Source organism: Triplophysa rosa, linkage group LG13 (genome assembly GCF_024868665.1).
Source record: "Triplophysa rosa linkage group LG13, Trosa_1v2, whole genome shotgun sequence".
NCBI classification, from domain to species: domain Eukaryota; kingdom Metazoa; phylum Chordata; class Actinopteri; order Cypriniformes; family Nemacheilidae; genus Triplophysa; species Triplophysa rosa.
The window spans coordinates 5,702,932-5,775,020 of NC_079902.1; the positions used below are offsets into that span (position 1 = coordinate 5,702,932).

The 72,089-nt window shown below is 39.2% G+C and overlaps 3 protein-coding genes across 5 annotated transcripts; all 3 read left to right on the forward strand.

Annotated features, from left to right (window-relative positions):
- Positions 1-361: 361 nt before the first annotated feature.
- Positions 362-14,860, forward strand: spon2a (spondin 2a, extracellular matrix protein). The gene is made up of 6 exons (XM_057349656.1): positions 362-481; positions 2,749-2,977; positions 8,350-8,570; positions 12,282-12,473; positions 12,645-12,819; positions 13,882-14,860. Exons 1-6 carry the CDS (start codon positions 365-367, stop codon positions 14,067-14,069), a joined length of 1,122 nt encoding a protein of 373 aa, XP_057205639.1. The 5' UTR covers positions 362-364; the 3' UTR covers positions 14,070-14,860.
- A 5,898-nt stretch (positions 14,861-20,758) lies between these two features.
- kdm3b (lysine (K)-specific demethylase 3B) lies at positions 20,759-36,628 on the forward strand. 3 transcript variants are annotated; one of them, XM_057349423.1, is made up of 26 exons: positions 20,759-21,186; positions 22,993-23,169; positions 23,354-23,467; positions 23,580-23,685; positions 23,784-23,908; positions 24,031-24,099; positions 24,239-24,406; positions 24,545-24,940; positions 25,031-26,210; positions 26,375-26,582; positions 26,664-26,878; positions 27,432-27,584; positions 27,710-27,814; positions 27,923-28,050; positions 28,162-28,426; positions 28,543-28,787; positions 28,878-29,150; positions 29,230-29,401; positions 29,485-29,575; positions 29,666-29,796; positions 29,889-30,008; positions 32,167-32,190; positions 34,936-35,075; positions 35,170-35,346; positions 35,436-35,570; positions 35,770-36,628. In XM_057349423.1, the coding sequence occupies exons 1-26, from the start codon at positions 21,028-21,030 to the stop codon at positions 35,848-35,850; spliced, it is 5,157 nt and encodes a 1,718-aa protein (XP_057205406.1). In that variant the 5' UTR covers positions 20,759-21,027; the 3' UTR covers positions 35,851-36,628. The 3 variants fall into 3 exon arrangements, with proteins under 3 accessions (XP_057205406.1, XP_057205403.1, XP_057205404.1); XM_057349420.1 differs by having other exon boundaries at positions 24,239-24,940; XM_057349421.1 differs by lacking the exon at positions 32,167-32,190 and having other exon boundaries at positions 24,239-24,940.
- Positions 36,629-39,785: 3,157 nt separating this feature from the next.
- reep2 (receptor accessory protein 2) lies at positions 39,786-51,668 on the forward strand. Its single transcript, XM_057350023.1, has 8 exons — positions 39,786-39,993; positions 41,374-41,446; positions 44,979-45,055; positions 45,933-46,053; positions 46,138-46,251; positions 46,481-46,628; positions 49,963-50,129; positions 50,300-51,668. Exons 1-8 carry the CDS (start codon positions 39,962-39,964, stop codon positions 50,375-50,377), a joined length of 810 nt encoding a protein of 269 aa, XP_057206006.1. The 5' UTR covers positions 39,786-39,961; the 3' UTR covers positions 50,378-51,668.
- Positions 51,669-72,089: the final 20,421 nt, after the last annotated feature.

The following is a 72,089-nucleotide window of genomic DNA, read 5'->3' on the forward strand; positions in this document are numbered from 1 at the left end:
GAAGTTATTTAACATAAAAACATCCCACACCTCACTGTTTTGTATGCAGACTATGATGTACTGTAAGTGAAAATGCCCAGCTCAATGCAAACTGAATCAATGGGAATCCACAGCTCAGACAGCTCTAAGCGATGAGATTATTTAACTTATAAAGCTCAGTTTTATATATGAACACATCAACCTCACTTGCAACACAGCGACCTTTGTGTGATCTCAGAGGAGAAGAAAAAGACAAAGCGGGTTAAAGAGAGAAACACTGTTACAAGAGAGGGAATGTGTGTGTGTGTGTGTGTGTGTGTGTGTGTGTGTGTGTGTGTGTGTGTGTGTGTGTGTGTACCCATACATGGAAGGGTGGGGGTGAAGAATGACAGGGGAGGAGAGAAAGAAAGAGAGGAGGGGAAAGAGTAAAAGAGAGCAGAGAGGTGTCCAAATCTGCAGTGCACATCTCCACAAAGCCTGTCCTGCAATCTACCCGTCACAGGTAAGAGATATCAGATCTTTCAGAGACTGCAATTCACTTCTGCAAGTGCATGTGTGTGTGTGTTTTCTGTACTGCTGACAAGGGTAGCTTTTATGCTCCTTTACTTTCCTTTCCTTCTGTGTCTATATTCTAACCTTCCCATAGTCCTTTTCTGCAGGTCTGATGTCTGTTTGAGGAAGAATGCCCCTCGCCTTAAGTGATTTAGCACATGCGCCGCTCCAAACCCTTAATGTTTTCCTTTTTCATTCATTTCTATCGCTATAAAGGCAGGGTTTTGTATTCGCAACTGAAGCGCCAAATTGTTGACCTCTTTCCCCAACACGGGCGCGCCGTGCGGCTACGTAATTGCTCTCCCTGTAAGTTTAAGCTGTTTTTCCCCTAAGTGGCAAAAAACCGCACGCTCTTTTCTTTGGCACGTATCTGTCTCCCCTGGTTTTATTGTGTCTGGTTCCTGCTGGGAGCTGAGCTTCTCTGTGTCTGTAAGATGTTTGAGAAGACGTGTGCTTATTGACACTGATAGGGCAAACAGAGGTAGGTTTGCTTGAGGTCAGCGTCGGTCAGCATCTGCACGCACCGGCAAGTGCAGCTCTGCGTATATTCGGCCCGAGCACAAAGAGCCACAGACGTTTTGTTCATCGGGAAGACTTTGTTTTGTTGTGCAAGTCCCAACGAGGGAGAGAGATAATAAGGAAAACGTGTGCCCGCGAATGTTTGGGCCTCATGCAAGATGTCCCCCTTGACTGGTAATCAAAATATTTGGAAAGTTTTAATTGTCAGCGGATGACGTGTGGAAACGCTGAGTGCGCCGGAGACACAGATGTAGCATTGTCTCGGCGATGCTTTGGTCAGTCTCACACGAAAAACAGATTTGTTAAGAGGACAAACAGTATCAAGGAATCGTTCGACGTGTGTCTGGACCTGGCGTTCCAGCGACACTTCAGATTTTCCGAAAGATGCTGAAACCGAATCGATGGCCTGTCACCGAGAATTGAAGACATGAGATGGCAACCACACAGGAGTACGCTCTGCTTGCTTGCTCATAAGATTTTATTTATGTCCCGTTGAACCTGCGGTTTAGCCAGCTCTAAAACCAAGAACGTTTAGCTCTCAAGTCCATTAGACATGAGGTCATTCTGGATGACTCAAGTCCTCTTTCCTCATGGATCTATATATAACTTTTCATTTTAAGCACTGTATAACCCCATCCCCTGCTTTCCAATAACATCACAGTCAATCCCTGTTTATACTATATAGCTATATACAGTATACTACTTATATAAAACTATATATGCTGAACCACCAGTCCAGCTTAAACCTACATTAAATGACTTTAAACGTTAACAGGCAAGCATAAAAATACCAGAAGCGGGCAGGCGGTGAGTCTTTGTCTTTGATCTGCGTGGTCTGTCATTTGATCGTAGCTTGTTATAAACTATGGGGATCCAGCGGACGGGGCCGGAGCAATAGTCTGAGCCTGCGGTGATGAACTTGTGAACTTGTCGCGTTGTCTCTTTATTAAGAGATGGTGGTAGACGGCTCAGGTCCCAGAATCTCATGCGCTCATGCTGTAAACCCTCTGCTTGGGTCTGAGCCGCTCGTACCGAGATCGCACACGGGATTAATGTAACCCAGTCAAGGATTGCCGGTGTTGTGTTATTTTAATTTAGTAAGGGATGAATCGAAAGCTTGAATCTGTGAGATTCAATCCCATGCGTTCAACAACTGTTAAATCTAGTTTGTTTGTGAATTATGAAGCGCCATTCAAAACTTTGCTGACGTTTGCCTTCAAAGGCCTTTAAGGATTCCATGATTTTTTTCTTTTGAATTATAGACATTGAAAATTCAATTATTAAATAAAGACTCATTTTCGTTTTCATCGCTTTTGAGTGCACATTTTTACATAACAAAAAAAAAAACTGTCAGGGGTGAATTTAGAAACGTGCAGTGTAATGTTTCTCTGAGCTATTTTCACGTGGCTTTCGCTGGACCTGAAACGTTTTCACGCCAGTTTATTACAGTCGGAGATTTAAGCTCTGATTCTGAGTAACCTTCAGATCTCCGCTGAGTTTCTCTGCTGACAAGAGGATTAAGGTGTCTTGGTTTACGATCCAAACTTATGTAATATCCTTTTTCAAGACATATTTACGGCGTGAGCCTTTGCACATGGCCTCTCTCGCTGTACTAGAGCGGAGGGTATCAAACTGTGTGGATTCCCCAAAGAGCAATTCATTCACTGATGACTTTTCCCGCTCTTCTTCCTCACCTAGATGATGTCATCAGAGGTCCTCACACGTGGTTGGCTGCAGCAGCTGCTCTTTGTGCTGCTCAGGTTCACTCTCTCATCTGCTGCCCCGGTCAACTTGACTAATGGGACGGAGTGCACCGCTCGAGGCCCCGCCTCATACATCCTGGTGTTCACTGGCCACTGGAGTCCACAGACGTTCCCTAAACAGTATCCCTTATTCCGACCACCTGCTCAGTGGTCCAAACTCATGGGTAAGATTTGTGTGAGAATGTCATGGCGTAGTGTCTATTACACATTGCACCTTTCATTCTAACCAAAAACAGACCGACCACATGACTGACATGTAGGCCTAACTCAGTTTGTTTATACAAAGTCGTGCTGTTAGAGTTTATCTGAAATTAAGTCAACTGGTAGCGCACAAAGGTTGTGGGTTTGATGTAGTACAATGTTCCCACAGCATTATTCATTTTATAGACATATATATATATATATACAGTATATACTGTATATATTGTATATATTAGGGCTGTCATTAATCACATCTGTAATATATGTTTGTGTAGGCCTACACATTATATTATACTATTATGTCTGTATACTGTGGCATATTAATTTTGTATTTATAAAAACATTGCATATATACTGTATATAAGAAAAATATTAAAATCATTAAACATTTAGATATCATTTAAATTATTGGTAAATATAAATAAATACATGTAAATATTTCCTAAATATGTTTTGAATAAACAGAAAAATCTGTGGTCAAAAAACATGTTTATCTGTAAAAAATATCCGAGGATGATAAAAATCTATTTTATTTTATTATTATTTATTTTATTGCACTTTCTATTCTATTCTATTTTATTTTATTATTTTATTTTGGTTTAAATGTAAATGTGAAATAGATCATACCACAATAATAGTCATTTAGAATATTTGAATGGGAAAAATAGCAGAAAATATGTGTACAGAATTTTTCTTTATCCACATCTAATATTTTCTTTATACTTTTATTGTTGTTTTATTCATATTTTGAATTATCTTTTACATTTTATTTATCATTTTAATTTACATTTACATTTAGCAGACGCTTTTATCCAAAGTGACTTACAAATGAGGTAAACAATAGAAGCAATTGGAACAACATAAGGACAACAAAAAGCATAAGTGCAGTCAAAACTGGTCTCATACAGCCCACCACAGTATACAAAGGAAAGGATTTTTTTTAAGGATAGAAAGAGTAGAAAAGAAATAGAAGTCAGAACTAATCGGCCAGGTGTTGATGGAAGAGATGTGTTTTCAGTAGATTCTTAAAGATGGCTACAGAATCTGCTGATCTTGTAGCAGCGAGCAGATCATTCCACAAATGTGGAACAGATCCAGAGAAGGTACGTGAGAGTGATTTTTTCACTTTTTGGGATAGCACTACAAGACGTTGTTTGTTTGCAGAGCGTAGGGATATGGTGGGTACATAAGTCTGTATTAGTGAGTGAAGATGGGGGGTGCCGAACCAGTGGTGGTCACGTAGGCCAAGAGCAGAGTCTTGAATTTGATGCGAGCGACTATAGGGAGCCAATGTAACTTATTGTAGAGAGGAGTGATGTGTGCTGTCTTCGGTTCATTGAAGACCACTCTTGCCGCTGCATTCTGGATCATATGTAGAGGTTTGGTTGTGCAAGCTGGAAGTCCAGCCAGTAGCCCATTGCAATAGCCCAGTCCTGCTCGGATAGGAAAGGTCTAATTTTCCTATGTTGTAGAGGATGAAACTACACGACCGGTGGTGCTGGCAACCTGATCCGTGAAGTTTAGCTGATCATCGATTACCACTCCCAGGTTTCTGGCCGTTCTGGAAAGTGTGATGGTTGATGAGCCTAGTTGAATGGAGAGGTTGTGATGAGTCTTTGGGTCGTTCGGGATTACAAGCAGTTCTGTTTTTGCAGGGTTCAGCTGCAGGTGATGGTCCTTCATCCAGAGCGAAATGTCACACAGGCATGCTGAAAAGTGTGCAGAAACAGTCGGATCGTCAGGCTGAAATGACAGGTGGAGTTGTGTATCATCCGCTTAGTAGTGATAGGAAAAGCCATGTTTCCGAATGACAGAGCCAAGGGATGTCATGTATACAGAAAAGAGCAACGGTCCAAGCACTGAGCCTGAGGCACCCCTATATCGAGATGTTGGGACTCAGAGACCTCTCCTCTCCATGATACTCTAAAAGACCTACCTGAGAGGTAAGACTTGAACCATTGTAGCAATTCCAGAGACATCCTTGAGGGTCGACAGGAGGATGTGGTGGTTAACGGTGTCAAAGGCAGCAGATAGATCCAGTAGGACAAGTTCAGATGAGTTAGAGGCGGCTCTTGCCAGTCTCAGGGCTTCAATGACTGAGAACAGTGCAGTCTCAGTGGAATGACCGCTCTTGAAACCAGACTGGTTGCTGTCCAGGAGGTTGTTCTGCTTTTGTCATTTTATTATGTATTATTTTATTATTGTTATTGCTATTTAGGTTTAATTCAGTTTTGATTGAATTTAGTTTTATTTATTTTGCAGTTCATCCTTGTAGTGCCTAAACTTAGGTTTTTGCTAAGACAACACATACATTTTTTTTGTTTAGTTATAGTTTTTCAAATAATATGCTTGTATTTTATTTAAAACTGATTATCAAAAATCTTTCAATAGCTTAGAGTTAGAAATAATGACATACCAATTAAACTATAATTTAGAAAAGGTTGGAAAATATATTTTTGTAGACCATTGTGTCAACTCAATTAGAATAAAATCAAGTCCGATAGAATCGAACTTGTCAGATCGAGTAAGCGCTCCAGTCTGGTATGTAATATGCATCAAACAGGGAGTGTTTGTGGCCATGCCATCCTGTCCCATTCTCTAAGGTTCTTCACGTTTGCTGTGCTTCTGTCATGGATGAGGACATTCAGACTTGTGTTATTCCTCACCTTACCATATGTCAAGACATTAAGTACTCACAGCTGGCCTGTTTACCCTGCAAATTTGCCCCAATGACCGAAAACACCCGCCAAACATAGTCGCATTAGCTGCGACACCCAGCGCTGTGCCATATGGGAGCAGCGCAGCCTAATGAGTAAAGCAGAGAGAGAGAGAGAGATGACGTAGAAAAGACTAACTGTTGCCAGATGACATGGGCTGCCCTGCAGGTTCACCCTTTGCTTTAATGCTTCTTCCATAAATACACGACATACGCAGTCAAGCCCAGCAGTCTGCGATGACCACTGACTTTAATGTGACCGCCGTGTGCTCGCATTTTCAGAGAACGTGCTCTCTGGGTGTCACCGGCCATCGCACGCCACCGCACGCCAGCCAAGAAGAGCAGCAGACGTGGACGGCTCCAGCCAAAACATTTACAACCCAGAGATCCTGCAAGTTCAAGCTGTGGGTTTGGAGCACTGAGATGATGACTGCGTGGTTTCTTGTGCCTCCTGGATGGCTTTTCCCATCCTCTTTATCCATTTATCACTATTGTATCACGATTTTGTTGAAAACCGCACATTTTTGAATCAAATCTTACGATTTTGAAAGCATGCATACGAATGCACCGGATGAAGGATGAGAAAATTAAGCGAAAGTTTGAGATTGAGAGAAAAGGAGGATGGTGGTTGAGGTTTGTGGTTCTGCTGATTGAGGTCGGGTCTCCTAGAGGTTTCTGTCTACGTTTGTGCCAAAACGGTCAGACATGTAGCGCAGAGAGACGAGACGTGTCAGCGTGCCAAACGTGCTGCCTGCCTTCCTGTCATTCGCACTCGCATCTTTTTCATTCTCCAGCTCAAGGTTCTGCCAGACCAAAATGGTTCGTAAGTATGAGGAAAGCAGTGGGACATTAAAAAGAAGCTGAAAGCTTTTCAAAGACGTCATTGCAGCTCTTTCCTCTGTCGTGATATCAAGTTGTAATGGGCGAATTATCAAGCTCTTCAATTCTAGGCATGTTTTGGTTACATTTGTGGTGTTTGTGGTGTTGCTCATACTCAGGGTTAGTCATTCCTAACCGTATCCATTAAACCTGTTTGTGCCTTGGAAGTTACTTCAAATCATGTGGCTTGTTGTTTTGCGGTTTTCTATTCATCTTCTTTGTTTTTAAACAGTCTGACTTAAAATTGTACGTGGTGGATGATGAATAGTCCTAAAAATCCCAGATTTACATTAAAGCGGCCCTAACACACGCGGTTTCTGCCAATCTCATATTAATCTTGAGTACCTATAGATTAGTATTGCATACTTCATATCTTCGAAGAGTATTTAGTTTGATCACATTTATAGAAGATAGATACAGCTGTACGATTATTTCCGAAAGCATAGGGGTAGACTGAACTAAAGCATGTGTAAAGCACCCATTGCCAACAAAACACAGACATCAGTTTCACTCACCGCATGCGGTTCATGTCCGGCATCTTTTAGCACTGTGACGGCTCAATATATAAGTTTCAAACGATCTCCAAATCCAGCGTTATATCCACCATTTACAGTATATAACATTCATCACCCAAATGCAGTGAACAAACAAACACCTGAACTTCGCGAACGTATGCTCTCTCTCTCTCTCGCTCTCTCGCTCTCTCTCTCTCTCTCTCTCTCTCTCTCCTGCACACAAGTGAAAGTGGCATCTGCTCCTTCTCCTGCTCTCCTTGCTGCCGCGTGGGCGTTCCGCGTGCTTTTCCGGGAGAATTGTCCAATAAGTGACTAAGAAAAATTGTTACGAAACAGTTTTATATGTTCGAAAAAAACTTTCCGAAACCTGTACGATCGCTGGGGGAGTGTATCGAGCACAGAAATACTACGTAATACGCCCAACTCCTTTTTTGACAAGTTGACCATGTTAACTATGAGAAGACAGCATGTTTAACATTGTAAAGTAGTCAGAATGCATGAAACACCATTGCACCACCCCTTTAAAGAAACGTCTATGTGCAACAAATCACGGAAACTTGACCACACCCTGTTACCAGAATGCAGTTGTTGGACTTAAAGGTCCAGTGTCATTTTTGGAGGATCTATTGACAGTAATGCAATATAATATACATAACTATGTGTTCAGAGGTGTATAAAGACCTTACATAATGAAGCGTTATGTTTTTATTATCTTAGAATGAGCTATTTCTATCTACAGACGTCGCAGGTTCCCTTACATTGAATTCGTCCTGTTGTTTCTACAGTAGCCTTAAACGGACAAAAATATTTGTAAATACGTCATCTCCTTCGGTAAAGATGCAAAAATGTAACAACATAGTCTAACTAACACAATTTTATTATTTGTTTTCCCCTTTATTATATTGCATAAGGGTCTCAGTCACTCTTGACCTAAAGGTGCAGACATTTCATAAAAGCTTTGATTTTAGGTGCTGTTGTATTCTCTGGGCACCTCTTATTTAGTTTTAACATCTCGGGATGTGTTGAGTCCTCACAGAAAGTAGCCAAGCTGTATTTGTGTGTGGCAGGTTTTCTTAAGAAATGAAACCTCATCAGGGTGGTAATGTTCAACAGGCCGCTAGAGAATCTGCCCAGTGGAATCACTGAACAATTCAAATACTATTCCACTGAGTTTACCCTTCATGCACTCATCACTTTTTTAAATTTCCTTCTTCTTTCTGCACAGCTGTGACCCATAATGAGCATTATCGGCTCTGGCAGGAGGGAACGCCGGCGAGCGATGGCATGAAGAGCTTCGCTGAGCTGGGTCTAACGGTGGAGCTGGTGAAGGGTGCGAAGGAGGCGAGGAAGAGGCGGGCAGTTGGGTCCATGTACCGCACAGCTGGGATCCCCTCTGGCATCGGCCACAGCTCCACAGAGCTGCTTCTAATGCCCAGAACTCCACTGGTAAGACACTGCCAGGCATTCAGTTACTTTTGAAGTTAAAGCTGCAATCTGTAACATTTGCCTCTCTATCGTCATCTCTGTTTGAAACGTGAAATTGCAGGTCACTTTGGGTACTAGGTTTCCTGTTCAGCTCAAATTATATTTTAAACCGTGACTTGCTTAAAAACTGATTTTTGTTTATTTATAACCAAAAATTACGGATTGCAGCTTTAAGAAAATAGAAAAATAGTTGTGTGTGCAACTGATATACCATTGTATATTTAATTTTAATTGTTTATCAGAAAGTACAAATATAACAGACACTGCACACCATGTGAAATAAATCAGATGAATAGTTCGGAAAAATATGACAACCACTGTCAACTTCATTTTACGGTAGAGTTGCAAATATATACTTGGAATTATCCACATGGGCAAAATGAAAGACAAAAGAAATCGTTTTGGTCCGTATGACTTTCTATGGGTAAATTTATAACATGACATTGCAAGTCAAAAAAACTAAATGCAGTAAGTAAAACACTTTAAAGACTTTAAAGAATTAAAGACAACGGCAGAACTAATCAAAAGAATAGTATATATAAGCAAATGTCATATTTCACATTTGCACAAATATCAATTTAGTTTTAGGATTCTTTCCATTGCATTGCACACAAGCCACCTGAATAAATCTTGCATATATCCATGTAAAAGACTAGCAACCATCTTCCCCTATTTGAAGATTTCTTTTATGCTGTATGTTGAGAGGTACCGGGGCATGTTGTCACATTGTGAAATCATCACAAGCACTGTATAATATAAGATCTGAGTGAAAAGTACTTTTGATAAACAAATACACCCAAAAAACGGTGTTAAGTGTGACTATTAGCCCCGGTCTCCTTTATGTATATTGCACAAAAACAGACAGAACCAGATCAGGTCTCCCAAACCACATCCAGAGTTCCAGAACCTCCAGACCACAACCCTCATTCCCTCCCTTCCGGCTCCTGCTGCACCCACCAGATCTCTGCAGATACGAGAGCTTTTCCTTCTCTGGCTCTGGAATATTTATCTTGGAATAATTATTAACACCCATGAGTCGGGTGGTTATAGGGTCTAAAGGCAGAGCTGGTGCTGCCGGTGACCTACATACTGTATCTTTACACAAAGCCTGGAATATAAAGCAGACTTATTAAAAAAAAGCAACCACCCTGGCATCCATGTCTGGCATCTATGCCAGCTGCCACTTAACCACAACATGGTGGGATGTCTGCACTCAGTCTGCTGTTTATAGATCTGCGGTAAGCAGGGTTATGAGTGAGAATATGAATGTGGCCTTGGCATGACACTGTAAACTACGATTTAGGTGTATCCCTAATGCAAAGAAAATATATTTGACTATAAATTAAATGTCAGTTGATTAAATCATTTATTCTGCATAGATTTGAAAATATATACATTCTAATTCATTGCTCATACTGTATATGCCAATATTACAATATAATGAATAATACATAAGGAATTGTCGCTTTTCATATATTAAAGAAATATAAGCACTTGGTTCCACATGAAAATGTATTATTTAATATATTGCATATTTTCAGTGTATTCCCACATATTTAGTGAAGTTGTGCTAAGACATTAAGGGATTAGGCATATTATTTCAACCTATGGGATGATAAAACTGACAAAAACACCCCCTACATTCCATTACGGCATGTTAACCACCATTCAGGAAATGTTTAAATCTAGTTCAGTCTACTTTACTCTCATTTATTTACCGTATAACAACTTTTTTGCTTCGTAAGAGCACATGCAAATTCTGTTTCATTCATAAGATACATGTTTGTATTAACATTGATTCAGACTGTAATGTTAAGATACAGGACAGATTAAAGTGATTTAAAAAAAAAAGAGAGAAAACAATTAAATCAAAAGCATATGGAGTCACTTTTCAGATTCCCACCCACACGCACAATAACCAAATCAGCAGGAAAATAAGTAAATGAAAAACAGCGCAATGCCCTTCAAAATTACTTGCGAGCTTCTTATGCATTTAATAGGAACCAGACAGCAGGAGCTCTGCGGCTTTCTACAAGCTATGAGCCATGCAAGAAACTGCAGCGTGTTCCAGCAGCACACGCAGACAGGTCGGAGGAATAGATGAGCCAGAATTATTTCTCCTGACACACTCGTTTAGCAAATGAGGGGACTGGTTTGGCTTGGAACGGTGAGAATTAAGTGTTAGTGTGACTTTATGCCCGTAAGAGGGCATCGGCTGTGTTAGAGCGGGGTTCAACAGACAGCAGAGGGATGAGGCAGCGCTCGCCTGTGCCAGTGAAATTGATCTAGCAGGAGGTATTCCTGGAAAAACCACAGAACTAGAGCGTAAGAGAGACGTGAGGGACAGATGAGTAAATCCAGCCTGTAGAGAAGTCCTGATGTAGATTGAATGATGTAGATTTTCTTTCACACAAGGGACCTGAAAGTGTGGCCCAAATTAGGATGCATGACTGCAGACTACAGATTTGTTTTGTATTCAGTTTCAAAACATTTAGTTATTGTGAGTAACTATATGAAGGTTTAACAATATAAATGGTTACACTCGATAAGTTTACAACAATTATTTTTACATTACATTCATTTTACATCAACAAAACATTTTACTTGATTTCAGTAAATGGTTTGCTAAACTTGCACTTAATTCTTCTAATGGATCTAATAAAGTTCACTGTAAAAACATCACATAAAAACTGAAATTTTCTAGCAGCTGAGGCGCCAGAAATTATATGCAACATGACAGTTTTTCCTGTAAAATTACATATTGTAAATTTGCAGTCTTTTCCTGTAATTTTACGGATTTTGACCATATTTAAAAAAATAAACTGTAAAAAATCCTGGGATACCAGAAATAAATCGTAAAATAAAAAATTTCCCCGAAAAATTACGTTTGAATAAATTAGCTGTATTTTTCTGTAATTTTATGTTTTTTGCCCATATTTTAAAAAATGCATAAGAAATATGTAAAAAATTCAGTGTATGCTTCATTAATTTCTTTCACTTTACCTTGAATTTACCCTCAGTCGCATTGCTTTCTAGGTGAAACAACTGAAATATTGCAAACATGTCTATTACTCCCTCTAACACTTACCACAAAACTCATCCCAGACCAAATAAACATCAAATTTACATTACATTTTGCAGCTTGTTGAGGAGATATTGAAGAGACAATATTTTATCAGTCAGAGTACAATACGAATGCATAGCAACACCTTTAAAATGAATGTAAAAAACATTATGTGTCTTTCTCCGATTTACCAAATACCCTTGAATCAACCGCACAGGAGTGGTTTGACTAAACGCCTCCAGATGAAGTTTGCTGAAATACATGCTGAAATACATGCTGAAATAGCCGGTGTCACTCTATGCCTTATTTCTCGCCGTATGACTGTGTGTGGCTATTCCCTCATTCTGCTCTGACCAAAGGGCTCTTCCTGAATGAGGTCATAGTCAGAAAGGAAACATTCATCACCATTTAAAGCAAACGACAAAAATCCAGATGGTTTAACCAAACATACACAGGAAGAGATGGAAAATACTTGAAATGGTTACAGAGAACGGTTTCATTTGTGACTTATGAAGCCAATTATGTTAGCAAAGCGGTTGTTGCCAAAGGTAAATGAGTCTGTGTGTTATAAAGGTGAACGACTAATCGTGTTGTGTTTTCTCTCACAGCTGTCTGTGATAGTGAAACTGATCCCCAGTCCTGATTGGTTTGTGGGGGTGGACGGTCTGAACCTGTGCGAGGGCGGCCAGTGGAAACAGGAAGTGACCTTTGACCTCCACCCATTTGACGCCGGCACGGATAGCGGCTTCACGTTCTCCTCGCCCAACTTTCCAACGATGCCTCTAGAGAATATCACCATGGTGATTGTGTTTCCAATGATTCGGCTGCTTCTGAAAACTCATTACAGTGTTCGCATATTCACGCTGCTGGACTGTGGTTGAATGCAGGCAATGGAGGATTCAGCTTACGTTATTATTATTAAGTCCATTCTTTATAAGAAATGTCACTAATATTGTTGTATTTACATACAGATCACCTCTCAGAATCCAAACCACCCTGCAAATTCCTTCTATTACCCTCGGCTTACAGAGCTCCCACCCCTGGGCACCATCTGGCTGAAGCGCCAGGTCCGCTCACCTGTCCGTCAACAGAACCGGGTGTCCAATCACATTCTGCCCGATGTTCCCAAGCCTCATAAATTCTCAGGTAGATTTGCATTTCTCTTAATCGTTCCTGTCTAACATGTCCCATGTAAAGGGAAGACTGGGGTTAGTTGTCACACTTTTTACTCAGATGCACAATTACGATGAGGGTAGTTGCTAAGCCAGTGTGTCATTTTTTGGAGGACCTCTATGGGCTGTATAAACACCTTACATAATGAAGCGTTATGTTTTTATTACCTTTAAATGAGCTATTTCAATCCACATACACGGGTCCCCTTACATGGAATTCACCATGTTGTTTCTACAGTATTCCTAAACGGACAAACTGCTCTACAAGACGCGTTTTGTAAATACATTATCTCCTTCGACAAAGAAGCGAAAACACGACATCTTAGTCCTATGAGAGCTGCCGTAGTGCTTCAAAAGGGAGGGGTGAGAGGTGGAGTGAGCCGTTGGTTGCTATTCGCAACCTCACCGCTAGATGCCGCTAAAATCTCCACATTGCTCCTTTAATGCTTCTTTCCAACAGATATTTCTTTAACTCGTAAATTTCATTTGGAACAGAATTGGTGTTTATTTGTCTCGAAAATGACAAAAACTAGTGTGACGATGCATTTTCTTCTCCTCCGGCTGTTTTGGTTTACCGCAGCCATGTGCGCGATTTAACGTCTTGCACTGTGTTATTTTTAATCGTTTGAAATAAAAACAACCGTTCAGATTGATGAGAACCCTAATATGCACCACATGTGGTAAACACTTTTATTTGCTTCAACAACAACACAAAAGAGTGTGTGTTCTTCCATTAACCAATGCATTGGATGAACGCTAACTCACTTTCTCACGTATTTACGAGCTTTAGCATTCAAATTTCCATTGCTGGAATCACGTTTTAGGACACGGATTCTCACAACCTACAGTAAAATACACGTCTTTCGTTATTTACTAAATGTGACCCTGTCCGTCTCCGAGGGCTGAACGTGCCAGTGGTCTGTTTGTTTTATTTAACCATGCACGGACATCCACATCAACAAACATGTTCCCCTGAATGTTGCCTCCAGACAACACTTTTGGCTCGCAATCCTCACCACTCCCTTGTGTCTTGCAGAAACGCCGCTGGACTGCGAGGTGTCGATGTGGTCCTCCTGGGGCCTGTGTTCAGGGCCCTGCTCACGCGGCGGGCTGCGTCATCGCACCCGGTACATCCTGCTGAAACCCGCCAACAGCGGCACGCCGTGCCCTGAGCTGGAGGAGCAGGAAGAGTGCACGCAGCATAACTGCCTGGCGTATAAGTGATGCCCGTCACGCCGCTGGCACAGACACTTCGACGCTGTCCGAGCGGAGAGCCGGGTTGAGCCAATACTGAGTCAGATTGCGGGAGAGTCGCCCGAGTGGACGTCCAGCATCGGCTTCTCTCCTCACTGGAAAAGAATGACTCATAGTCTGTTAATAGAGACTTTAATGGTGCTGTATTTACAGTAATCGCAATGTATTTTCACATAATCGCACAGTATTTTGTCAATATAGATTTGTGGATAGACTTCCAATTGCCCAACCACTGTTCAATCTAATAGTAATCTAGTTGGTTTTGAGTGATGGCATTAGTAGGCTGTAATAGTTCATTTAGTAGTGAGATATGGATGACCACACTATCTCAGCTTTTGTGTCATATTTCTAATTTTATAGAGGACAGAATTCTTGTATTTAAAGAGTTTACGTTATGACTTGGTGAGGAAGTGCACAAAAACAGATTCACTCGCATATTTCATTCATCACATAAGGGACCGTTAAGAGGTTGTATATATGTTGTATTTTATGTTTCTCTTATTAAATATGGACTTGTCTCTCAAGTTATCTTCACACTTTTACAGTTTTTTGGCAATACTTTATCATGAATGATATGACCAAATAATACGATATTATTTACTGTAACAGACAAGTTGGTACCAAACGTTACAAATGGGAGATGTATTTACTTTACTAGTAGTGAACTCTCAGATTTTAAGATGTTTACCCAAATGGTTGTTTAAATCATGACGAAATTATTTCTTGTCACATTTCACACTGTTTCTAATTATCCGTCTATATTTACCAGTGCAGGTGATGTGCTAAATAAAAAGGGTGCTACAATAGTATCACATGGCTAGTTTAAAAATAATGTACTCTGAGAATGCTCACTGATGATGAGGACACAATTACATTGATATTTAGCACAATGTCATTTTAGTATGTTAATAATTTAATCATACTCTTCATTTCATTATTTAACCCTACACATTTTTGATAATATTGCTTACTTTTGAAGTGGCTAGTTGACAGATGTACACGTGTTCTATGGTGTGACAATGCAACAAGTTAGAAAACAAACTGTTAATAATACATAATTTTAAATTGTTGTAATATTTAAAGGGGTCATAAGCAGTGTTGGGCAATAACGCGTTACTGTAGTTTGATTACTTTTTTGGTAACGGAGTAATTTAACGCGTTATAATTCCTAAAATAGTAATTAGATTATAGTTCCAAGCCCAGGTAACTATACGTTACAGCTGCGTTACATCGTTGCCGTTGTATCATTTTATCATTTAAATTGTAAAAAGCGAAATAGCTTTTTCAAAGTCTGGATGCCTGCCTGTTGCACCCAAACTGAAACGCGCCTGCGCGGAAAGTACTACCAAAGCCACTCCATGGAAAGCCTGCCACCTTAAGCTAAAAACTCTTAACGGCCAATGCTATCGCTGCGCGGAACGCAGGCAAGGAGACTAGACACCGGATATGATTGGCTCGATGTTAGCCTTTATGCTCCAATTGTAAGTATTACAGACCCGTACATCTCCCTATCACAAGTCAATCTTTGGTACTACCAGCGAAAACAAACTCAGCATGGAGAGAGAAACGTATGCTTTCTTGTAGCTGGAAATACAATCATTATTTTTAGTTTATTTCTGTCAAAGGCAAGAACATTGTTGTGCGTTGTCGGTCATGTGGAGGTAAGCAAAACCCTCTCTCCCACGAAAAACAGCCTGAAAGGGCAGTACAGCACGGTTAAACTTGTGGAGAAAGTAACGTCACCAGGCACGGAGAGCAATGAATCAACTTCTACTGTCGAGTGCCAGGCTGCTATTAGCAACATGTTATGTTTTGTCAGATTAGTTTTTGCTGCTCTAACGCTGTTATATTTGTTAAATGACGAAGAAATCATCATAGAAATATGCAGAAGCACTAGTTAAGATATACAAGTTATAAGAAACTAAGGAGAGACTTTTTACATTATGGAGTATGCAGGTTTAGAAATAGTAGTTAACATATGAAAAAATGTTACATCGTTAAAATGTCACAGAGTTTAATTATTATTATTATTTATGACAGGCTTTAGTATGAAATAAGCAGAAAGAATGTATTAAAATAATTAAAGACGAGATAGAGTAGAGTATGCACTTCCCAATAAAGTTTAATCTTGAGAAGGCTAAAGAGGTTATTTTGTGTTTTTGAGGGGTGGGGGGTAGTAATGTAACGAGTAGTGTAACTCATTACTTTTGAAATAAAGTAATCAGACCAGTAACTTGATTACTTTTAAAAGGAGTCATCAGTAATCAGTAATTTAATTACATTTCCAGAGTAACTTGCCCATCATTGAACTCTGGTCATAAGACACAGCTAAAACGAATCGTTTGTTTTAGATGTAATGCAATGTTTATACACGATTTAAGGTCCAAAATGCTGTATTTACCGTGCATGTTTGTATCTCCTCTTTGCCCCGCCTCTCTGAAACGCACAGATTTTTTACAAAGCTCATCGCTCTGAAAAGCGAGGTGGGCTATGATTGGCCAGTTAACCAGTGCATAGTGATTGGTCAAGTACTGCAAGCGTGTGACGGATATGTAACGCCTCTTACCATATTTGGAACAAATATCCAAAGTAATTGTACTGACAGGTACGTCCACCTTACTTGCGTATACATTTGGGCGGTCTTAGTCAAATTATACCACGAACTGACGTAGATTTGTGGGGGTGTGGTTACACGAGGCGTTTCAGGCAGGTCTGGGTGAGCATTCGCTTTTATATAGAATGCATCTTTTGTTACGGCACTTTCATTTTAGCAATTTTACGTGTCTAATACATGCATGGGCAACTTATAACACACCAAAGACACAGAAAAACACGTGTTCGCGCCATGTGACCCTATTAATAGCACAAGAGAGATTCATCTAGTTTTATTTTCATTGTTTTTGCTGTCACACCATAGCACACATTTATGGTTTATTTGTCAACTACAATTTAGAAAAGTCGTCAAATTTAAGTCATGAAAAAGTATGACAACATTTTCTGTTATTAAAGCCAGACATTTTTAAGCTTCAAGGACATGAACTTAAAAAGATTAGACATTAGCGAATTGAAAATAAAGTATTTTGAAATGTCGCCATCTAGTGGAGAAAACCAATTTTACAGTGCCCATTGTAAATCTGCTAACAAGCGGACGTCAACAATGTTTGTGTTAATATTTTGTAATAAAATGTAAGAAGAATATATTTACTAGTGAAACGATTTTGAGTTACAGGAGACAGATGCAGGAGAAAAATAAAATCAAACTGCATTATGCTTGACTAAATCAAAAAAGCTTGTGGTAGAATAACAAACACGTCACCATCAACATATTCTATCTACATCTATTGTTTCAAATTTATCTTTTCCATTCCCTTATAATGAATTTGGTCAGAAGGTTTGTGTGAAAATGGTCTTCACAAATCATTATTATTAGGGCACATATTTTTCAGTTAATAATCTCTTTTAGGTTGGTTTCTGACCCACATTACCATTTGTCATTACCTGTCTACCCCAATCATTTCACTAAAAGTCTACAGGTGCATTTAAAACCAAGTCTAACCTCCTCTGTGCCCATTTCTCTAAAGCGCAGGCACGGTTTTAACAATCTTTTTAAACTTAAGGGGTTGGTTGTAAAACAGGATGTGGAGATAACAAACTCCCACTTGACAGCAGCAAACAGACCAAAAACTCCAGACTCACAGACTCTTTCTCCTTTATCCCTCTGTGATTCATATAACCTACGGCTTAGAAAGCGTCTGCCAGACAGGAGTGTGCTGTTCTAATGGCTGGCTTATGTCATGATTACTGAAGCACAATGACTAGTCTCATATGACCTCTCTGATTTCCAGTGTATTAATCTAAAACATGCTGCCTTCACTTGAACACTTCGAAATTATGAATGAAAAGAGATTATAAAGCATTATAATGTTTTGTTTTAAACAGTACAAACAAACACTGATGCATTCATTTGTTTAAAAGCGTGATGAAAATCACAGATGGGTTTAGGCTGTGTCTGAATTTCCGAAGAGATGTGTGGATAAATGACAAAAAGAACTGAGGCTTTACTCTAATCAACATCTAAATACATATAAAAGACGGATGAAGCATGCACTTCATGTTAAATGCATACATGGTCTTAGATAAAGATACTGAATAGCATTTTTTCTGTTTGAATGACAGCAATATATCACTAGAATCATGTAAATCAATGATTCTCAACTAATGGTTGAAACCATCGTATTGTGGTTAAGATTTTTATTTAGGCACACTATTTGAACCAACACAATAAAAGAAATGTGTTATCCTACAGATCAAACAACACAGTTATTTTGAAAAGCCTCATGAACAGCAAATCTGGAATACTGCCGTTGCTGCCACCTGGTGTCCAAATGAAAAATGACATGCTGCTCCCAACACACGGGTAGATTAGAGTAGCCTACCAGAGCCCTGAGAAGTGCCAATTTTAATTGAAAAAGTAGTTCAATGTGTGTACATGCATTGCATAACCGTGTGTTATAATGACACCAAAATAACACAAGCTGTGACACACTTTATATGTGTGGTTGCTAAATTCCTTAAAATAACATACCAGTGTTAATTTCGTTAACGAAAACTATGACGAAAAGTATTCGTTAACGACATGTTTTCACTGACGAAAACGAGACGATAACTAAATAAAAATGAATGCATTATAACGAAAACTGTAATAAAAATATACTGACATTTTCGTCAACTAATAAAAACGAGACGAAAATATTCTTGTCCCACCTGGCGGACATCAGTTTGCGCGCATGTGCTGCTTATCTCATATAAACGGCAGAGAGAAGTCTCTGGGAGAAGGGGAAGCACACACATGTATTCTGTGTCTCCACGCGGGTTACAAAGCGTCTTATTTTCTTCACGATCGCCGGTAAAACGCCGCAAACTTGAAGCGCGACTGCAGGCGAGTCACCCCGAAACACATTACGAAGGCAAGCTCAAAGGTTTTATATGCCAATGTTAACTTAACACGAGCTGCTGCATAACGTGAAATGCAACATAGAGTCAGCCAAAAGAAACCAGCGCTGTCCTCTACTGATTATAGAAGTGATGAAGTGAGTCAAACTGTACATTCCAACCAAATATGTAACATGTTTGCATGACTAAAGAAATGTAATACAATTTATATAATATGTCTTTTTGAAAGCTATTCTCATTCATTGCTGTCTCAAGCAAAGACAGTGCGCTCTTTCTTCAAATAGGCATGCCATGAGCCAATAGCCTTTGAGTGTGAGCCCTGTCAGAGCGTTTCATTGGTTGAATGAACTGAATGAATACGCCCTACTTAACGAGTCAATTGAGTCAAATGGAATTGAACGAACTGGAACATGTCGTTCATGGTCTAATACTCTGCGTTCCAACAATGCATATCTAGTTACTGGAATTTTCTGAAAAATAAAGGTAATGACCTGGTTTAATTTCATTCTAAGGTGAAGTAAATTATGTCAAAACAGTTGAATCTTTGTATGGAACATTTAATTACACCAAGTAAATGATTTAAACCATTTAGATTTTAGTAGACTAAATATAATGTATATTTAGTCGACTAAAATGTTTTTCATATTTCGTCGACTAAAACTAGACTAAAACTAAAATGATGGGGTTGACTAAAATGTGACTAAAACTAAATTGCATTTTCGTCAAAAGACTAAGACTAAAACTAAATCAAAATTTGCTGTCAAAATTAACACTGTAACATACCAGTCATTCTAACTTAAAAAGAGAAAAATGAAGAAGTACAGGAAATTATGCTTCTGACTGGATTGAGGGAAAAACTGAAACTATAGATTATAAAGACAAGACACATTGTTCAAAACGATTTAGTAAAATACAAATTCAAGTTCAGACTTAAGTCTGGAAACACAAAACACAAGACCATACTGGTTTAGGACAAGAAAAACAACGATTTTTCTGCTGCCTTCTTTGACCAGCACTTCCAAAAATGGATCCAGAATCGTCAGAATATCTACGGTGTTACACTAAACCAGAATAAAGTTATTTCATAACTAAACGTATTTAACCATCATCATGATCATTACTGTTTATTACAGACTCGAAGTCCAATTTAAAAATATCAAACAAACAAATGACATAAAGCACATAAATACATAAAATACTGTACAGAAACCACAAAAGAAGTCAATGTATTACAAAAATGCAGTGATACCAATGCCTCCACAGCCTGGACTGATACCGTGTAGAACTTGTATTAGTTAAGCCCTCAACAATTTACTCATTAAGCCGACAGATAAATTTATACATTAGATTTCATAAAACAGCCTGAAAGTATTTACTTGTAGTCCCACAAACATTTCACTTGCACTGTGCCACCTAGGTCTCCGCAGCAAAATTCTCACTACATCATTAGGCTATAGGAGCCTTTGCAAGCTTGCAGCACTATACTTTGACCCTAACCATCATTATAAGAAAAATAATAATATATTTTATGTTATGTAGCCAAATGTTTTACCGTGTTATGTTATAATTTTAAGAACAGCCCAAGACAATAGCCTACCTAAAATCTTGCAGTCTTTCTACATCAGCACACAGACCTCCAGGCACGCGCGTTCACTGTGCGAGGATCATACAGTGAACAGCAGGGGGCGCTGCTCTGTTTCTCGGGCACTAGTGAAGCGCAGTCCCGCAGTTGTACGAGGGGTGCGTTTGATTATTGCACAGCTAAATGGCGGATGAGGACAAGGAGCTGTAAATCGAACAATAACACCTCACAATTCCTATAAAGCTTCTGAATCGCTTTGCTTCGCCGATGCAAAACCCACAGTCGCAGGGTGTAGTCAGTCATATGTGACCATAGCAACCCGTTAATTCAGTGCAGGCACGACCGATCGCGGATTTTCGCTGAGGAAGACGCTCTCTTCATGGTGGTTGTGATATGGGGGACTCGTTAGGTCTGATCGGGAAGCGCCTGCTGCTGCTGCTCAATGACGACGGCTCCGCGGCGACGACGGGCTGTGAGGTGGAGCGGGCGGCCTGGCTCCGCGGCATCGTGCGGGCGGTCAGTTTGATCGGGTTGGCGAGCCCCGGGGTGGAGGTGAGAGCGAAACAACAACAGACCGTCAAACAAAACCATATGTAACTATTAGCGCATTTGTGTAAACATGCGCGAAGCTGTTTAATAAAGTAAAACGATAAAATTTGAGTTTATGTTATGTCTGAACAATATAGAGTTTTAATAGATAGCAAATGTGTGGATGAATGCTAGTTAGCTAAAATGCTAGCTGCAGAAATGGGCTCGAGCTGCCAACCCAGTCAGTGTTTTGAAGTGTTGTATCTGGGTGTAGTAAAACCTGGGGATTATTGGGATATTTGTGAAACGTAAAATGCTATTTAGTTAGACAGTTTTTTATGTTTGGAGAAAGCTATTGATTTATTTAACTGCATAAAATTTAATGAAAGCGTATGTTAAATCGTTTAACGTCAATGAGTTCAATGATCGTCAGTTACAAATGATATAATTATTGAATAAACGCAGCAGATGTAGAAAATGGAAACATTACCCGTTGTATATGGTTATGGTAATGTGAAACATTACGGAATCAGTGTATATAAATGGTTTATTACTTTTTTCTAAACATCTAACATAAAAGATCAATAAACCGCAGTTTTACTGTAGTAAATGTGTAATTTTGTGGTGGATTGATTTTATTTTCGGTCACCAAGTATCACGAAAAATTACGGTTTCTGTCGTGATGTAATGCTAAATCTGTGAATAGTTTAATTTTACAGCTAATACTACAGTTAAACTATGATAACTATAGTAAAACCATGGACAGTTTTGTAAGATTAGTGAATCACAGACACAGTGTTTATGAGGAAAGACCATAGTAAAAGTGTATAAGGTTTTAATACGGTTGTCTCTGGGTTGTTAGCTTTATTAATACCATTCACTGCATGGAAGATCATAGATTTTAAATGACCCTCATGTGTCAATAGGGAAATAACTTCATCGTGCCTATTTTAATCATTCACGACAGGATTTAATTGCATTGAATTCTCTTGACACCTTACTTTTTTAGTCCATGTAATAGCATCACATTGTGCAACAGACCGTATTTTATGCCAATTGTCATCAATAAAGGTCCTCCTTAATTTACATCTAAACTATTTGACATCTTGTCTAGTAAGGGCTTTTCACAATTGAAATCATTAACCCCGGGTTACTCTTAGTCCCAGGTAAACAGAATCCTGGGTTATCTGTTTCACGTTGCACACTGCTTATAATTTACCAGGGGTTAAGAGATAACCCTGGGTATTAATAACCTGATGTTTCACACTGTACATCACTAAACCCTGGGATAACATTCTTATTTGCATATTTGCGGTGTCAACAGTCATGATTGGATAAAAACTGCAGCGTCAAACTGACTGAGTAAAAATAGTGAGTGGTCCCTTTAAATAAACGAATACCTCGTTGTTACGCAGCCGGGAAAAGATGATGCCTCGCAAATCCTTTTTGGCTGTTTTAAGCCTCCAAAGACGTTACTTACTCAAATAAATAAAAAACTCAAAGGATTTTTTACATGGCGCACGGAGTTTCTGTGACTGTGCATAGCTTTGTGAAATGAGGTAAGCGCTGTTCAGATTTTGATTGGGTGTCCGTTGCTAAGCGTCTGGTCGTATCATTCTACCCCCACTTCGTTTTACACTGCACACGTTTGACACCGCAATGCTGTGTTAACCCTGCAAAAGCGGTGCTAACCCTGCTTCGGAGCAGGGTTTCATAACCGTGGGTAAAATGCGGTGATAACCCCACTTTAGAATGAACGTCTTCAGGGGGTTAAGCACAGTGTGAAAAGGCCTGTGGAGTGTCATTGCCACCCTTCCCTCTCTATTGCAGGTGTTTCTGGAGTTTGAGGACAGCCCTTGGCGGCGGCGCTCCTGGGTGCAGGTCTACGGGGATGAGGTGCGTGCGGTTCTCATGGAGAGCGACATTGTCTGGGCAAACTGCAGCGACCCTTCCCTCGCGTCTGCTGCTGCTGCTGCGGGAGCGACCAGTACCCAATGGCCTGCCCTGGTGAGTACAGATGCACAGCTGTCGTCACAGATGATGTCATTCTGGTCATTTAGCAACAAAATGTTGTCTAGGATGGATATTTTGTTTGATATCAAATACATCACAATGTACTTTAGTAATTACTCTACGTACAAGGCGGTGGTTGTCTCTGTTAAAGTTGAATATCTTTTGGTTCAATATTTAGATGTTCAAACCTGTGGTTGATCGTGTGGGTTTGGGATCCACGGTTCCTGTCGAGTTCTTTGGGACAAGAACTTTGGTGTTTCTGCCCAACGGCAATTCACTGCTCACTTTTGAGGTCTGTGCCCATCTCATGATCATCAACCTCTTTACACTGAGTATATCGATACAGAAACGCTGTCATACTTGCAGCTGTCTAATTCGAAGTGCGTGTTGTCTTGTTTCTAAAGGCTGAAAAAGATATTAGGCACGCGCTACTACAGGAGCAGCCAGCACTTCAAGCTGCCATCAGCAGCTGGCACAGTGACTCGGAGTTGCAGGAGATCCTGCGGAAAGGTCAGTTATATCCCACTATAAATAAACTACGTGAGTAAAGCTACCTGAAGAATTGGGAATATATTCTGACTAGCCGAAACTCTTATTTCATTTCATAGGATCGTACACCATTCAGGGTCGGAGGGTGCAGGTGTACCAGCCAGAGTTTGATGAGCCCTGGGCCTTTGGACTTGTCTCTCAGCATGATCCTGTTTCACATATTATGGAGATTACCATGGACCAGGTCTGCATGGAAGCCACATTCACTACTGTTTATATGTGCAAAAAATTTTTATTTACGAAAGATGTAATTTTACATGATTATGTGGCTGGATGTGTCAATCATGTTTTGTTTTTTCTTAACAGGGTGAGGAGACACAGGTGGTCGATCCTCGGGTTATTCATGTAATGCTTGCTGCAGAACAGTTAGATGAGGTATGCCAAGCTTCCACCATTCCTGCTTTTTGGACGATTATCAGGATGACGTTGGAAAAGAACATTTGTGTTCTGTCTGCTCCAGGAGTAGATTATTTCATTTGTAACATCACTGTTTATCATATATAATTTCTTATAGAGCCAAGATCGTCACAGGAAGGAGGGTGAAGGTGGGAAAGGTGAGGGCAGTCGGCGTCGTCGAACAGAATCCGAAGGCGACGAAGACGTCACTCTCAAGCGTTTCAAGGGAGCTGGGGAAGACGCATCTGACAGCCATAATGGCTCCAGCAAGGATGCTGAGGCTATGGTAACAAGCGTAGAGACTGCTGGAGTGGGAGTAGTCGAGGGAAAAGACGCAGGGGGTGGAGTAGGTGGGAGGGTGACCAGCACCTGTAGTCCAGTGGCAAGCCAAGGTTCCTCTAACGACAGCACTTCCTCTCAGCAGGACCACATAAGGACTGCAGGTCTTGTCAAGGAGAACGGCAGCATCCCAAACCAAGAACGGACAGTATCTTCAGTATCGTCTGTGCTTCCTGCATCCACTCCAACACCGCCTCCTTTGAAACCAGCCCCTTCGCCTTTTTCTAACACTTTTCCTTCTTTGGGCCAAATGCCCAGTTTGGTGCCCGGGGCTCCCGCCCCAAAATCGTCCCCTACACTCCCAGCACCCGAGAGGGAGGACAGTGTTCTTTTAGGGTATCCTAAAACAGCTGCTCTGGTGTCTCCAGGTCCTGTGACCATCTCGTCACCTTCCCAGGACAATGCTTCGAGTGTGGCTCTTTCCGCTCCTGTAGATGCAAACCAGAAGTCCATGTGGGGATCAACACCAGAGGCGAGTCAGGTATGATGTCAGTAATGATGTTGTCATTCACACGTTTCATTCACAAGTGAAGTCATCTGCTGATTTGTTTTCATTATTTGTATTATTTAGACGCCCAAGTCCGCCTCACTAGCTTCTACAGGATTTGAGATCCCTGCACAGACAAATGGCTCTTCCCAGGAGGACAAGCCCTTTGGGTTTTTTGCCGCTGCAAAAGAACCGCAGAGACGCGATTCCGATTCCTCACAGAACCTGTTCTTCCAGTGCATGACTCAGAACCCGAGCATCACTCCGGGCCAGTCCAAAGCCTTCACACCGTTGTCCGAGTGCCCAGCCAAGGAACCTCCCAGTCTGTTTAAGGCTAACGCTCCATCTGAGGGCTTCAAAAAAGCAGTTGTGGCATCCGCGTCCGCTGGACTGTTTGGTTCAGCTTCCGCTAGTGGCCTGTCACCACTGAAAGAGCCGTCTAAAGTGCCTGATATCAAACCAGCAGGCAATGGAATTCTTGCGAACAAGCCTTTCGGAGGGGTGGGGGAGAACCTCCCAACCTCTTTCTCAACAGCCATAGGTGGCGGCCAGGCTGCAAGTTCCGCAGAGGTCCTGAAATCCTCTTTGGGGTTAGGAACCAGCGGAACTGGCAATAGTGGGATGAAAAATGTAAATAGTTCTAGTCCTGTTACAGGTTTTGGTTTGCTTGCTGGCAACAAGGGTTCAGAAACTCATGAGAACCTGTTCCTACAGGCCTCAAAAGAGACAAACCCATTTCTGGCTTACGGCGGAGCTGTTTCGCACAGTCCGTTTAACACATTGTCCACTTCGAAGTCATCACCTGCCCCGTCCACATCTGCTGTTCCACCTTCAGGCAGCACTAGTCTGCTTGCTCAAAATCCTGTTAATGACGGCAAATCTAATTTATTTACCATGGCAGAACCCCCCAAGGGAATCTTAACCCCCCAGGTAGCACCTTCCTCTCTTAAGACGGTGGCTCAGGATGGGCAACAGACATCCAAACCAACAGAGGGTTCGGAGATTAGCGCGGGAAACCGTGGCAGCGCTGAAGGTCAAGGTGTGTCTACATCTGACCAGACATCACAGAAGTTTGGCCTGGAGGAACGCGGGCAGTCAACGAAAAGAGACTCTGAGTCCAGTAGCAACAGCGACCTATCTGACTTGAGTGAGGCGGAGGATAACTCTGGTCCAAGCCAGAAGACTGGGGTTCATTCAGCAGCTCAGGGGAAGAGTAAGACCCAGCCTGCAGCTAAGAGTCGACCGCGGAGTAAACCTATTAAAGGTAGTGTGCTTGACTTTTGTAAACCAACTGATTTGAGTTTTGATATCAGTAGGGCTATTAAACAATGAATTGCGATTAATCGTTGCACAGCCCGTAGTTCATATTAATATTCTAAATTGGGTTTGGTTCTTTAATCTGATTTTATTTATGTGTGGTGTATTTAGTGGGACAGTCGGTGTTGAAGGATCAGAGTAAGGTCCGGCGTTTGAAGCAGTCTGGCGAGTCCTTCCTGCAGGATGGTTCCTGCATTAACGTGGCGCCCCACCTGCACAAATGTCGTGAGTGCCGGCTTGAGCGCTACAGGAAGTCACGTGAACAGGATTCGGATGATGACGATCCAAACGTGGCCTGCCGCTTCTTCCACTTTCGCAGGTCAAATGTGTTTTTTTTACAGAACTTCCACGTTTGTTTATTTGTGTATTGACTTTTTTCCCCATTCTTTCATCCTAACAGACTGGCTTTTACTAAAAAGGGAGTCTTGCGTGTGGAAGGTTTTCTGAGCCCTCAGCAGAGTGATGGCATGGCAATGGGCCTGTGGCTTCCTTCCACCACAGCAAAGGAGAGACTTGACCTGGACACCTCCAAATACATTTTGGCCAACGTCGGTGACCAGTTTTGCCAGCTGGTTATGTCCGAGAAAGAGGCCATGATGATGGTAGAACCACATCGTAAGTAACTTATGTCTGTTACATTTGATTTTTAAAGTTATGCTTTTCGTGGCAAAAAATTGGTGTGAACAATTTAGCATTTTTGTAAATTCAAATGTAGTCTAAAAGGGACAATTCACCCAAAATTGAAAATTCTGTCATCATTTTCTCACCCTCGAGTTATTCTTAATCGGTATAAATTTCTTTGTTCTGATGAACACAGAGAAAGATATTTGGAAGAATGCTTGTAACCAAACAGTTCTTGGACACCATTGACTACCATAGTAGAAAAAATGACAATGGTAGTCAAAGGTGCCCCAGAACTGTTTGCTTTCCTACATTCTTAGAAATATCTTCATTTGTGTTCAACAGAACAAAGAAATTTATAAAGCAATTTTCCTACTTTCAAATTCAAAACATGGATGAACACAACAGACTATGATCCAGAATTTGAATAAACAATATACCAAATAAAAACTGCTGGAGTCTTGTTTCTCTCTTTTAAAGAACACGGTTAATGCTGCTTTGAAGACAAGGATTTCAAATAAAGTCTGCTAATACTCTGATTTTGCAGAAAAAGTGGCATGGAAGCGAGCTGTCAGGGGTGTGAGAGAAATGTGTGATGTATGTGAAACAACACTCTTCAACATCCACTGGGTGTGTCGCAAATGTGGCTTCGGTGTTTGCCTCGACTGTTACCGGCTACGCAAGAACAGGCCACCTGAAGGTACATGTCACAGAAATCTGTCGCAGGACTAAAATGAGAAATTAAGGCTTATTGTTTTTTACTAATAGCCATTAATGTTTCTATTAAATTCTGATGTTTGTACTGTATGTCTCTGACTCTTTTAGTAGACGATGGCCCTGAAGAAGATGTGTTTTCATGGCTCAAGTGTGCGAAAGGCCAGCCTCACGAACCACAGAACCTCATGCCAACTCAAATTATACCAGGCACAGGTAAGGGCATTTGCTCCTACTAGAGAATACATGGATTTAAAAACATGAACTGCAAAAACAAGGTCATAAACATCGTTGATGTGTTTTTCTCTTATTATATTCCATTAGCCTTGTACAGCATCGGTGACATGGTACACGCAGCCAGAGGAAAATGGGGGATCAAAGCTAACTGTCCCTGTACTAGTCGACATAGCAAGCCTTTGGTGCGTCCAAGTGCTCCAAATGGCCTTTCACAGGCAAGTTGCTAATGATCTCCAAATCATCAAAATATGAATTATTATTTGAATACGTCTGGATGTCATGAGTGTTTTTCTGAATATCACAATTTTTTCTTATAATTGATGCAGTCGGGTGCAGCTCACAGTACAGGGAATGGAGCCAACTCCACCTCTACCACACCCCGTCCTAATGGGGAATCTGTGACAGGTGTGGTGGTTAAAACGGAACCGGTTGAAGAGGGGGTCACTACAGACACAACATCAAGCACTAGTGCCGCAAGCAGCAGCACAACTATTCCTCTTCCTGCACAGACACCAGGCACAAAAGATAGCAAAGGCAATTGCTCAGCCCTTCACTGGCTGGCTGATCTGGCCACGCAGAAGGAGCCCAAAGGTGAGAACAAGTTTAGAAGAGTTCATCTCTGATTGGTTAAATGAAAATTCTTTGCATGTACTCTTTCCAGACACAAGGTGCCCCCTTTTAATGAAGTATATCTTGTTTTATGTCAGAGTCTCTGCGCTCCATGATGGGTCGTGACTCGCGTGCTCCGTTCGGTCTGGATGCCTTCAGCACTCTCTCCAAACCCTCAGGATCTACCCCTAAGCTCTTCAATAGTCTGTTGCTGGGCTCCGGCCCTTCCCAACCCAAAACAGAAGGTAGCCTCCGAGATCTGCTTAACTCTGGTCCTGGGAAGCTTCCTCAAGGTTCTACAGAGGGTGGAGTCCCCTTCCCTTCAGTATTCTCCACAGCAAGTGTATGTGACAGTGCTTTAACTTGCATACATCCATTTATGGGGCTGTTTTGTCCATTACACATGGGTAACAAACAAATTCTGTCCCCGCAGGCTGATAAAATGAAGGGAGGCCTTCCAAACTTCTTGGATCATATCATTGCGTCGGTGGTTGAGACAAAGAAGGCGGAGGGTCGGCGCACATCGGGGTCGGCAGAAAGCGGAGAGTCTGGGAGTGTTCCTCGCAGAGAGGGCTTGATGGGTCTGAGCGTTTTAGACTCCCACACATCCCACTCATGGCTGTGTGACGGACGCCTGCTGTGCCTGCAGGACCCTAGCAATGGTAACAATTGGAAGATCTTCAGAGAGTGCTGGAAACAAGGACAGGTCAGCAAAGAAAGTGTTGCAAACATTCTTAAACAATAAGAAATCTGTCTGATGCTCATATGTTTCTTCTTTTGTTTAGCCTGTGCTGGTCTCAGGCATACACAAGAAGCTGAAGGGTAACTTGTGGAAGCCTGAGGCCTTCAGTAAGGAGTTTGGAGACCAGGATGTGGACCTGGTCAACTGTAGGAACTGCGCCATCATCTCTGATGTCAAAGTCAGAGAGTTCTGGGATGGCTTCCAGGTCATTTCCAGTAAGTACTGCCAATTGAGAACGCCAGCTTACTATACTACAAAGAAATAATTAGGTTTTATTTTATTTTTCTTTATTTTCTAGAGCGATTACATGGTGCAGATGGTCAGCCTATGGTACTAAAACTTAAAGATTGGCCTCCTGGAGAAGATTTCAGAGACATGATGCCCACTCGGTAAGTTTAGTGTTATATGAAGTTTTAGCATCGTCATTTGTCTCCTGAGATTGGTGTTTGTTCAGCATTCTTATGTTCCTTTGTCTGCAGGTTCGATGATCTCATGGACAATCTTCCACTACCAGAGTACACAAAAAGAGATGGCCGTCTTAACTTGGCCTCTCGCCTTCCAAACTTCTTTGTTCGTCCAGATCTCGGCCCTAAAATGTATAATGCCTATGGTAAGGGATCTTTATTTAACTTCCTCCTGGTACTCATCAGATTTTTATTGATCTTTTCTTTTAATCCGTTTCCTTTACGTCTATCTTTTCAGGGCTGATTTCCACAGAAGACAGGAAGGTTGGCACCACTAACCTACATCTTGATGTATCCGATGCAGTCAACGTCATGGTGTACGTTGGCATCCCAGAGGGAGATGACAACTATGAAAAAGGTAAGTGTTAGGCTTTTGTTTCATTTTACATTAAAGCCTATCAAGCATTTGAAACGCATATGTCAGACAGTGTCGTCACTATAAAAATAAAGCTTTATGCTGATGTTATTGTTTAAGATTTACTTTTTTGGTCTCCTAAACTTGTCCTATGCTGCTCTTGTGTCCTCACCATTTCATTGTATTTTTGGAAAAGCTCCATTTCGTCCTCACAATGTCTGTGTGCTGTCAAACTTACCTGAACAGTATACTCGGAGCTACTCAGGCTAAACTATATGAATTGTTTGGGTCCACTGCTGGCAGCATATGTAAGGAATAATTGACTCCGGGCCGTTCAGTTATTCGAAAGTTAATGCACACCCCGAGGTGTTAATGCCGTTACACCTCAGGTGTACATTAACTTTCGAATAAGTGAACAGACCGGAGTCAATTATTCCGCTTATATTGTTCAAATGTTTAATTTCAATGTTTGTCATGTTATCGTCTTTAAAATGCTGTTGATGGTAGGACTACTTTCTTACGCATCTCATTTCCATTAAATCGAACAGACTCGGAAGCTTAAGCCACGTGGTGTGTGTGAGTGAGAGAGCGAGAGATCGCGTGCACACCTGCGTGTTTGCGGTAATGTGACAGAAAAGCCAGTGATAATAAATTATTTATTCCTCGTATTGTTTCTATCTTCAGCAGTAAAAAAATAACGCAAACGTTTGTAAGAGTAGGTCTATCAAAATATATGTGTTATCAGTGATAAGCAGCATGAAGAGGAAAAGGAAAACGAACCTGTAGGCTATCAGTGTTTATTAATGCATTTTGTTTTTCTATTTAGTTATGTTATTTATTCGATTTCAGTATATGTATTTCTTGGTTTTGGAATGCTTTGTTTGTTGAAACGAAACTGCACACGGTTCCATTAACAGTCGAGTGCTGTGTGCGGTGATGGCCTGTAGGCTACACTGTAACCTTTCTGTGTTTTAAACTTGGCGAAGTGATATGGAACTGTAATGCGGTCAGCAGACCTGGAACTAGGGCTGTCACGATTATGAAATTTGGCTGACGATTAATTGTCTAATAAATCATTGCGATTATGACGATTAATTGTCTGTTTTAGAGCTTTGACTTTTAATTCTCATTCTTTTTTTATTCAGCTTTGAAACGACCATATTGTTCTGAATATAAAGACTGTGTTCTTTTTCTTGGAAATACATCAGAAAAAAAAGGGTCATATATTTAAGGTTTAGGCTTTTACCTGTCAATAATACAACCGCCAAATACTTGTAAATTGATCAGGTGTGAATTGAAGCCACCATTAAAATGCTATCAGTCATAGAAAAGCTTCTAGTCTGTTTCTTCTCACTTGCAAGACTACAATAAAAGTTTACTTCTATGTTAATGAGATTTTGGTAGACTGGTTTTCACACTGAAATAATATTCAATTGTACTGCAGGTTATTTTTATGGTATATGCTTTAGTTTTTTTTTTTAAGTGTTTGTGTTGTGGTGGTACATTTTACAAGTATTACCATGCTTTAGTTACAATATATACACTAAAGTATGCAATATGCAGATTCACTACAGCTCCCCCTAGTGTCTTCTATAGAGATGTGCAATAATTGCGATGATCTGAAACCATCGCGATGAGGTCAAACAATCGCGATGAGACGATTATTTAATAATCGTGACAGCCCTACCTGGAACACCTTCATAGGTGTGCATTTTACTGAAAGTTAATGCATACCCATAGAACATTTGTCAACCAATCAGATTGAAGCATTCAACAGCCCCGTGGTATAATAAAAAGATAAAGTGCCTAGCAAAAGTATTTAGACCCTGTGTTGTTATTATGAGGATTATTATGACCTAGTCTTTCTCTAAACGCCGCAATAGCACCCAAAGACATTTGAGTAGCATTTAATCCAAAGGAAAGCAAATGAAAGACATAATAATGCTGTTTGTTCTCGCAAGATGAATACTCTCGTTGCTTTAATCGTTTCTGTTCATATATAGTTCACTCACTTGCTAGAAAAATGTAGCTTGTAACAAGCATCCAGTATGTCAGCAGCGTGGTAACAGCACACAGACCTGTGGGCTGGATGCAGTTAGAACGGCCTGTACTCTCTTGGGCTCTTATTACTTTTGATTGTGGCACCATTTCTCATTCACAGAAGCAGACCTCGCTGGATTCAAAGGTCTGTGCATTATTATTTTTGTCTCACCTCTCACGCATGCACTTTGCTCTTTTCTTGTCCTCTTTTGGTCTTTACTCTCATTGCTTTAATCCATCTCTAATATCCTACTGTGTAGGGCTGGAAATTAATTGGATTAAAAAAATGTAGGTTGTTTACAGCTGTCACAAGTAACACACTTGTTTTTTATTTTATTGTTTATTTCAGAGGTTTAATTTAGTCTGTTGTAGATGATGTTTTTGTTATCCATTTACAATCTCAAATACCATTCACTCAAAAAGTTATTCAGTCATTCAGTACAACACATGTACACATCTCATTGAAGGCATAGTTCACCCAAAATGAAAATTCTGTCTTTTACTTACCCTTAATTTTTCCAGTGCCATACTTTAATTATGAAGCAGAATGTATAAGTTGCTTTTTTGTAATTGGATGAGCCCTTTGTGACAGCTGTGGTTATCATTCACTTTCATTGTATTGACATTCTGCTGGATATCATTTTGACTAAGTGATGACTGGAAGTTTCTTGTTTGTGGGAACAAAGTCTCCTTGAAATCTCTTGATGATGAATGATAAATGAATAACTTTTTTAAAGGGTTCGTAGAGTGATGTAAGCTAGCTTGTGCTGAAATTTGTTCACAGCACCAAAGAATTATAAGGGTCAGAAGGGGCAAAACTGACTAGTATTATAGATTGAAACTAGTTTTTTTAAGCGTGCTATAGGGCTACAATAAATTTGAAAGAATATTATAGAATATGAAAAATATTTCCATGCTCCTCATTCTTGGTGATGGACCTTCATACTGTCATTTCAATATTTTAAAAGCATTTTATTGCTAAGTCTAATTCTAGTTCTGTTTGTAATGTAGTTTAAAGCAAAGCCTTAAGGTTTTTCCCTCCTTCTCTAAGCTTTTGCCATCAGTTTTTTTGCTTTGAAATATGCATTGCAAATATTATTTTCGGTTGCTCTAACTAACATGCTTGAATATTGAAGAGAACGGCTGAGGACCTAACAATATTATTAACTGCTCTAGTTCAGTGTATCTGAAAGGGATAGTTCACCCAAAAATGAAAATTCTGTCATGAATTACTCACTCTCTAGTTGTTCCAAACCTGTAGAATTTTTTTGTTTGGTTAAACACAGAGAAAGATATCTGGACAAATGCTTGTTACCAAACAGTTCTTGGACCCCATTGACTACCATAGTAGGAAAAATAACACTGGTAGTCAAAAGTTTCCCAGAGCTGTTTGCTGTCCTACATTCTTCAAAATACCTGCTTTTGTGTTCAACAGAACAAAAAAAAGTATAAAGTAATTTTCTTACTATGGTAGTCAATGGGTTCCAAGAACTGTTTAGTTACAAGCATTCGTCCAAATATCTTTCTCTGTGTTCATCAGAACAAAGAAATGTATACATATTTGGAACAACTCGAAGGTGAGTAATGATGACAGACGTTTTATTTTTGGGTGAACTATCCCTTAAAAAGTTAACTACGTTAACTTTTTATTCACATAGCACCGGTGCTACAGAGCTTTAAAGTTTTGTAGCACAGGCCAAACAGTTTGTAGCACAAGTATACGTCTGTTATCATCTTTATTTATCATCTTTGTTTATATCATCACATAAATAGACAGGTAACTGAAAAAGGACATTCATGTTATACAAATGGACAAATGAGGGCCATATAATTTTTTGTTTTTCCCAAATTCGTTTTTTCCTTTTAAATTTTTCTAAGTTCTGTATTTTCAATGCATTACTATACAGTAGTAAATACATTTGGCCATAAAAATACTGTAGTATACTATAGTACACAAGAATTTTACTGCAGTTTAATGTAGTAAATTCTATAGTATATTTGAAGAGTTTGGCTCCAAATTAAGATAAAAAAATCACGTTTTTTATTATGTTATCATGTTTTATTGTGTTAGTAAGCCGTATTTTTTTAGTTATTATGCCTTAATTCAAAACAAATCAACTGCAGTTTGATTGATATTAATTGGAATGCACAATAAAAAAACATGACTTTTGAATTTTTAAGAAGCGTTATCTCATTTTGGAACCAAACTCTTCATTTGAACCTTACTATAGTAAATATTAAAGTACAGTTTATGGAATTTACTACAAGTAAATATTTTTCATCTGGTTGCAATTAACCAGACTTTTATTTTGACGGGTTGTCGCGAGGACACTTACGTTTCAGTGTGTGTTTGACGGTAGCTTCACTCAAAAATAAAAAATCTTAAAATAAACTCGGAACAGCTCTAACGATGAAGTTTACGTGTTCATGTCCTTGTATAGTGAGATACAGACAAATGCGCTTGTAACTAAGTGTGAACTCATTCACTCATAGACACACAGAACAAGCAGAGGACATATTTAAATAGTAGAATTCCGCTTTCGTGATTCTTTCCATGTTTTCCCACATCGTGCAGATCATAGGGCTCTAGATCAATGGACTCGATGCACCGGGAAATCAAATTTTAATTGCAAAAACGAAATAAACAAAAATAAATAGTGGTGCTCCATTAGTTAACTTCAAACACGAACAAGCACAATGATAAACGCACTTCACACAAACAAGCGGTTCTGTCTAATGCACCTGTCAAACTGTATCGCTACACTATTAAATTTATTCTTAGCGCAGACCGATTTTTTCGTAGCAGTCCTGCAAGGAGTAAGGGCTTTGGCGTTAAGTTATGTTTGTATGTGTGCGTGTGTGTGTTCTGACCTACCTATTATTACTGCAGAGGTGATGCAGACTATAGAGGAAGGTGATGTCGATGATATGACTAAGAGAAGAGTCTATGAAATGAAAGAGAAACCTGGGGCTCTCTGGCACATCTACGCTGCCAAAGATGCTGAGAAAATCCGTGAGCTGCTACGAAAGGTGAGAAAACAAATCCTCCTCTATTGATTCATGAATTACCATTTAGTTTAGAGTTCAGATTTGAATAAAAAAAAAAAATTACCCACCAATGTAGGTTGGGGAGGAGCAGGGTCAAGAGAACCCACCAGACCACGACCCGATCCACGACCAGAGCTGGTATCTGGACCAGGCGCTGCGTCGCAGGCTGTACGAAGACTATGGTGTCCAGGGCTGGTCCATCGTTCAGTTTTTGGGAGATGCTGTTTTTATCCCAGCTGGAGCACCACATCAGGTTAGGATTGAGGTTATGCAAATCTGAGTTCAATCCAGAATCATACACTAGACACAGAAAGCACTCATTTACTCCATTTGGTTTTCCAGGTGCACAACCTGTACAGCTGTATTAAGGTTGCGGAGGACTTTGTGTCTCCCGAACACGTGAAGCACTGTTTCAGACTGACGCAAGAGTTCCGCCACCTTTCCACCACTCACACAAACCACGAAGACAAGTTACAGGTATCACTTGACTTTAGTATGTAGATGTTAAGAAAATGGGTACTTCAAGAATAAAAATCACCGTTATTAAGTCATTTTATGTCATTACAAACCTGTATGTTTGGCATTTGTTCACTTTCTCACATATCAGATTTTATATCAGTTTTTTGTGCGTTGAAAGGAGTACTGTTATTATACCTTTGTTGACCATCCTTTACAGGTGAAGAACATCATCTACCATGCCGTGAAGGATGCCGTGGGAACGCTAAAAGCCCACGAGTCCAAGCTATGCCGCTCTTAAGCGCTGAACTGATGATGGAGAGTTTGCGTCTTGGTTGGAAAGCCCAGCAAGCTCAAACAAGCTGGTTTTAATGGAACGTATCTGCGTTTTGCTAGGATGAAGATGCTGCTTCATCAGTTACGAAATCGTTGTTTAGTTTTTCAATCGTTTTCTCTGTATTTAAAAAGTCTGTTCTTTTCTAAGCATTTAAAGTTTGTTGGACTGTGCAGAGAGCGGATATTAACTGACATGCATCTTTTGAAAAGGTTTCTTCATGACTTCTCTGAAAAAGTGAGCACTGGGTTTCTTTAAGTACATACATTGTGCTCTTCAATGAATGAGAGCTTTTAGTTGGTGGTAAACAGACATAAAATTAAAAGATTCCATCCACCTTTTCCAAGCAAGGTGGACAGGAGCATGGAAGGGAACTAGACCAAAGTTTTGTATTTTTAGTTTTTTCTCAAGATGAGAAAATTGTTCTTATTTGCATTTTTTGTAATACGCCATTAGTTGCTATTTCTCTGACAACATGCGTTAGGCTGGCTTTGAGGAATGATCATTAAAAAATCAACAATTCCAGATAGGCAGAACTACTGGTCATTCATATGTACCAATATATATATATATTGATCTTAGCAGTGTGTATTACTTTTTCCCAAAATAAAGGTTTACAAAAAAGGATTTGGCCCTGTTATTTAGACACATTTCTCAGAAACCTGTTTGTTTAATGCTTATTTTATTTTGTAAGCCATTTTGTGATTTATGGATGATGACACTGCAATAAACTAAAGCTTTTGAAATATAGACCACATTGTTTATATGTATTTCTGCCATGTTAACGTTGACTTTTGAAGTTTAAAAACAGCAAAAAATTTGATATCTCAAGCAGCAGTTTACAAAGTTTTGCTTCGCCTTACACTTGGAAAACGATATCTATATATATATATAATTATTAGACAATATTATTATTTCTGTAACTTTTTCTTTCATCTTCTTTTAATAAAAGTCAGCAATAAAAAACAATAACACATGCACTGAGACATGCAACTCAAGTACAATTTTAAGTTAAGTTTATTACTTTGCTACTTCTAATTTATTAAATTGGTATGAGCCTTCAGGTTTACACGGCAGCTTTACATTAAATAAATATTAATGCATTAAGTAGGGACAAAAAGAAAAACAAGAAATGATGTATATATACAGTATCTCACAGAAGCGAGTACACCCCTCACATTTTTGTAAATATATCTTTTCATGTGACAACACTGAAGAAATGAAACTTTGCTACAATGTACAGTATTGAGTGTACAGCTTGTATAACAGTGTAAATTTGCTGTTCCCTCAAAATAACTCAACACACAGCCATTAATGTCTAAACCGCTGTATATACAATGCATGCATAATTACATAGGTACGTTGATTTTCTGGTAATATTTTTTTCCAGGCACATTTTACCAATTCCTAACCACATCAATCTTAATAATTACTATTAATTGTGTATATAATCATTTATAAGTGATATATAATAGTTAGCAATGGTTTGAAGTGAAAAATGCTTTATATTTAGGTGTGCAGAATTAATAGGCACTATTTCTTTTACAGGTATAATGAGTCAAAAAGACATTTAATATACACTGAAAAGTAAAAAAATTAAATGCCCAGTATAAGAATACAATACTAATGCAATGCTAGAAATTGCAACATTGAGGCGTGAACAATGGAGAAGCAAAATGTTCATTGGGTTAGCAGTCACCAAAATCAGACGAAGAAGATAACATAGTTGAACTGCAAAAGAATGAAGAATTAAGATGAGGAATAAGGTGTGAAACCATGAGGTCTCCAGTGCCACCATTTTCCAGAACTGCACCCTACCCGGAGTCTCCAGAAGGTTCTCAGGCTCATGACATTCACAAACCGAGCGGGATGAATTAATTGCTTCTGAGACAGTGAATGTTTTAACCCAAAATTGAATGCATTCCCTCTATTCCACGCAATTCCATGCAGCTGTCAATCTTAAAGTTTTTACCAAAGGTTTTCACCATAATGATATCACAGATGTCAACATTTGATCGTTTAAATACCCACGTGGCATCTGACAATTAAAATAAATATTTTCTGTTGTAAGAAGAGCTATCCCTTCTCCTTTATTTCACAAAAATCCTACAAACCATGTCGCCTCTCAAAAATGTTGTCCTTTTTGTCACATCCACTGCCGTAGCTGTTCTAGCCACAACCCAGTTTGTGCATAAAATCTTCACTATTCATCGCTGGTTCAAATCTGGGACGTTGGTAGTGTTGGGGATTGTAAACTTCCTATAATTTAGTTCAGACAAAACAAGATGGTCTCACTTTTGGAAAATCTTAAAGTAAATCAAAATTATGACACATGTTGTCAGTGTCAAATGCAAAAAGATGATTCATGCTTTCATGACATCAAGACTGGATAATTGCAATGCTTCACTGTTTGGCTCCCCTACAGGTTTATTACAAAATGCAGCAACTAGAGTCCTGGCCAGTTGACAATATACAGTGGATGCTGTAGATGTTTTTCATGTTTGGTGCCTAAACTTGGAACAGTCCTCCTTACCGGAGGCAGACACACTCAGTCTAACATAGCGTATACACATAGTTGCTGTTCTACAATTCAGAATCTTTGAGAGGTTGTTGGGCTAAATAGGTCAACTGGAACCAGGAACACTTCCAATAAGAACTGATGTTACATTGAATGCTATGGAGTGGTTCTCTACAGTCTCTACAGTTCTCAGTCTGTCTGTATTTTCTCATGTTCCCGAGATTACCACGGTATGTATCCAGACCTGATGGTAGATCCGAAAGGTGAAGACGACGGCAGAATAAATCCACGCCACAAAACAACAAGCTATTAGAATATTGAGATTAATCATCTTTTTTGCCCATTTATCAGGTTGCTTGTTTTTTCTATAGCTCAGCAAGCAGTGTTTTCGTGCCAACAGAGAATTGATCCTCCTGGCTGAGTCTGGTTTCTCCCAAGGTTTTCACTCCACTTATACACCCTTGGAATTTTGGTGAAGGCTGACATCAGGCCTTTAATGTAGCATTCTGACTAAAAACTCACAGACACTATAATAATATGTATTAAATTGTTTTAATTTAATTATTAAATGTTTGTTTAAAAACGTGTTCTGTACAGCTGCTTTGAAACAATGCAAATTTTAAAAAGCACCATAGAAGTAAACTTGACTCATATGCTTGTGGTAGTTCACTGTACTGTGTATAGTACACAATAGTTTTAAACTTTTCTTTGATGCATGACTGTATTCAAATTCTATTCTAGGTTTTAGGACTAAAAACTATACAAAACCTCAATCAATTAAATAAATAAATAAAAATACAGCACAAGAAATGTTGTATGTTTTATGTTGTACAGAAAAACATAACCGTCTAAGCAGTTTTTCACCAAAATACTATAATACTACTGTTCAGAGTTTTATTTTAGTTTAATTAATGTTTTAAATTAGATTTTTTTTAGCTTTTGTGTTTTTATGTTAATTTTACTTCAAGTTTTATCAATCAAATTTAGCAATTTGTCATTTTATAATTGATTTGTTTATTTTTATGTTGCCATATAATATTAATTAATTTTTAGTTTAGTTTTAGTTAATTATTATAATTTTAGTGCTTTAAACTTAGTTCATTTTATTTTTGAGACAACATTTCAATTTTTCCAATATTTGTAGATTTGATTGGATTTCAATGAACAGAAACGTTTTCAAAGTTTTAATTTTAGTAAACTAAAATAACCTTGCTACTGTTGTTGCTTATCTAAAAAAGTCCACATTTTTATCCACTACCGTCATGAAAAATCCAAATGAAATAAAAGAAGGATTGAAAAGGCAACTATAAAACAAACTGAAGTAATTCGTCAAATGTGAACAGAACAGGCAAAAAGATGACGCTGTTCCTTTAAGAAACGCGCGGTGACTGAGCGCATATGCAGCCAGCGGCTCTCCGTCATCCAGCCGCTATTCTCAGCGATACACAGACGCTCAGGATCAGCCGGGATTCCTCTGTTATGCAGCATCGGCCGTGTGGTCGGGATGGAGCTGGCCCGAATAATTCTCTAAAATAAGGGAAACTGCTCACGGAGATCAAGATGGTGTCGTGGATCATCTCGCGGATGGTGGTGTGAGTGTCAATGATGCGCGCGTGCGTGCTTGTTTTGTGTTGCTGCGGATACGTGACGCTTTTCTTTGGAAACACAAAATATTTGCCGTGTTCTTTAAATTAAACGTTTACCTATTCACAGTTAAAGAGATTTAGAGAAATTCGGCTGCTCAAATAATTAAAAAGCGTAATTGTATAAAGCAAAAGCGATGACTTCATGCAGCAGCCGAGGATTCACCATTTGTGTCGCTTGTGTTTTTCATTTGGAGCAAAACGATGCTCGCATGCGGTTATGATTGGATTTGAATTACTAAGCACAACAGTCCCAGATGTAACGTTGGGCTTAGAGCCCAAAACCGAAGACGATTTCTAACATCCCCATCCATATGTTACACCCATCACATGTCTCTCTGTAATGCTGAGGCCATCATATTTCCAAATGCTTTTTATTAAAACTTCAAACTGAGATATGAGTCTTAAACTTGATTTCATATCGTTTTTCTGTAATAAGGCCTACCTCTCCAGCTGATTTTTCTATGCTGGTAATGTTATGTAATGGGAACAATGCCAGTCTGTACCATTTGGATCTCAGCTGGGCCCTTAAGTGGGATTTACACAATTAGGTGACTTTGATGCTCACTAAACTTGTGAGCTCAAGTTACTTACCTTCTGATGAACAGATTATCTCAAGCACTCAGGCTATGATTTCGATCTATAAAGGATACGCTTTGGAGACTTGTGATCTTGTTTTGGGGTGTGTATGGGTGGGTAAGTGGGGTGTTTTGTTTATTTCTGGACCATTAGAAGCAAATATCAAGCTGTACTGCGTGCTATCATAAGCTTAAGGTATACTGATCATTATCGTGGGTTGATGTATCTCGTGGTATGCTCTTTGTAGCTTTAAACGTGGTGAGCAGATGCATTATGGGAGTCTGAGTGTATGGTGCACATGCACTGTATAAGTGTCTAATCTGGTCTCTTTGTTTTGTAGATCCATCTCCATTCTGTTTGAAAGCATATAAATGATTCACTTGCTTTTATAGATCCTGCGTGTTTGCCTTCAATAGCGTCACGAGATGTTTGTGTTGGCAACAGAGCTGTAATGGGGACTAGCTAGAGTTTTATGGTGTTGACCTTTTTAATAAAAGACTTGTGAATATTTTCATTAGACACTGATTTATGTCATTTATAATATATTTTTTCTGTGCTTGTCAGATTTTTCTGAAAAAATATTGCCTACTCATTAAATGACGTTACAAATAACAGTAGTGTTTCCTCTGGAGTGTCACTTCTTTAGGTGCAGGTGAAATTTGAGAAAATATTAAAACTGAGTTGTAGTTAAGAAACATGTTATTTCCTTACAGTTTAGTGCAGTGTTCACTGATGGTCTTTCTTCTGCAGCCTAGCCTTTGGGACCCTCTACCCAGCCTATTCCTCCTATAAAGCTGTGAAGACGAAAAACGTCAAGGAGTATGTAAGTATTTCAGTATGGCTGGTATTTTCAGTAATCCTGTTTTTCTTTGACTCTTGTAATGGTAACAGGGTGGAAAGTGTTGGTTAAAGATCGCGTATCACAGGCAGTTTCTGCCAATCTCATATCAATCTTGATTGCCTATACAGTAGTATTGCATACGTCGTACCTTCGAAGAGTATTTAGTTTGACCAAATTTATAAAAGAGAGATACAGCTGTACGATTATTTCCGGAAAAACACGAGCTGCTAGAGGTGGGACTAGTGGGGAGAGTGGGACGGAACTACAGCACGAGCAAGCAACACATCATCACGTTAATCCTTTCATCTTTTAGCACTGGGACTGCACCATCTATCAGTTTCAAACGATCTCCAAATCCAGCGTTGACTTCTGCCCGATTAACCGAAAATATATATAACGTGATTTATGCACAACTTGAGTGAAATGCGGTAAAATGCTGCTGCATCCGAAAGCCAGAGGGCGCGCTCGTGCAGAAACTCCAAATACGCGCTGCAGAAGAAGACCATAACACAAGTAGTTCTAGGAAATGCCTAAGGACATGTTTTTATCACTGTTCCTCAAGGCTCCTCAGGTATTTTCATGATAATAAAGTATATTTATAATGATCATGTTTGATGGGTGTTGCTTTTTTAAATGCACGGTATAAGCGACTCAAACTCGCACTGCTTTTAGATCGAGCAGCATTTCCTACTGATCCCAGAGCCGTGCTTCACGGACAAGCTACGCATCAATAAAATAATCGATACCTTGCATTATCGCAGCCAGCTCGGTTTCAGCAGGATTTAGTGGTAACCGCGATTAACCGTGCACATGTCTGAAATGCCGTGAACAAATAGACACACCTAAACTTCACTATCCAGGGCTCTAGACTAACATTTTGCACTGGTGCGCCTAAAAAAAAGTGCGCCTAACTTTTTTTGGTAACACTTTAGAATAATGGTCCGTTGTTAACAAGTAACTATGCAGAAAGTAATAGGCAGTACTACATGAAATATATCTCTATGGATAGGCTATATATGTAGAATATATCCATTCATGTTTTGGTATTTGGCTTTTGGTATTTGTATTTATTCATAAATTAGTTTCCACAAACAACCTATTTTTTCACTTTATGTATGTTAATGTTGAGATTAGTAATTAATTGTTTTTTCTTTATTAATTGGTCATAGTTCGCAAGTAGCTGTCAATGATAGCATTTTTCTTTAGTAATTATCAAATACCAAATAAGGAACTACCTTTGTCCTAAATTAGCTATTACTTACTGTTTAGTTAATCTTGCTTCTATATTAGTTAATAGTATTAAGGTAAGTGTTAATGTAGTACTGCCTATTACTTTCTGCATAGTTACTTGTTAACAACGGACCATTATTCTAAAGTGTTACCCTTTTTTTCTTAGGTGCACCAGCACAAAAGTTAGGTGCACCCAAATTTTCTACCGCATCGCATTTAACACAGCAGTTTTACAAGTTCACTTTTTTTTAAATCGCTGTCCATATAGGCAATATTGACTTGTAGTGAAGTGAAGGTGATCTATTAGTCAGATATGGTGACCCCATACCCGAAATCTGCTTTTAACCCATCCAGAGAGTAGTGTACACACACACAGCAAGTGGTGAACACACGTACTATCGCAGCTATCACTGCAGTGCCCGGGGAGCAAGTAGGGGTAAGGTGCCTTGCTCAAGGGCACCTCAGTCGATACTCGCCTGAGGATCGAACCGGCAACCTTCTGGTCACGAGTCCGACTATCTAACCATTAGGCCACGACTGCCTAATAAAAGTTCTTTATTTGAAGCACAATTCTACAAGCAGGGCTCTAGATTAACACTTGAGAGAGGTGGCACTGGTGCTACCAAGTTATTCAGTTGGTGGCACCAGCCCTTAATTTGATAGCACCAGAGTCGTGGGATGAGGTAAGAAAAAAGAATCACTAAAACTTCATTAAAATGTGTTTAATACATTAATAAATCAATTAGAAATTAATACAAATCATTGTTATGATTGAATTATTTTTATTGTATGTAAACTCTCTTTCAACACTTTACCATATTTAAAGCACATCTTTCTTAAAGCTACTTTCTTCCTTTATTTGTTGTGAACGACTCCTATAAGAGAACACAATTCCTTTAATATCAGTGAGTGTTTTTGGGCCCGTTCGTTGTTGTTTGATGAACATTATAAACAGAGATCTTTATTATGCTGCTGCCCCTTTAAGAGCTCACGCAATATACTGGAACACGTGTTTTGTTTCCCAACTGTTTGGTCATGAAACTATGGAAGCCCTTTTCCGCCAGGGTTGGGAATTTTAACACCATGAACATTCTCCAGTAGAGTAAGAATTTCACGATTTGCAAGGCCCTGTCTGAAATATTGCTCTATGTGTCTAAAATCCGTGAATCACCACAATGCTGATCAAGCAGACTGCACATAAAACATAAGGACATAGCACATAGCAGCATAGCAGACATGTGCATGTGCAGATTAAGCCAATATTACGAGAAAGTCAGTATGAGAAAGTTTCTCAAAATAATGATTTAGTAAGTCAAATTTAGACTCAGTATCTCATTTTTATGAGATAGTTTCTCATAATTATGAGTTACTAAGTCATTATTATGAGTTACTAAGTCATTATTATGAGTTACTAAGTCATTATTATGAGATACTAAGTCATTATTATGAGTTACTAAGTCATTATTATGAGATACTAAGTCATTATTATGAGTTACTAAGTCATTATTATGAGTTACTAAGTCATTATTATGAGTTACTAAGTCATTATTATGAGATACTAAGTCATTATTATGAGTATACAAATTATTATATATACAAATTGGTCGCACTCTAGAGCCCTGCTATCGCAAGAGTAATGCAAGAGCAGTCCATCTTGACGCAGCTCAGATAATCTTGATGGTAAGCGGGTCTCGCTCGTCGATGGGCTCTTTCTTTCTCCTTACCGTGCTTTTCCGGGAGAATGGCATTTGGCATTGATAATGATCTTATCAATTTTCTGAGACACAAAATTTTGGGTTTTCATTATCTGTAAGCCATAATCATCAAAATTTCAAGAAATAAAGGCTTGAAATATGTGTAATGAATCTATATAATCTAATTTTCGCAAATATTGACCTTTTTCATGATATTCAAATTTTTAGAGATGTACCTGTAAACCCATGTCTTATTTAGAAACATATTAGCTTGGTTATTTCATAGAGAAATGTAAATAACAGCGTTGAATGTCTTTAGTTGTTTAGCACACACCGAGTCCAATGTATTACCGTTTTTTATGGAGCTGGATGTTTACATGTTGCTATATAGATGGTCATAATAATTTTATTGCCTGTACTGATGGGGAGAATACCAGCCGAAGATAACATCACTGTTTTCTTTAAACAACCAGTCATGCATAATGCACAAGGCTATATGCAGTAACAGCATGTGACCTGATGCATGATGATGTCATGGGAGGTGTGTGTACACATGTGCACGAATGTAACGTGTGTGTTTCTGTCCTCAGGTGAAATGGATGATGTACTGGATAGTGTTTGCGCTTTTTACAACAGCAGAGACCATCACAGATATGCTCCTCTCCTGGTCTGTAAACTCACCCTTTATTTTGTTTTTTATGTATGTGCATTTTTGTACATTAGAACAAAACCCAAATAATATGGTGAAAAAATGACTTAAAGGGATAGTTCACCCAAAAATAGAAATTCTGTCATGCATTACTCAACCTCAAGTTGTTCCAAACCTGTATAAATGTCTTTGTTCTGTTGAACACAAAGATATTTGAAAGAATGTCAGCAACTGAGATTTTCAGGATTTTTTTTCTAAATTCTTCAAAATATTTTCTTTTGTGGTTAACAGTACAAAAAAGTTATAGAATAATTATTTCTACTATGGTAGTCAATGGTGCCTCAGAAATGTCAGTTGCTAACATTCTTCCAAATATCTTTCTTTGTGTTTAACCAAACAAAGAAATGTATACAGGTTTAGAACAACTTGAGGGTGAGTAATTCATGACAGAATTTTCATTTTTATTCCCTTTAACCAAGTTAATTTTTTTTAGGGCTGTCAAACGATTAATCACGATTAATCGCATCCAGAATAAAAGTTTGGGTTAACAATGTATGTCTGTGTACTGTGCATTTTAATTTTGTATTCATAAAAACATATGCATTTATTTAAGTAAAATATATATAATTTTAATAAACATTTACATATAATTTAAATTATTGGCTAATATAAATAAATACATGGAAGCATTTTCTAAATATATACATGTTGTGTACATGTATGTGTTTATAAGTACTAAATTAATATGCACAGTACACAGACATGCATTATGTAAACACAGACTTTTATTCTGGATGCGATTAATCGCGATTAATCATTTGACAGCCCTAGTTTTTCTTAGTCTTTTCCAAATATAATGGTCTTCATAACTTGCCATTTGTTATTTTTTTTCTAGGTTCCCATTTTATTTTGAGCTGAAAATTGCCTTTGTTATTTGGCTGTTGTCCCCGTACACAAAGGGCTCCAGCGTGCTGTACCGCAAGTTTGTGCACCCCACGCTCTCCAATAAAGAGAAGGTACAAATGAACGTGCCGCATTGTTTATAATGAAATCATTGTGAGTCATTGACTCGTTGCTTAATGTGTATGTGTGTGTTACAGGAAATTGATGAGTACATAACCCAGGCTAAAGACCGCAGTTATGACACCATGATGCGGTTTGGGAAGAGAGGCCTTAACATCGCAGCCACTGCAGCAGTCACAGCTGCCACTAAGGTGGAATGACTGTGTTAAAAGATAAAGAACAAACACAAACTGAGTCTGATGTACATGGAATGAAAATATACAATTATACACTGTGATAAATCTCTCCAAAGTTTACCCATAGCTGCTAATTGTTATTATTCATTGTTAACATTGATAAATTCATATACAATGTTTCATATACAATGTTTTGAACTGGTTATGACTGGTATTGACTGTGTGCTTTTTTGACATTCTCCAGGGTCAGGGTGTGTTATCAGAAAAACTGCGCAGTTTCAGCATGCAGGATCTGACTCTCATTCAGAATGAAGACGAGCTGCTGCTGGACGCCGCAGATGACACGCACATCGCAGCCACGTTGCCGCGTGTTAAACCGGCCGCACGCACAGGTGACGGTCCCACACAAACAGACTTCACTGTACTGAACTCTAATACGCCACAACAGATATTTACAGTACAGTATCTCACAGAAGTGAGTACACCCCTCACATTTTTGTAAATATTTGATTATATCTTTTCATGTGACAACACTGAAGAAATGACACTTTGCTACAATGTAAAGTAGTGAGTGTACAGCTTGTATAACAGTGTAAATTTGCTGTCCCCTCAAAATAACTCAACACACAGCCATTAATGTCTAAACCGCTGGCAACAAAAGTGAGTACACCCCTAAGTGAAAATGTCCAAATCGGGCCCAATTAGCCATTTTCCCTCCCTGGTGTCATGTGATTCTTTAGTGTTACAAGGTCTCAGGTGTGAATGGGGAGCAGGTGTGTTAAATTTGGTGTTAGCGCTCTCACTCTCTCATACTGATCACTGGAAGTTCAACATGTCACCTCATGGCAAAGAACTCTCTGAGGGTCTGAAAAAAAGAATTGTTGCTCTACATAAAGATAGCCTAGGCTATAAAAAGATTGCCAAGACCCTGAAACTGAGCTGCAGCATGGTGGCCAAGACCATACAGCGGTTTAACAGGACAGGTTCCATTCAGAACAGGCCTCGCCATGGTCGACCAAAGAAGTTGAGTGCACGTGCTCAGCGTCATATCTAGAGATTGTCTTTTAGAAATAGATGTATTAGTGCTGCCAGCATTGCTGCAGAGGTCGAAGGGGTGGGTGTCAGCCTGTCAGTGCTCAGACCATACGCCGCACACTGCATCAAATTGTTCTGCATGGCTGTCGTCCCAGAAGGAAGCCTCTTCTAAAAATGATGCACAAGAAAGCCCGCAAACAGTTTGCTGAAGACAAGCAGACTAAGGACATGGATTACTGGAACCATGTCCTGTGGTCTGATGAGACCAAGATAAACTTATTTGGTTCAGATGGTGTCAAGCATGTGTGGCGGCAACCAGGTGAAAAATACAAAGACAAGTGTGTCTTGCCTACAGTCAAGAATGGTGGTGGGAGTGTCATGGTCTGGGGCTGCATGAGTGCTACCTGCACTGGGGAGCTACAGTTCATTGAGGGAACCATGAATGCCAACATGTACTGTGACATACTGAAGCAGAGCATGATCCCCTCCCTTTGGAGACTGGGCCGCAGGGCAGTATTCCAACATGATAACGACCCCAAAAGAAGCTGAGGGTAAAGGTGATGGACTGGCCAAGCATGTCTCCAGACCTAAACCCTATTGAGCATTTGTGGGGCATCCTCAAACGGAAGGTGGAGGAGCGCAAGGTCTCTAACATCCACCAGCTCCGTGATGTCATTATGAAGGAGTGGAAGAGGACTCCAGTGGCAACCTGTGAAGCTCTGGGGAACTCCATGCCCAAGAGGGTTAAGGCAGTGCTGGAAAATAATGGTGGCCACTAGGGATGCACCGAATGTTCGGCAACTGAAAATATTCTAGCACAGTTTATCTTATAGCACAGTTAAATGGCCATATGGCCGAATAAAGGTTACCGAACATGACGTGTGATATGATCAAGTAGCAACCAGTGCAGAGAGAGAGAGCGCTTTATTAATGCAGCAAACATGTCGGCAGTGTGTGGAGCATTTTAAAGTGTCAGAGAAAGACACAGCACAGAACTTTCTGTGCCGGAGTAAATTTTGGAATGATAGCGTCTTTACCGGTCGGTAACTCATGTACTTCAGACAGAGCGGGCGGTCTGACAGTAGTCCCACCCCTCGCGACATCCTTTGACATCATACAGTGGTCGCGTGCGCACAGTTCCCTGTACTAAACAACTTGTCAAAGTATGTTCTGTGCCGTCCGGCCGTGTGTGCACCTTCTGAGAGAACAGTCAGCTTTTGTGGGCGGAGTTTGGAGGAGAGACTTGAACTGAATTTGTTGTCAGAATTGCTTGCATGGATGTTTTTTTTTTATTTAAATCATTTTGCAGTGTAGCCTAAAATAATCAAAACAGTTTTCGTTTATTCATATTTTTAGCTTATAATGGTGAATGACACTTTAATGAAGTGTTTTGTTGTAGGGGTTCAGAGTACAGTACATTCTTTCAGCAGTCAGTCATAGGCCTAATATAGGCCATAGGTTTTAAGTTATATTGTATTTTATTGAAAAGCAAGACAATATATAAAAAGCACATTCTGACCATTCAGTTTATGCAATAGTGAAAAAAATGGCTAAATAAATAGAAGAAATGTGAAAAGCCATGTTCGGTATTCGGCCTTCGGCCAAGTGTTTCATTTTTATTCGGTTTCGGCCAAGAATTTTCATTTCGGTGCATCCCTAGTGGCCACACAAAATATTGACACTTTGGGCCCAATTTGTACATTTTCACTTAGGGGTGTACCCACTTTTGTTGCCAGCGGTTTAGACATTAATGGCTGTGTGTTGAGTTATTTTGAGGGGACAGCAAATTTACACTGTTATACAAGCTGTACACTCACTACTTTACATTGTAGCAAAGTGTCATTTCTTCAGTGTTGTCACATGAAAAGATATCATAAAATATTTACAAAAATGTGAGGGGTGTACTCGCATGAGATACTCGATACATGAGTGAGATACTGTATCTTCAGAATTTACATTTGCGTATTTATGATAGTCCTACTCTGTCGGCTGTTTTGTTGAATCTGTGTATGTGTGCTGACTCACTAAAAGCTTTTCTGCAGGCAGCCTTTGTGTCAGGCTGCTTTGAATGCTGATGCGGCCAGCATGCGACTCAGCTACCCACTGGATTGGGGTGGGGGGCTATGGTGGTCTTTAGCATGTAACCTCTTCACACACACTGTGATGTAATGAGTCGCTGAAGGCAGTGACTCCTACAGGATGACTGAAGATGATTGGATGAGGACAACAGGAGAATGCCTGCAGGAGCACGTCAAGGGTTTTGGTCCAGCCCATGTAGTCTAATCACAGCAAAAACTGACAAACTGAAGCTTGTGGTGGAAATTCCACAGAGGTGATGATTATAATAATGGTGGTGATTCTGTTAGCCCACAGAGCTTGTCCATTGAATTACTGAACATCACAGCTACATTGTGAATGGACCGGCAAAAGGCTGGACTAAAGAAGTCTTTGTGTGGTAGACTTTGAATGAGTGCTTGAATGAATCTGGCAGGCTTTAAATGCCAAAGAGCAGGGAAGGGAACCTCCACAAATTCTCATGCTTTAGACTTATACCACAGTTTAGTTATTTAGGTTATATCGAGTGCAACAGAGGGGAAAAGCTATAAATTAGGAACAAATGCTGTCAACGTCTGCAGCAGGATTGAAGAAATTATAATGCCTAAACTGTATCCCTCACTGTTGTTTCCTCAGTTCGTGCGACGCCCATACCGGCAGACAGCGAATCGCAACACAGCTCTCGCTCTGATGACCTACCAGATAACAGAACTGAGCATTCAGATGAGGATGCAGTCGATAAAGCCCCTAAACGCACTCCAAGCATCAGAGCTGCCAAGAAACCAGCAGCTGCCAAGACAGAGGTACGTTCAGAAGCACACTGCTCCATTTGCTTCATGTACCTTTAAAACTTTTAAAGACATACAACAGTTTTCACAAATGTACATACAAAAATATACACGATTGGTACAGCTAAAATTGTAATGTACTCTATCTCTCTTTCTCCTGTTTTTCTTTACTTCCACATCCTCAGCAGACCACCAAGACAGTGAAGAAACAGCCAAAGAAGAAAGTGACCACCACGGCCAACAACAACGCTGAAGCGCAATAGTGTTCATTCTTACCTGAGCGACACATACGCATGCTTTTCCATGCTAACATCCCAAACTCTGCTTTTTACTTTCGAGGCCACTTACTAACACATAAGATACATCGCCTGGAGCGGTTTTCTATTTTGGTTAAATACAGTGTGTTCATTTAGACCGCAGCATTCCCAGTTCCCTTGTTCCAAAAGCCCATTTTGAAAGCTTCGCCTATCTACTGTCAGCGTCCACACTTCTGTGCGTCTAAGAGGAATGCTGGGTCATATCTTGTTCTGTTCTCAGTAGGCCTTAATATTAGGCCATCTCTGTAAAGCCTGAGACCAAAAGCAGTGCCTGCACATAATCATATACATAAACACGCTCCCTTCCATTCCAGGCCAAAACTCCACGGTTTCCATTATAAAGGCCGGTTTCCGTTTTTAGCATGTGGGACACACACTATGAGACGAACAAGAAATGGGACGAAAAAAATGAAGCTGTTAAAGGGTTCGAAATGGGGAGGGAAAAAGGAGATACAAAAGCTTGACTTGAACAGAAGATCAGCCTCTGATCACCCAGAGCTGCAAACACAGTTCTGTCTTTAGTCGGGGTCGTAATACATCAGTAACCCGTGACTTGATTTGAATATTTATGCCCGGGGAGGTCAGATCTCAACTGGAGGCTACAGACCCTCGAAAGGCTCTTGATATTAATAGCGCTTTTGTCAGCGAGAGCTGGTGGTGTTCAGCTTGCATAATGGCTCCCGTTTGATGGCTGCGTTGCTTGTGAATATTATGGTAGAGGTGTATGATGTTACCTCCACTTGTTTTAGACATTACAAAAATCTAGAAGTATATATTAAGACATTGCATTAGGTGAAACGGTCTGCATTAGATCACAGAGGCAGTCAGAAGTTGTACGTCAGATATCTGGGGTTTTGGTAACAGGAGTTGCATGTTGGTTAGTGAAGAACAAGATCTTTTTGTTTGGTGTTCACTGCCTCTTGAAGACAAATTCACATGGTCTGTGTTTTCAGTGTCTCTGAAAAGCTCACACTGTTGTAATTTCACAGACTTATTTGATGGGCTTTTTCTCTTTGTTTTTTTCTTGATATTTTCTATCAGTCTGTGTTGTTGTGCTGTGAGCTGACTCACTGGGTTAAACACCAACTCTCGGTTAATGTCGTGGGAATCTGGAGGTTTGATGTTGAAGGTGGTGACATTTTTTCCAAGTCATTATTTAAAACCATCTTAACGGTGCTTTTAGAGTAGATGCTTGCCCAAAACAGACCCCTGAACTTTTGTGGTTCTTTTTTTTTTTTAAGAAAATTTGCCATGTGTTTTTTGGGGGGGAGCGCAGTGTATTTTTAATAGCAGTATTGCCTGTTGGAACCCTTGACCCTGGTTTGTGTATAGATCATTTAGCCCTAAATCCAGATGTGTCTCCCAACACAGCATGTTCAGGAAAGATTTGGGGTTTGGTAATGACTTATATTGTGTCTTTCGATGTTGCGAAGGTATTTTAAAATGCAATTTCATTGAGCACCGGTAGGGGGTAGCAGTACAAGAAGAGTCCAGGTACCTAACTAGACAATGTCATTTGTATTATACTAGAGACTGTATAATATGTCTGCCTTACTCAGATTAATTTATACATATTTATTTCTTGAGGTTTACATTTAATTTGTCACTTACTTGTAGGATGTACAAAACGATTTTAATTTCTTGTAAAATGTGACATTTTGTGCATATTGGTGGACTTTTAATTTGCAATGGTTTGTCTATTCTCTCGCCTTTTGTGTTTTGAAGGGTTATAGAGACTTATCTGGTCTTAAAAGAAAGAAAAAGGTACAGCTGTGTGAGTGACACGGTGAACATTCGTCAGTCTTGTAGATAATGCTTAGCGGATAGATGTTTCTGTAAGAACTCGGTTTAGAAATAACATGTAAGGCAGATCAGTAGTGACACACTATCTTATTCATTAGGATCAGTGCTGATTGTCATTTATGTATGTTCTGTTTTTTACTCTCCTGAGTAGTTTACTTTACTTTTGAACAAAGACACTTTTTACTCGAAGGTTTGTCTTTTAATTAAATTGTGTTGTGATTGACACTCACCAACTCACACAAACATGTAAAGTCAGACTCACTCTTTTCTTTTGCCTTTGTTCTATACTGTTTTTCACCCCCCTCATGTCTTATTTGCATAATCGAAAATGACAGTAATTTGTGTTTTGAATTTAAGGCCCTGCACGGAGTCAGATGAAATAAATTGAACATATTCAGTTTCTTTTGTTTGTTTGTTTTTCTGTAGTTTATTGGAAATTGGTTTTATTTTAGCCTATATACAGATTGAACTGGGAGAGAATAGTGAACATTAATATTTTGTTTGTGCCAATTCTCAATACTCTAAATATATTAAAAGAATGAAAAAAGACGTTGCTGCTAAGTGTGTACTAACTGAAATTAAATTATTACTCAATAAAAATGCAATTACATCATTTTGAATGCATAATTTATTTGTTCAATATCTTTTGGTTTTTAACAAGGGGGGCCGTGGCGCACAAGGGGGCCCCAGTTGACTTGAAAATTAAACAAAATGATCATTAAAATACATTTATATAAACTAAAAACAAGTTATTTCTTATAATTTGGCATTTTTTATGATGAATAAACGTTTTTAATGTCAGGCTCTAAAATATTCTATTGGTAGAATGTTTGAGTTTTTGTGAGTGAGAGGGGGGTCTTTGAATAGTGTTAATACAATGTGGGGGGGGGGGCTTGGAGTCAAAAGGTTGACAACCCCTGTTTTAAAACTTGCTTTGCATATCCTCTTCACATAGTTCAGGTGCCAGGTATGTTGGTATGTTGTACATTACCATGACATTTTTACCGTGTCGTACATTGCAGTGACAGTTTTATCTTGCAGCTGACTGACGGTTCCCTCGTCCTGACTCAAACAATTTTTACCTGAAAATGGACTTGCTCTGTCTTATCCTGGGGCCTCATTTATAAAACGTGTGCATGCACAGATTTGATCGTAAAACGTGCGTACGCACAAATCCACGGCAACTTTCATATTTATAATAACGGTCTTTGACGTGGAAAAGTGCTTAGCGCCACGTCAGGGTCTGAGCAGACGTACGCACTTTTGCTTGTCGGAGTGCTGCAGGTTTTTGGAAAATAAATCATTCTTGCCGCTTGTATAGGATTTGGACGTTGAGAGGTGCTCTTTCATATATCAATGACATTATTTAGACATCATTAAAAGGCGGAAATCGAAACTGTTCAGCTGCGCGCAATTTCACGATCATTTGCGATTTATAGATTTCACATCTGATACAGTATAGAGGCGTACACGCGTGCGTGCGTGCGTGCCCAGGGCCCCGGGGGACGTGAGGGGGCGTCTCCCCCTCGCTGGGATTAACCCGCCCCCTCAAATCAAAATTAATCTGAATTTTAATTAATGAGTTTTTAACATCTTATTTATAAATTTAATTTGTGAACTGTATTGAATTTCTACTGTGGATATTAAAATACAAATTAATATTTAGTTAAGGACATTCTGTTTGGCAAAGTCGCATTTTGATTGGTTGTTTCATATATCGCGCTCAGACCATTACGCACGGAAAGCACACAGGGCAGGCAGGCAGGCAGGCAGGCTACGTTCATTTCGTAATTTCACGATTGCAAATTGCAATGCATTAACGTTTCATCACGGACATTCGAAAAAAAAAGAACCGACAGTTTGCAGCGTGGACAACGACGTAGGCCCGTCTTCGCCACTCACCACTGTCACTCTGCCCGCCAAAAGTAACTCGCCATCACCGTTATGTGTGCCAGAGGACCTTGGCAAAGACAAGCCAGCCCAACAGTTTTGAAAAAACAATAACATAAGACTGGCTGTAAGCGATCATTTTCAGCTAATTGGTACAAAGATAGAGAATGGCTTGAGTATTCAGAGAAAACGGATTCGGCATTTTGTTTTCCCTGTCGGAAATTTGGTGGAAGTGTATGGAGGACTAAACCTGCAAAAATTATAAATAAATAAATGTATAAATAAATAAATATATAAACGAATAAATGTAATAATATGAAAATAAATAAAGGAATGAATGGTTTGATAAAACAAAATAATTCGTTTTAGCTATTATTGATCTTAGCTTTAACTTTCCATTTTTTAAATTGATTTATTATTTTTTGTGTCCATTTTTTTATTATTTTTTATTATTATTTATTTTTAGATTATTTCATTTATCATTTCCTTTTATTTTTACATTTATTTATTTATACGTTTATTTATTTTTATATTTATTTATTATCGCATGTATTTATTTCCACTTTTATTTATTTATTGTTGAATTTATTCTTACTTTTCTGTGTCTTGTATGATAATTAGATGGGTTGGTCTTGCCTACTATTGGTTCAGCGTAGATTGAAGCGTTTGATCGATTACTCTTGACTTGTTTTGGACTAACGTCACGTCACTCACTGATCGTTTGCTTCGTGTATAACGTTAAGTAACTATGGCGGGCGCACAATTAGCTAGAGAGTTACAGCATTTAACCAATGAAGTCGATAACCATGCATCAAATGACTGTGTGTCATTTAGATTAGGTGCGCTTATTGATGTTTTATTACAGATTGACGGCGAGATAAATGACAAAATTCTTCAAAATCTGTGCGAGTCAGGGGGTGCTAAGGTGGTGACCAAGTTCCGGTTACAGGTCCTCTACCAAAGAGGTGCATGAACGACCTCAGCAGATTCGTCGATTCTGAAAGCACAAGACGACTTGATATTAAGATGTCTAATAAACACAGACTTTCTTGTTACATGATTTTGACATTCTTGTTAAGATTGCAAATTATTGGTATGATCGCCCGTAACGGCTGAAGCGAGGTGAAAAATAAATAGAGCGATTTGACACGGGATTCGTACCCATACAATAAAGCGAGGCAGCGTGTCACTACGGTAACAATCACACTAAGCTTTTTCGCAATGCTAGCTGCTGCGGATCTTTGCAATAATATCAAGATGTCACACAACAATATGCAGCTGGATGAATCAAGGGAATATGCCCGTCTTAACTTGTGACCTCTGTGTTATTTATCTCTTATGGAATGTAGTTTACGAGTACCGTTTAGTAACCACGTCTTTTTAGAAGGAATGGTTTCCATTTGATGGCCCCTGTAGTGAAAGAACGATGCTCATTACTACCGTGTTAACTTGTGACTTAAGTTCACTATGTCTTAATTCATTTACATTATGTTACATCATGTTACATTAAATCTTTACGCTTTTTCTAACCGAAAGGCTGCTTATAACTATCACTTTGACAAAGCGTAGTTTGCGACTTCGGTTTACAAGCTTATCTGTGTAGTTAAACCTTATTACATTTTGTGCTTTATGATTTTCACCAGTTGAACTGTAACGCCACCATAGCACCCTCTGACTCGCACAGACTTTGAATGTGCTGCAAGAGGTTAACAACTGAGGAAGAACTTTGTCATTTATCTCGCCGTCAATCTGTAATAAATCATCAATAAGTGCATCTAATCTAAATGACACACAGTCATTTGATGCATGGTTATCGACTTCATTGGCTAAATGCTGTAACTCTCTACCTAATTGTGCGCCCGACATAGTTACTTAACGTTATACACGAAGCAAACGATCAGTGAGTGACGTGACGTTAGTCCAAAACAAATCAAGAGTAATCGATCAAACGCTTCAATCTACGCTGAACCAATAGTAGGCAAGACCAACCCATCTAATTATCATACAAGACACAGAAAAGTAAGAATAAATTCAAGAATAAATAAATAAAAGTGGAAATAAATACATGCGATAATAAATAAATATAAAAATAAATAAACGTATAAATAAATAAATGTAAAAATAAAAGGAAATGATAAATAAAATAATCTAAAAATAAATAATAATAATAATTAAAAATAATTAAAAAATGGACACAAAAAATAATAAATCAATTAAAAAAATTAAAAGAAAAGTTAAAGCTAAGATCAATAATAGCTAAAACGAATTATTTTGTTTTATCAAACCATTCATTCCTTTATTTATTTTCATATTATTACATTTATTCGTTTATATATTTATTTATTTATACATTTATTTATTTATAATTTTTGCAGGTTTAGTCCTCCATAGAAGTGACTCTGTGTTTACAACCACTGGTTTTAGCAATTGGAAACATGCAACAGATAAGACGAAAGGATTTTGCAGACATGCTAACAGTAAAGAGCATCAAACGTGCATGGCTATTTGGAAAGAGCAGCAATTGCGACGTTCCACCGGTAAGGAGATTTATAATAACCGTGTTATCATTGTTATTCCCGTGTTCTTCTCAAACTTTTCAATGATATTTATGAGATCCAACTAGACCGGTTTATTTCTGTTATGCAATAAATGTATTAATATATATATATATATATGTCTAAGATATGTTTTTATTTTATGTTGTAAGATTAAAAGACAAACGTGCTTTGTCGTCTGAAAATTGCTCACTAGGTTTATTTCTTGTGATTGTAGTAGGGACATGTTTGATTACTACGTGACATAAATTAGGAACCTATCATGTATTTTCTAGCTGGGATTACCATGTATCACGTGATCGCCCCCTCTCATATTTCATACGCCCCCTCTTCAGCGCTCCGCTGGCGCCGGCTCTGCTGCGTGCGTTCGTTTTTGAATCACACTACGCACTTTGAGAAATGATCGTAAATTCAAATTTATAACGGTTTCTACGCAACATTTTTAAAACTTCTGTGCATGGCTTAGTGGATTTTGAAATGGCGGTTTACCACGAACCATCATGCTCATGCAGGTGGTGCATATTTAATTCTGCTTATTTTCAACTATGCATATATTAAAGAACATAATCCAAAGGAAGTAAATATTCGTCATTACATTACTGTATTGGATATAGGAAGCCTGTTGTGTTTAAGATAAGGGTTTTCGTATAATAGTGAAAATAAGCATCAGAGGTCAATACCCTACCATGCCACTAGATGGAGGACGCAATCCAATAATAGTTTATAATCTGAGTATGTTAATTCCCATAGATTTTATCCTTAGATGTTCATCAAAACACTCTCCAGAGTGCAAAACAACAACCTATTTTCCAAAACGACATATATTTGACTATTATGAGAACTGCAGAGTGGTATTATGTGTTAGTAAATGACTGTTTTTCAACTTTAAATGCTTCCTGTGTTAAACTTTTAAATTAAACAAAGTGGTTTTAAATGACCAGTTTATCTCTTTTACTGCATTCTTGTGTTAATTGTGTGACCCATGTACTAGTATCACCGTCCCACCAGTGTAGGCATGTCCCTGCTTACATAAGGCTGGTTAATGAATGTCATTACGACTGCTGCAGTCCCATGGTGCATGGGGGCGATCCCTGAGTCGTGGGTTGATGTGAACCCCAGATGGGGGGAATTCCTGAGTTTGCCCAGCACTTGCATCATCTCCTCCTCTGGACTTCCTTTCCTCCCCTTCTTCGTATCTCCTCCGCTCACCTCTCCATGGTAGCAGCATGAAGAGTTGCTAGGTGGCCAACTCTCCCATCTCTATTTTTCGCCCTCTCCGTTTCCTTCCCTAGAGACTGCGAGGTTTGCGCAAACTGTTCTGACGTCAGTGAGAGAAACCCTGTTATACAGCCTCAGCTGGCTTGCAGTGAAAGCAGTTAGAAGAAAAGGCCTTTGCTGTGGATGGTGGTCACATTATAGTTTCCCACTGCAGTAAAATATCATATTTTGCAAAACATTTTGAGCACTTACTGTACCTTTGTGGTTGAGTTTTGGCCATCTGTTCCGTAATCTGTGCCATATTCACTTTAGTTGTTCGTGGGAAGGTTTGTGCACATTATGTTCTGAGGGGATGTACACTTTTGGCTTAAAAGAATGTAGAGCTTTATTGTATAAAATAACTTAATAAAAGTAAAATACCAATGCAAATTGGATTTGATTTAAATCTAGCACAAACAAACTCAAAATGAAGATAAAGTTGTAAATTTATTAATAATAGATTGTTTGAAATTAAATTGTCGTCTTCTCCATCTTGTGATTTTGCCATTTGGAATTAGCCTTAACAAAAAAAAGCAAAAAAAAGTTATTTGAAAAGTCTAAATGCCACTTGGTTTAATATTTCAGTGCATTAGATATCAATGCACACTTCAAGCGCAATACAGAATATTCTAGCCTGTTCATGATCCCCAGTTATGCCAGCAGAGGGCCACATGTGATCATGAAAGATCTGGAAGTCTTCAACGCCTCTCACAACATGATTCATGTTTGAAAAGTTTTTGGCTTATTTGTTTACCGCCTCTCATTATTATATCTTTCAATAACTGAGGCCAGGAATGAGATTCACGTTACAGTTTTTTCCTGCACTGGTATTAATATCTTGTAAGTATATACAAAACAACAGAAATCGGGAATAAAGTAAAAACATTGGGTCAAATTCTACCACAGCCAAGGAAGGAGAGTGTCTGATATATTATATCTTGAACTGAATGTTTAAGACTATTATTGTGTCTGTCTGTACTTGTTTTGTATGAAGGAATCACATACTGAGACTTTTAAAAGAATATAATATATGTATTGGCACGATTCTTATTTCTCTGTCCTAAATAAGAAAAAAAAATATTTGCCAGTTATAGAAAATTAACTCTTGTCAACCATCCTCAATTTGTTATCCTTTCAACCAACCACACTCAGGATTATAGGATTCTGTGGATCTACCTTCAAAATGGCATCGTGGAGAGAATGTGATGGAAATATTGCATTTGTTTTCATAATGAATAAAGATGTTTGTTTTTGTTTGTTTGAAAGTTGTAATGCATGTGCATAAAAAACAAGCAAGCTGAGTGACATGAAAGCATTTAATTTACTCATAGTCCAAACGTAAAGTGATAGTTCACCCAAAAAATGAAAATTCGGAATTCTGAAAAATCATTTACTCCCTCTTGTCATTCCAAACGTGTTTTCTCTGAAAAACACAAAAGAAGATATTTTCAAGAATGTTGCTAACCAAACCATTGACTTCCATTGTATGAACACAAAACCACTAAGATATTTCTCAAAATCATATACAGGTTTTGAACAACATGAATGTGAATAAATCACTACAGATTTGTATTATTAGGTGAACTGTCTCCAACTCAAGTTTGGCTAAAACTACTCTGTTGCTGCCTTACAAGCAGTGAAGCTGTCTTTAGGAAATGCAAATCAAGTTTGACTTTGTGGAATAAAAAGTAGATGTTCGGATTTTTGTGCTTTTACTATATTATATATTGAAACATTCCAAATTTGATATCCTACTAAAAGCATTTTGCACCTTCAATGACAGCTCTGCAACCAAATGCAAACAGTTTATGATGTTTACCTATATTTTCATCAACTTTCATGCTTGAAATGAATATTTTACACTATTTACCTTTCATAACTATGGACGATAAAACATCTTTGTCCATGTTCCTGCTGCATGCTGATTTTGTTTGGATCACGTCTAATGTTGGCACTTTCTCTTCCTCTCCTCTCGCTTTCTTTCCTCCGCCCCTCCATTCTTGTCCTCCGGTAGCCATAGCAACGTGTGCTGCGATGGTGCAGGGCCTCTGGCAGGTGACACAATGCGGCTAATTACTGGCACTTAGCTCAGCGCTAATTAAAGCGAGCTCAGCTAATCGGGGGGTCAAGTGGATCTGCTGATCCATCCATCCATCTATTGCTCCATCCATCTACTCATCCTTTACCTTTAGCCTAAACTTCTCCAGATTCTTCTCCCCAGCCCCCCCCCCTCTCTCTCTCTCTCTCTCTCTGCCTCGCTCTATCAGACAGCTGGCATCAACACAGGGGTTGAGGGTTTGACCTTCCTGCTCTCCAGGCTCTCTCAGCATCTGAGTAAACAGACAAATGAATCTCTACAAAGGTGAGGGTCAATTTATCTAATTTGGTGAGGTTGGGAAACCAAGATTACCTTGTCTCTTCTAGGAGTGCACTTCCTTCTCACTTTTTATTTCTTTGGCCTTGATGTTTCTCACTCGCCATCCGTTTGTGGTTGTATGTTCCTGCGTCTCCAAAGCACCTCTACTCGCACTGCCCATGTCCAAAAAAAAAATGTTTTAGCCATCTCTCCTATTTCACACACACACTTTTATCATTTACTTTTAATCCTTCATTCGTTTTGCTTAATCTCTTGATGTGAATCACAAGACGTGTGCACTTTCCCTCTCTTCTGCATAACGGATTTGTCTTACCTTTGACAAATGAGAGCAGATGAAAATTAGAGTTGCCTTGCAGAGGGGAGATGGATGAGACGCGAACGTGTGCACAGAAAGATAGAAAGATGGATGGATGGAGAGGAGTGGATAAGGTCAAAGCTCTTCAGCAGGTTTGCTGTTTACCGATGTTTATCGTGGTGTCCCTGCTGAGGGGACACCTGGTGTGCTGTCATCACCTAGCACACACGCATACACGGACGCGCACTGAGATCTTCACAAACATTTTGTATACACTTTCAAGTATACAGTGACTCACCCTACAAATACAAATGCACACAAACATACAAAAGCAGGTGATAAAAGCCCATCGTTGGAGTCCTCTTCTCATAAGTCATCTATCTCATCACATCTCATCCGTGAACACTGGAGCTCTCCATGGTGCTGAAAACTCTCCGTCTATTCCACAAGCACTTTCAAGAGAGAGAGAAAGAGCGACAGAAATGAAGTGCTATATTTAAAACAGGCTTCATTCTTTATTAATGAGTGGTTGTTTTGACAGATCGAGAGTGCTGTTCGTTGTATGATGACAGTTGGGCATTTATACGTTTTTCCTAAATATAACATTAAATGCGCATTCAGTGCCGTCCTCTTTAAAAATGAATATGGAAACTCAAGCTCATGCATAGGGATTATCAAAACACCTGTGGACTTTGGTGTAGTGGATTGAAATTGCGTGTAGTCAGATACGTGACATTTACAAGACCGAACCCCAATTAAACAAGCAACATTAGAGGAAAGAATAGTTTTGAAGCCATTCTTATGTAAATTGTTGATGGTGGAACCATGTTTGTGAAAGCTGCTGCAAATCCATGAAAATGTGCAGATCCATAAGACGGCAGGGGGAGCTTCTTTATACGGTACACATTTCCCTCCTGCAAATAGATGCATTTTTTACTCCCAAACTCACTTTGCATGTTGTCGTGGTGGCTGCAATGTCTGATCCACAGTGAAAGTGAACAAACGACAACGAAAAAAATTCACTTCAACCAAAAATTTAAATTCTGTCATCATTTACTCACCATCTTGTCATTTCAAACCTGTATGACTCAAAATCAAATCGTTTAAAAAATGTAGGTAGCCAAACAACAGCGATACCCATTGACTTGCATTGGTTTTGTGTCCATACAATAGAAGCGAATGGCTACCGCCATTGTTCGGGAATCAACATTCTTTTAAATATCTTCTTTTGTGTTCTTCAGATGAAAGACAGTCCTACAGGTTTGAAACGACAAGAGGGTGAGTAAATGATGAAAGAAGGTTCAATTTTAGGTGAACTATCCCTTTAAATAAACAACATTTGTGTCACGTTTCTCCTGTAACTTCCTGTGCAGTCACCTGATAGTGATGCTCATTACGGCTCTAATTCAAAGTAACTCGCCACACACACACGTCCATATACAGACACAACGAAAACACTGTCTCCCCCGATGAACAGTTCACACATGAGAACGTGCACTCGCAAACATGTCTCAGGACACTCATGGACCCGTGTGTTTGCTTAAGGGGGCATGAATGACACAGGAGGGTTCTGACAGTCGCCTGGAAGATCTCACAGGGCAAAAAACTATTTGTTTCCCCGTTCTAGATTGATGAGCGCAAGCGCACACACTCAGTGATTCACCATGGCTCATTGAGGCCACGCTTTACCAAACTGACAGCAGCAGGTCTGTGGGCAAGCATAGGAAGGAGGGAGAGGATTGTGCTAGAGAAATGAAAGAGAGAGCCGGAGACGAGCGGATGGAGGGAAAACAACGAGGAAAGGAAGTCAACGTAGGAAAACAGACAGCGGGAGAGTGAAAAAGAGAGAGATAAGTCCCCGTGGCGCATTGTTGCGCGGGGTGTTGTGGTGTCACTAGAATACCACAGCAATTCTCGTCTCCCCTCCAGCGATGTCATGATGGAGCTGGAGCTGGATGGACCCAAAACTTTATAAATATACAAATCCACAGCTGTGTAAACAGAGGTAATAGTGATGCAGAGTTTCTCGCCAACATTCTGGTTTTGTAACGGAGAGGGGTTTACTGAGAGTATCTGTTTGGTTGTGTTATTCTAGTTTAGACTCTCATTACAGGAAGGATGTCAGTTACACGTGTAGTGAAATCAACTGGAAACACAAGATAAACAACACACAGGTTGCAAAGGTTAGTGGCCTATGTAGACAGATAGGCAGCTTAGTGTGTGTGTAGAGGTAATGTGTCATGTCTGTTCATGTTGATGTGTTACATAAAGGGTCTTTTGTTATGGTTCAAACACCATTTTGCAACTATATAAGTGTGTGATCCCCAGCCACAATGTGGACACGAGCGTGTGTTTATGTAAGCGGTGTGTCAGTAATACTGGGGAAGCCCTATTTCCACCCACCTGCAGCAAGCACACAAGTCTTTTAACACCAACAGTATTTTTCCTCCTCCACTCCGAACTCGCCTTCATTGCTCTAAATAATGGAACAAGACTCTCCTGATATTACTTCATAAATATTACATCAATAATCTGACGCTAATGTTTTTCCCCTCGAGTTACATTTTCCTAAATGGCATGTGCATTTGTTCTCCATAGTCGACAAAACAATGTGCGCTCTGATAAACAACACGTGTACATGAATGTATAGATGCAAAGTTGTTGGTCTGTTATGAAAAGTGCATAGTATGCTATTAGAGATTTAATGTCATGGGGTTTTCCCATGAGGGGTTTATTAAACAAATATAGCACATTAAACTTTTGACCGACACAATAAACACAGAAAATATTGTTTTTATTTGTGTAATTGAGCCAAAATGTCTTGCACAAATTGGAATTCTATACAGCTGCCCTTGTTAAACGGGAAAGTTAAACGGGATAGTTCACAACAAAAAAAAGAAATGTCATTATTTGTTTATACTCTCATGTCATTCAAACCTGTATAACTTACTTTCTTCTTCAGAACACAACAGAAGATATTTTTTCAAGAATGTTGGTAACCAAACAACACTGACCCCCACTGACTTCCATTGTACATTTCTCAAAATATCTTCTTTTGTGTTCCACAATAGAAAGACTCATATGCAAGTTTTGAATGACATTGAATAAATGATGCCACAGTAACCATAGTTTAACCATGATATTTGCTGTAAAACTATGATAATACAGATGTTTTCAACCAAGCAATACACGTTTATTATAATTTATTTATTATAATAAATCTACTCTTAAGAAATCTGTTGTACAGCATGTACATTTCTATTATATGGTCAAAAGTCTCTTTAAAAGAAACTGCACTTTTCGTTCCTTTTTAAGTTCTGTTCACATTGAAAATCTCCTATAACTTTCAGCTCCTTCAGGTGTTAGATTGAGTTTGATTATAAATAATAGATGTTTATCCTCTGGTGTGTGTGTTGCTCCGTTGTGCATTCTGTTTGTAAAAGAATAGCGTGCGCAGTTGACTAGCGGGTGGAGGTGAGATGGAGGGTGGGTGTTGTTTGCTTTTTTTTAATTGTGCCGCCGGTTGCCGTGGAGATCCTGAAGGCTATAACTCGTCCCACTCAGCGTTGTCATGGACGACGGAGCAACAGCACTCATGGAATTGTTTATAAGCCCGTAGTCTTCCACTGCTTATAACAGTAATGATGCTATGGAACACGACCCTTTGTGACCTCAGATTAATTTCCTCTTGTTTGGGAGCGTTACAATGACTCTGTGTGTTTTGCATGGTAAATGAATGTAGGGCTCAAAACATGCAAATGCTTTCATGTATGCAAGCTTGATTCCCAAATTGATGTGTTTGTGAAATGTGTCATTAGTGCCAAAAGTGCAATTCATAAAATTCTGTATTTGGTCAACTGCTGTCATGGGTAAGCCACAGTTTGAAGTTCAACCCTGTTGAAAAAACCAGCATAAGCTGGGTTAGGTATGTTTTGATGCTGGTTTGACCAGCACATGACCAGCTAAGGACCAGCACATGACCAGCTAAGGACCAGCACATGACCAGCTTAAACCAGCACAAACCAGCATCAAAACATACCAAACCAGCATATGCTGTTTTTTTCAACAGGGAAGTTAGTTAAACTGTCAACGTTCTTGCTAGATACCTGAATAATGATGGATTTGGTATATTAATAGACTTTGGGGAGGTCAAATGTGGTAGTGTGGTTGTCTCACAGCAGGAAGTTTCCTGGTTCGCGTCCCACCTTGTTTCTCAGCGTGGTTTTCCACTGGCTACTCTGGTTTTCCAACATACAGATTGGGGAAAACATGAAATGGTCTATGGTCTAAAGTACTGGGTTACATAGGCTCCGGCCTTCACATGACAGTGCAGAGGTCAAGACGTTTAAGAACGCATGGGTGGGCATTTAAGGGTAATTCTTTCACCCCATTGAGTTAAGGTTTTGTTAATGCCACAAGAACACAACACGATTTTGGCTTAACTGTTGTATCAATACATAAATCCAGGCAAATTACATAAAGGTGGAAATTTCAGCCATTCCCAAACTATTTTCTCCTTCTCTGCCTTTCGGGCTTTTCCAAATCGATGCTTGTATCATATTTCTGTCTCCTTTCATGGGCAGTCGTGGCCTAATGGTTAGAGAGCCGGTTCGATTCCCAGGGCCGGCGGGTAGCGACTGAGGTGCCCTTGAGCAAGGCACCTTACCCCTACTTGCTCCCCGGGCGCTGCAGTGACAGCTGCCCACTGCTCCGGGTGTACGCGTGTTCACGACTTGCTGTGCGTGTGTTCACTACTCTCTGGATGGGTTAAATGCAGAGGTCACATTTCGGGTATGGGTCACCATATCTGACTTATAGGTCACTTTCACTTCACTTTCACTTTTCATTTCATTCTTGTAGTCTTTAAAATCTCCTAGCTCACAGCGGAGAGACCAGTGCAAATATGAGCCGTGCGCTCCTCTTAACACCATCGGAAAAATGAATCTCCATCGCGTCTGAAAGCTTTTCTCCAGCAGTCAATATCTCTGATGTGCACGGAGAGATTATAGAATGAATCATGGCAGCGCTGCGCACTTGCACAGCGATCGGGAGACTTTTATTTTAAACATGAAAGATTCAGACTTGTGACGGCGCCTGGGACTTGTTCTCAAAGATCTGCGCTGTCACTATTGTGGCAGTTTCAATAAGCGGAGACGCTGTCCGAGCACAGCGCCACGTCCTTGAGAATCGGTTGGAGGCTTGTGTGAACAACACCTGCCTTTGAAATGGCTTGTGAAAGGACTCCCAAGTGAAAACAGAAGCAGAAATTGACAAAAAGAATGAAAAAAGAGCCGTAATTCACTCCGAGAGGGAGAAATGTGCAATGAACTGTAGTCATGTGGAAGCAAAGAAAGTTTGAGTCAAAGCTGACCTAACCAGATAATAATAACCAGGGTTTCGTATCCAAGTTATATACTCCTGAGTGGAACAATTTTGTTGGAAATACTTTTAATGGAGTTCTTTTGCTACATATGCCTACACAGGAAGAAAAGGGCACATGCTGGTTTTAAAATGAATGAAAAGAAGGTTAGAAAGTATCGATCTTCAAAGCCGAGCCAAAAGCATTCACTTTGAAAGGAGTCGCACTAGTTTGTGTATGTGTGTGTTGCAGTGGCGTAGGAGGCTGCTGGCTCTCCCGTTGCCGCTCTGGAGCTGTGCTGAGGGGGCGGGTTGGGATGGCCGCTGTTGGCTGACGGAGGTTTCCATTTCCCCAGCCTGTTGTCAAGAGAAAGTCCCCTCCGCCTCCCAGTCCAGATGCACCTACCAGTTAAAGTCTCTTCTCACCAGGTCTTCTACCGCTGGGGTAAATACATAAAAGTTCTGCATGCGTGCTCCTCAGAACATGTCTGTATGATTCATGTCATTCATCAGACTTTGACAAATGTATTTTTAAACCCGTTCATAGCGTTTGCGATGTGGGCTGGTGGATTGTGCAAGTGCTGCGATATGTAGAGTAGCACAATGGTGTGTACTGTATGATCAAGTCTGATCAAGTCATATCCAGCCTGCACTGTAAAAAAAACTATAGGATTTACCATTTTTTGTGTGTAAATTAGCGCAAGTTTTGCACACAGTTTTTCAAGTAAATTGGACTTTTTAAAAAGTTTTTTACTCAGTTTTTTAAGTAAATTTTACTTATTTGTTTTGTGTCAAGTTTTTGCACATAGTTCTTAGTTGTTTTCTACAGTGTGATCTCAATTTGTAATTATTTTACGAGGTGGCTAATTCGTGTGGGTCAGAAAAATGCAAATGTAAAAGAGCATTTTTTGGTAAAGTAAAATTACTTGAAAACTTGCAGTTTATTTCTGTAATTTGGCATTTTGTTATCATATTTCAAAAATACATACAAATTCTGTCAAATAAAACAGGAAGATTCCATAAAATTACATTTTGTACAGTGTAGGACTATTAGAAAATGCTATACCGAAGCCCCATAACCTTAAAGCAACAGTTCACCCTATAATCAAAATTCTGTCATGATTTATTCACCCTCATGTCATTCAAAACATGTATATGATTTAGAAAAATGTCAATGGGGTCCAGTGTTGTTTGGTTGCCAACAGTCTTCAAAATATCTTCTTTTGTGTTCTGCAGAAGAAAGAAAGTCATAAGACAGTTTGGAATGACCTGAGGATAGTTAAATGATTAAATCATTTTCATTTTTTGGGTAAACTATGCCCTTAACTGGCGTAAATGCAGATCAAATAAAATGTACAGATGAGTATGAACTAATGCGAATTAGCCTCCTCATAAAATAGTTAAAAATGGCAAGAGTTTGTTGTAATATCATGACCCCCATGCTGTTTACGGTGCTTCTAAACTGTTGTATCAAACAGAAAGCAAAAAGCTAAATAAATAAAAACACAAAATAATAAAATAAGTGAAAGCCACATTTACTTTACTCTTATGCTTTCTTTTTTCTTTTTTTAAACTTCAAACGCAACTTGACCTTTTTCTCCGTTGGCCTCGGTAACCCGATAAAGAATAACTTCACAGGCAATGGATTTACAGAATAAAACACAGTAGTTCCAGTGAAAAATGTTTTGCTCGAAAGAGTTTAAAAAGCTCAAAGTTAAGTGCGCATGTATGTTTTTTCGATATATATATATAAACACACTCTTTAACCTCAGTGCTTTGTGCCCGCTGTGCTGTGGTGAAAATCATATTAGCTGTAAATGGCAGGAGAGTTGCTCTCCCTCCACCTGCACGCTGACTATATTAATATGAGGATACTCGGCCACTCAGAGCAACGCTGCAAACCTTTCCTCAGCAAAATACAAAGCCGGTTCAGAGGAGGAAAAAGTACAGAACGTTTAAGTTATTGAGTTTTTAGCATGATCTGGCTCTTTTTGAGTTGTTGGGTCTGTTACATAAGGTGTTAGTCAGAGATGTTATAAAGCACTTTTAAAAGATTTGTAAATATATAGAAGAAATATGAGAACGTGGCATCTTAGACAGGAACAGAGTGATCAGTTGGTTTTTAAAACAGTTCTTGCCATTTGATGACTGTATCACTGCAGCTGCTGAAGTAAAGCTGAATCTGAAGAGCTGGTGGTGAAGGAAGTTTCAACAATAGAATATGATCATAAAACGTTATTTCATCTGCCGAGACAAGATGCAAGAAATAAAGATATTAATTATAATAATTTATAATTTCATATGTTAATGATTCCTTCTTTACGGCATAGATGGTAATGGAGTTATATACTAAAGTTTAATACTTAAGTTTAGCAGTAAAAAAATGACAAGTTCTTTCATTTTATTATGCACTGCTTACCAAACAAAACAAACCCAAAATTACCAAAATGCACTTCACCAGACAAGAGGGTGAAGCACAGTGCCTAAAATATGAGTGCGTGAAATGAAAAAATGTTGAGAAATATTATATAGTGTTAACACGCTCTTTAAAAGATTTTAAGCTTCCGTTTAACACGTTGGAGTGCAGCCCTGTGGTAACAATAGTGTTGGTACACAGGGATGATAATGATAATGTAAGTCCGCGTAAGGCGGGATAATACGAGTTTAACCGATGCTCTGGGATGAAGGAGCAGCGGATGAAAATAAAGAGCGAGAGAGAGACCAAAACCCTCAGGCAGGCAGCCGCCTACTCCTCACCATTCAGACATGATCAAATATCTACACAAACACACTCTCACAGCTCAAAGGTGCTAGCTATAAATAAGTGATCCGAAATCGCTCTGTGTTTCGTAACTTTACATTTTGTCCATGTAAATGAGGTTTCGGGATTAATGTGAGACTCCGACACGCTTGTTCCTGGATGAAGTGTCATCTGCCTGACAATGTAAACGATTTTATGCTCTTTACGTGTGCTTTGGGTCAAAAATAGACGTTTATAAGTTTGGATTAAAATGGCTGTGAATGTGTTATTGCTCACTCTATAGCTGTAAAACAGAGACGTCTGGAGGGGCTCATAAGAGCTGTTGACTGGAGCGGTCTCTCCTGAGAGCTGTTTTTATTGTGCCCCTGACTGCATCGCTCAATATTATACATCTCTCTCTCTCTTTCCCTTAATTTCATCCCTCGCTCGTCAGCTTTGCTGCTCATAATGAAACTTTTGTTTGCCATAGCAACCAGTTGTGTGACTCTTACCTCATTTTTGCAAATAAATAAAAAACTAAATAAAAAGACATGGCAGCACCATGAAAGCGATGGTATCAGAGAATTGAATAAGTCATAAATATTTTACATATACAATACAGAATTTATGGTGTATAGTAGTTAATATTTCTATTATTTTTGCAACGTTTGCTAATTTGTTACAAATTAACTGTAAAAGCTACCAAAAGAATATTTTGTACAGTCATTTAATCTACTGTTACATCACAATACATGAACATTTATTTAAAACTGTAAAGAAGCTTTCAAAATATTTCTGTCATTTTATTTCTTTGGTTTTGTCGACTAATACCAAGTACTTTTACTATTAATTAAATTAAATTACAATTTATTTCTATAGTGCTTTTAACAATATTGCAGTTATCAAGGCAGCTTTACAGTAAAAACAGGTTAAACTGTAAAAAAAAAGTTAATATTCGGACAGCTTGGGAGGCAGAAAAAATGTAAAATATATTTTTTGTAAAGTAAAATTATATGTTTTACATTTTATTTGACAAATATCTTGTTAATTTGAAATTTATTTCTGTAATTTGACCTTTTTAATCACATTTCAATAATATGTGACAATTATGTAAAATAAAACGTAAAATTACATTTTAGTGTAGGTAAATACAGGCAAAAAAAGCTGTCATAGTGTTTCAAAAGGGAGGAATAGGGGTGGAGTGAGCGGTTGGTTGCAATTCGCAACCTTGCCGCTAGATATTACTGACTGGACCTTTAAGTAAATCCAACTCAATTGTATTATGTTGAACCCATTTAAATTGGTAAAATTATGTTTACTTATTTATTTTGTGTTGAGACTACATAAATCTTTTTTGTAGATATATCTACCTTGGCAGTTGATCTGTAGTTCCCAGCATGCTTTGCATCTGACTGCATTAGGAGATTAATTTTCCAGATTAACTTTCATTTTAAGTGTTGTTCAGTAAAAAGAAAGACTTGTTCGTGTTTTGCGTTGATTTATCTTTGAGATTTAGGAGAGTTTTGGTATTATTTTTAAGTTTTTTTTTTTCATGGTTAACGTTGTTCAGTAGAGCGGTGCTTGTGCCTAGTCACCAGTCTCATCTCACTTCACCAACTATGTTGTAAAAAATAGTATAATTCAATATGAAAGTAGGCCTAAATTAACCGTGAAGTTTGAGTTAGACACATTTTTGTTCAATGTAATCGTTTTTTATTTGTTTACTTTAAGTAATATTTACTTACTATTTTAACAAATACTAAATGTATTTAATGAGTAGAATTAACATTATTCTGGTTAGTAAATTATACTTGAATTACAGCAGCACATTTTACTTAAAGGCGCAGTTCTTAAATAACAGCGGCCACTAGAGTTATATTATGGATTTGCCACGAATCGCTCAGTCCAAACATGACGGTGGGCACCACAGTACAAAAAGATGTCATTCTTATGTTGACACAGGGAAGAGATTTTGCGGGCATTAGAAAGACTGTGAGACTGAAAGAGCTATGACTTATGTATTACATAAAATAAAAGGTTTGTGGATTTTAAGTTTAAAATTAAGGATAAAAGTCAGGCAGGAGCTAGGACCTGTGTTAAAGACTTTTAAGCAGAGATGCGTTAAGGCCCGCGGTATTAAGGCTAGCAGATATGTACTCACAGATATCTATGGAGATACTTCCCAGCAGAGAGAGAGGTTGGAGAGAAAGATCGTCTTAAAATCACCTCCGAGGAGGATGCTTTGATTCGGATCAGTATGTGAGTAACATACTAACATACCAAGATATGTTGTTGTTGTAATATTAGCTGTGTGACGGAGCAGTTTTGAGCGTCATTGTTTATCTGGAACCGCTCTAATATTGTACTCGTCCAGATACTGGAGAGAGAGAGCGAGAGCGCGTTGGAGCTGAAACTGGAGAGCGAGCGAGATTGCGTTTTACTCTTTTACTTAATGATGAATAAACTTTCAGTTAATCCGCGGGTCACATGCGTTCCGCACCGAGCACGATCCGTACAGACCACGGATCTTCCCACAATCCGTTTCACCACGATACCGCAGCGGAGAGGAAGAGAAAACGCGCGTTGTAGAGTTGTTTGTCCGTTTAGAGCTGCTGTACAAAACATGGCGGCGAATTCAATGTATGTAGGGCCGCTCTGTATGTAGATAGAAATAGCTTATTCTAAGGTATTACAAACATAACGCTTCATTACGTAAGGTCTTTATACACCTCTGAAGAAATCGTTTTTTATATTATATTGTATTTCTGTCAATAGATCCTCCTAAAAATGCTGTACTGTTCCTTTAAAAAATATTCATGCAAATTGTTACGAGGATTTTATGAAGTAAATTCTACAAGTTCTTTTCAGTGTATCTTTATTGCAGTAACATTAACTATTATGACAATATTGTTGCAGAAACTATGGTTACCAGGAGGCAGCTTGATGTAAATTAATTAAAGTCTAACAATACAATAATTTGAAACCAAATGTGAAACCAGCTCATTGAAACAAACTTCCCAGGCATGAACTTAGCCAAACTCTAATGTGATCACATTGGTGTTTCTATCCCCATCCCTGTCATTATAAAATAAGATACTGTCTTTTCTGCTCTCGCCTCAGTCATAGTTATAAGCAAGATGTCAACATTATTGCGACAGCGCGGCGCTGATTACCTGTGGCCATTTCTTATTTTAGTTCCCTTGCTTCGCTTTCGCTCATCATCTGTCTCTATGGCAACCGCTGCAGCCCGATCTTAGGCCGCCCGAGCTCCTTCTCACATGCCTGGGTCTCCCGCTTCTAGCCGCAGATGCTTCCTGCTTAAAGGGTTAAAACGTCATGTCCGTGGGCCACAGCTGGAAGCGGACGCAGGGCCATCGTTTCAA

Coding starts and splice junctions, on each gene's coding strand:
- spon2a (XM_057349656.1), top strand. CDS start 365: ATGACAGGGGAGGAGAGAAAGAAAGAGAGGAGGGGAAAGAGTAAAAGA. Junction 482..2,748: donor CTGCAATCTACCCGTCACAG/GTAAGAGATATC, acceptor TTCCTCACCTAG/ATGATGTCATCAGAGGTCCT. Junction 12,820..13,881: donor CAAGCCTCATAAATTCTCAG/GTAGATTTGCAT, acceptor TGTGTCTTGCAG/AAACGCCGCTGGACTGCGAG.
- kdm3b (XM_057349420.1), top strand. CDS start 21,028: ATGGGGGACTCGTTAGGTCTGATCGGGAAGCGCCTGCTGCTGCTGCTC. Junction 26,211..26,374: donor GCGGAGTAAACCTATTAAAG/GTAGTGTGCTTG, acceptor TGGTGTATTTAG/TGGGACAGTCGGTGTTGAAG. Junction 28,788..28,877: donor CAGTATTCTCCACAGCAAGT/GTATGTGACAGT, acceptor CTGTCCCCGCAG/GCTGATAAAATGAAGGGAGG.
- reep2 (XM_057350023.1), top strand. CDS start 39,962: ATGGTGTCGTGGATCATCTCGCGGATGGTGGT. Junction 46,054..46,137: donor CGCTCTCCAATAAAGAGAAG/GTACAAATGAAC, acceptor TGTGTGTTACAG/GAAATTGATGAGTACATAAC. Junction 50,130..50,299: donor CAGCAGCTGCCAAGACAGAG/GTACGTTCAGAA, acceptor CCACATCCTCAG/CAGACCACCAAGACAGTGAA.